Source organism: Brassica napus, chromosome A3 (genome assembly GCF_020379485.1).
Source record: "Brassica napus cultivar Da-Ae chromosome A3, Da-Ae, whole genome shotgun sequence".
Lineage (NCBI taxonomy): Eukaryota > Viridiplantae > Streptophyta > Magnoliopsida > Brassicales > Brassicaceae > Brassica > Brassica napus.
In genome coordinates, this window is record NC_063436.1 from 20493314 (window position 1) to 20559927 (window position 66614).

Genomic DNA, 66614 nt, shown 5'->3' on the forward strand with positions numbered 1-66614 from the left:
TTCTCTTTACCCAAATGGAGATCAATCGTGCCTTCCTTCACATTAACAATAGCTCCTGCTGTAGCTAAGAATGGCCTTCCTAGAATCAATGGGTCTTGAGCCTCCTCACCCATCTCAAGCACCACAAAATCTGTAGGTATCTCATACCTTCCAATCTTCACAGGGAGGTCCTCTAAGATGCCCACAGGGTACTTCACTGAACGATCAGCTAACACCAGAGAGAGTCTACACTTCTTGTACTGAGTGAATCCAAGCTTCTTTGCAACAGACAAAGGCATCAAGCTGACACTAGCTCCCAAATCGCAGAGACTTTTCTCAAATACCATAGGTCCAAGAGCACAAGGTAGTGTGAAGCTTCCTGGATCCTCTAATTTCTCTGGAACATCAAGCCTCTGGATGATGGCATTGCACTCATGGGTAAGAGTCATCATGCCTTCCATCTCCTTCTTCTTTGCAGCTACAACATCTTTCAGGAAATTGTTGTATTGAGGAATCAACATGAAAGCATCGATGATGGGCATTGCAACCTGAGCTTCACTCATTTGCTTCTCAAACAGAGCCTTGTACTTCTCTAGCAGCTGCTTCTTGAATCTACCAGGGAATGGAAGTTTGGGTTCATAGGGAGGAGGAACAAAAGAACTTTCACTTGCTGGAGTTACAACTTCACCATCTTTTACTGTCTTCTTCTCTTCCCCAACCTTTCCTTTACCTTTGGCTTCCACTATCTTCTCCAAGATCTCGTCATTGATCTTCTCATCAACAATCACCACTTCATCATCTATGTTGATGGCAACCCCCTCACCTAGTTTCTCAGCATCCTTGGTGAGGGTTCTAGGAGGTAACTGTTTACCACTCCTAAGGGTGATAGCTTTGGCCTCCTTGGGGTTTTGGTCAGACTTTCCAGGTAGAGATCCTTGCTGGCGATTCTGGTGAGTGTTCATGGAAGCAAACTGATTCTCTAAATTCCTGACTGTAGAAGCAAGGTGTGAGAATTTGTTGTTGAGCTCATTGTAGCTCCCATCAATCTTGGTATGAAGGTTCTTCAACTCATAACCAACATGCTTCTCACTTCTAGTCTGAGACTCCAAGATTTGTTTCAGTAAGGTATCAGTGCTGCTCTCTTGAGGAGCAGAGGAACCAGACGAGGGATTTTGCTGAGGCTGATAGCTGCCTTGCTGATTGTTCCGAGGCTGATAACCACTCTGCTGGTTGTTGGAATAGGACTTCTGTTGGTAGTTGTTGTACTGAAAGTTGGGTTCTTTCTTGTACCAGCTACCATTGTTGTTGATGAAACACAGCTCTTCCTGACCTTCCAAACCCTCAACTTCATGGACAACAGCGGGTGTCTCTTGGCTTGGGTTGCCAACAAAGTGCAGCTGCTCTTGGGTAGCTTTATCAGCAAGGAGGATGTCTATCTTATCCTGTAGAGCTTTCAACTCCTTCCTCGTTTGCTTATCCTCAGTTCTACTGCTTCTGTCGTGGTCTCCACTGTAGACTGCATCACTCTTAACCATGTTGTCAACCAGCTCCTCTGCATCCTCCTCAGTTCTCCCCAAGAAGAACCCATTACTAGCTGTATCCAGTCTGGCTCTGTACTTAGGGAGAGCACCACGGTAGAATGTGCTCAGCAAGCTCTCCTTAGAGAAACCATGGTGTGGGCATTGAGCTTGATAGCCCTTGAATCTCTCCCAGGCTTCACTGAAACCTTCCAAGCCCTTCTGTTGAAAGCTGGAGATCTCGTTTCTCAGCTTAGCAGTTCTTGAAGTAGAGAAGAACTTCTCCAAGAATGCTTTCTTGCAGTCATCCCAAGTGGTAATGGAGTCGCTGGGTAGAGACTTCTCCCACTGACGTGCCTTATCCCCCAAAGAGAAAGGGAATAGCTTGAGCTTTAAGGCATCTTCGGACACACCATTGGTTTTTGACAACCCACAGTAGCTGTCGAACCTGTCCAAGTGATCAAATGGATCCTCTAGAGCCAAGCCATGATACTTGTTGTTCTCAATCACGTTGAGGAGTCCTGACTTGATCTCAAAGTTGTTGGCTGCCACGGCGGGTGCTCGGATTCCCAATCTATGACCATGAATGTTGGGACGGTCGTAAGTGCCAATGGGGCGAGCTGCTCGCTGTTGGTTAGGTGGACCATTGTTGTTAGCGCCATTGACGCCTGCATCTTCTTGATGAACGTCTCCCATGTCAGTGTTCAGTCTCTGCAATTGAGCCTGATGTTCTTCTTCTCTTCTCTTTCTAGCACACTCTCTCTCTAAAGCTCTGATGTCTGCTGCTCTTGGAACTAGGTTTGATGGACCCTTGCTCCTCAAGTTCATACACCTGTAGATTAAAGGGAGGTGAAGAAGAGTTAGTAACAAAAGAATATAAAAATGACTTAGTCTCAAGCAATTGACTAAATCTCAATGTTCAAATCGACTCAGAATTTGGCAACGGCGCCAATTTGATGTTAGGAGTTTTCAAGGCTCCTAAGACAAATGTTGTAGTATAAAAGATTGTCGAACCAGTTCTGAGGGATATCAAAGCACCGAGAATGCAAGTACTCACTTAATCTAAGTGCAACAATGATTTAGATGGGTTTTAAGCTATGACTAAAACTAAAAAACAATAACAGAATGATACTTTTTGACTAAGGGAAAAGAGAACTCATGGGTATAGGGATTAGACCTTGGGTGATCAAGTATCGAACTAAGGATGGCAAATGATCAATCAAACTATCGACCTTAAGCCTAGACACAATTCTAAGCAAGCTCTATGTCTAGATGAATGCTCATTTGCTAACATATCTCAAACATCAAATGTCTTTGGTTGAATAATATGAAAGCAATCATTACTAACAAGTTTATTAGCTATCTTAGCACCTTTAACAACAAATGTCTTTGGCAAAGTATACTAAAAGCCTAGGAGAGTTGTCTCGGGCATTTCATCGAACACCTTTCGGGTGAGAAATGCCTAAGGATCAACAACTGAGTGGCCAACTCAGAAGATGCATTATGATTACTCTACTAGCAAGGAAATATGAATGATCTACACTAAAACATCCTAGCTCTAACCTAATCACCCTTAATCTCCCTAACCCATGAATTCAAAAGGTGATTACTCACTAATCTCCATGATTTCTCTTAAACCCATATTGGATTTTAGATTAACCATGTAGAGAAATAGATAAGAAATCAACAAGAACACAAGATGAAAGCAATGAAATCTGAATCAAAAGAGGTTTTTTACTAGTTCTTCTCTAGAAAAGAGATTATCTTTGCCTCCAATGGCTTACAAAGTACTTAACTTAGGTTTAGAAAGTGTAAAACATCAAAACAAATGACCAAAAGGTCCCTGAAAAATCATAAGTTTCGTCCAAGCAAAACACGCGGAGGGACTTCGTGGTGTAGCTCCGAGACGTAGCTCTGGGTTGGGAGCTACCTTATGGTGTCGCTCTGGAAGGTCCCTCCAGGCCTATGTTTTGGCCTCCAAAGTGATGAAAAGGCGAGTGACGTAGGGGTGTAGCTCTGGAAGGTCGCTCTGGGTTGGGAGCTACCTTATGGTGTCGCTCTGGAAGGTCCCTCCAGGCCTATGTTTTGGCCTCCAAAGTGATGAAAAGGCGAGTGACGTAGGGGTGTAGCTCTGGAAGGTCGCTCTGGGTTGGGAGCTACCTTATGGTGTCGCTCTGGAAGGTCCCTCCGCGATGCTCGACCAGGATGGATATGCCTCTAGTAAATTGATCATAACTCCTTCATTACATCTCCAAATGACTTGAAACCACTTCCATTAGAAAGCTAACTCAATTTTCTGTGTCTCCACAAAATCTTAGCAACAGAAGATTTCTCTAAGGCCTCCATCCATGCTCATCTTTCACCCCATTTTGGATCATAATGCTCCCAAACATCTCAAATCACTCCATGGCACACTCCAGCACCTAATAAGGACAATGAATGCAAAATGCAACCTAGACATGGCTAAATCCTAATCTATATGATGAAAATGCTCATGGATGAATGGATAAAACAATGTAAATATGCAAGATATCAACTTGTATATTGTATTACATTTATAATATTTAGTAGACTTTGACTAATATTTTCTTGAGATTAATCACAGGAACTTCAGTTTGATAACATGTTTATGTATTATTGGTGATATTATTTTCATTTTATTAAATATATAATATCTAATAAAATTATTCTAATTTTTTTATTTGCTACAACAACAACGGCCAGTACTACAACTACCAGTTGCCTGATATTTGGCTCTACAAAAGTAGACACATGCAGCTTCTCGGTTACAAGGATAATTGCATTTTGTAATTTTTTCTTCTACTCCAAAATCTATTCAATTAATAATAAATAATACAATATTAAAATTATGTAGGAATAAAAACATTAGCATAACTGAAATTAAATGTCAAAGTAATATTCTAGTACCCGGAACATTATTGGTGCAGTGAACATTTGAAGTCATGAAGAAAATAGTGAAAACAAATGAGATTAATATATTTTGGAAGAAACTCATTTTGTAGGATGTTTTCTAAATTGTTTGAGTGTTCTGTTACTTTGGATTGATATTATATATACAAACATGAACTTGCATAAAAAATCTCTAAGAGAAAATCTTTCATTTAATTTTCTTAGATTACAGTCAAAAATAATATAAAAGTGATTTCTTACCTAAAGTGTGGACTTTTTATTTTCTTTCATATTACCTTGTCCATATATAATTTTATATTGACTATTGAGATGTATTTTTCAAACTGTAATAAATATGAATTAAAATTGTTATTATGGACTGAATATTTCCATTAACGTTAGTATATATAACTCTAAAAAATATTTAATTATTCTATTATTTACATTAATGTTTTATGAATTTTTGATTTTATATCATTTTAGATGAAAACTAATTATGAATTATCAGTTTTCATTTTAATTCACTTTAAACTTATAATTTTTTATTAATTATTATTTTTGTAAGATTTTGATAAATAATGTAAAATATATTTAGTATTATATATTCATATGGTTATTCCAATCTTTCATTAAAAATATATTATGATTTCTCTTATAAAACACAGATATGAAAAAGTTTTACATATGTAATGTAAATATGTTCACATCAAGTTTTTGATAGTACAATCATAGATAATTATATATATAAAAGATATCAAATATCTAGTAATTGTCAAAATTGAATTTATATAACTAAAAAAATCTGGCAACCTTTACATGTGTTAAAATAAAGTCATAGATCATGGATATTTATAAAAATCTGCAATCATAGATCATGGATTTTAGGCTTAAAATAGTCTTTATGTGTAATCAAAAGATAAAAAGTAACTTCATATAGTTTCAAAAGAGAAATAAATTTATATCTAAAGCGCTATTTTTTTTATCATGTATTAGTTGTATATATTAGGGATTAGTCTCCATAGAAACATGTTTCCGTTTAATTTATTTCCAGAAATTTTTTTTTTCCGCCTTGTATTATTGATGTTTTAAGTATTTTAAAAATGAAAAAAATTAACAAACATCACAACTATTCACAAATCATAAATATTTACTCTAGCCATAGCAATACATATTTTTCTAAAATCTAATGGTTACTCTATTTTTATTTTTGTAAGACTTTAGCTTATATTCGCAAATTTAATATTGAAAAGCTAAATTTATACACATGTAACAAAAATATATAAAAACTTCTAAAAAATCATCCAATTTTTAAATATGTAAATTAAAAGTAATTATATATAGCAGATCTAAATTCTTCTCAAAACTTAAAAATATCCTTAAGAAAACAAATAATGCACAGAAATGTAAACATAAATTTATAAAAAACTTAAAAATAGATCAAATGTATAGAATAAAAGCTTTTAAATAATTTTTTCATCATCCAAAAACAATGGTACCTTTTAAATGTGTGTGTCAAAATTTAATTTATAATTAAAAATATATGACCATAATATTGCTAGAAGTTTTTAAATAAGCTAATTCAACTCACTTTTTTTTCTAAATAATCTAGGCAAAAATATTTTATTTGTATATATTTTCTGTATATTATAAAATAAAAAATAATCATAACAAAGTTTTGAAGGATAAATTGTACCATTTTAAATAAATTAAATAAAAATACATGTTAGAAAAGTCACCTTAAAGTTTGTAACAAAAACCTTACAAAAGCTATTCTAATTTCAATTCTTTGTAGTTTTAACTAAAATTCCTCAGATTCTTAATCCAATACATCTTCTTAATGCTTTTAAACCAATTAAATTGAAATAGACCAATTTAAAACCGAAATATTTAAAAAGAATGTGATAAAATAAATGAAAACTTTAAAAATATATATTTTTTTCTTTTGTGATTTGCAAACTATTACACCGAAATAGACCGACTACTATAGACTCTTCGAGCATTTAAGTCTTATTATCTCCACTGGGGGCTAGAGCACTGGCGTTCAAGATGGATGTTTGAGAAAGATGCGGTATAAGTCAATCGTTTTTGAAGAAGATGCTAAGAATCTATACGATTCATTAGCCATGGATAAGAAGCATGAACGCGCAGGATTGCTGTGATGTAGCAATTGCTATCTATGTCCAAGACATTGTCGCCGTCTTGTCTTTGTACGAATACCACGGTTCCAATATGTATCTTCCAAAAAACTTATCTATATTGATCAACTTGCTAAGTGTGTTAAGCAAAATAATACTAGTAAACTATACATGTAACATAGTTCTCGTAATAGAAAATTTTGCCGACCAAATAAAAAACTCGAAATAAACCAATTTTGAAAATACACGTTTTCAGATGTATCCGGTTCCAATTCCAAAATTGGGGAATCAGAGAATCTCACTCAGTGGGGAGCACTAGCAGCTTCCTTAGCGTCGTGGCGCAATGAAAGTCTTGTTGACTTATGTACCGGTGCCATTGAATGACACGTGTCCGTCCATTCACCGATTACCATTTCTCTTCCATCGGTCGACTGACACGTGTCTATCTCCCTACTCGCGATTGGTATTAATCCTCAAAGCACGACGGAGTCCATCGGAGCTTTGCTTTGATTACACACTTTCTCTAGAATCCGATTCGAAAGAAACTTCCGATCAATTCGATTCTTCACGGAGGTAATCACGATTCCTTAACCTTCTTCTTCTCCATTTTGATTCTGTTTTTAGCTTTTGTGATCTGCCGATTTTGAATTTAACCGATCAACCATCGGATCCACCAGGTGGTTATGGAAGATCCTCCAATGGCTTCATCGTTTCTGGAGAAGTCCAAAATCAGCGAGTACGGACTCTCCACGATCATAGCAGGCGGAGTCGCGGCTCTACTAGTACCGGTTCTCCTCTCCGTCGTCTTAACCGGAACCAAAAAGGGGAAGAAGAGAGGCGTCCCGGTGAAAGTAGGCGGCGAGGAAGGCTACGCGATGCGTCACGCCAGAGGTCCCGATCTCGTCGACGTTCCTTGGCCAGGAGCCACGACTATGGCTGCTTTGTTCGAGCAGGCTTGCAAGAAGTACTCGAGCAACCGGTTGCTCGGGACTAGGGAGTTTATAGACAAGGAGATCGTTACGTCTAGTGACGGAAGGAAGTTCGAGAAGCTTCATCTCGGGGAGTATAGGTGGCAGAGCTATGGAGAGGTCTTTGAACGCGTTTGTAACTTTGCGTCTGGGCTTGTTGGTGTTGGACATAACGTTGATACTCGCGTCGCTATATTTTCTGATACTCGAGCTGAGTGGTTTATCGCGTTTCAGGTAAATTGATTGAGTTTTGTTATTAGTAGGCCTTGCTTAGAGCATTTCCAAAAGAAACTCTATAACTCCAAATATAGAGTTTTTTGCTCTCCAAAAAGAAATTTCAAAACTTCAAATTTGAAGTTTTGAAGAGTGAAACTTCAAATATAGAGTTTCACTTTTCAAAACTTCAAATTTGAAGTTTCATCTTTTTATTTGCATTTTGGTCCTTACAAATATAGATCATATTTATAATTCTTTAATATTTTTCTGTTTATTTTTTTAATCCTTAAAACTTTTATATCTCATAAATATAAATTTAAGTTTTACACATGAAATTAAATAAAAATTTTAAAACAAGATTTATAATATTTTAAAACTAGAATTAAACAACAAGAATATTACAAAAAACCATAATAAAAATTTATTAAAAAGACACATGAAGACATAATTATTACTCAAATTTAAATATTATAACAACACTAATAGTCTGGTAAATTTGCTCCAAAACCTCTCAAATCTCCAACATATTGCCTAAACAAATTTTGTGTAACCGAAGATGATTGTTGTTGTTGCTCTTGACGCCTTTTTCGTACGATTTTTTCTTGTTCAGATCGAATGTATTCACGAATATTAACATCATCGATAGACTCTAAGTTTTTTAGAAATATTTTATTTTCCTCTTTTACTTCTTTAAAAGCTAATTTTTTGCTTCATTTTGCAGTCGTAATTCAATCATCTCATGATCTTTTTTCTGCTTGTTGTACTTTCGTTTAAAAGATCAAGGATTTTTTCATTTGATGATATCAAACTATCAGCGGGTATAGATATATGGGAGCATTACGAAAATAATTTTATGGAATAATGTAGTATTTGCTTGCAGTTTAATATTTAATTATGTACTTTTATTTATAATTTTATATTTTAGTGTAAGACTTTTTTAATTAATATTTCTGTAATATTTATATATATATATGTACTAGTTATTTATAGAAGTTTTATGAATTTACATCAACTATGACAAATATAAGGATTATAGTGTAAAATATAAATAATTTTGAAGTTAGGTTTGAAGTTTTACTTTTGGAGAAGAATACATTGAAACTTCAAATATAGAGTTTTGGAAACTTCAAAATAGAGTTCCTTTTTGGAGATGCTCTTAGTTGATGGAAGTTGATTTTGTTTTGTTAAATGCAGGGGTGTTTTAGGCAGAACTTGACTGTTGTGACTATCTATGCTTCTTTGGGAGAGGAGGCTTTGATTTACTCACTCAATGAGGTTGGTGTGGAGGCTTTTCTTTTGTTGTTGGTACTAGTCTTAGTGCTGGATCTCTGAATCTTGGTGTTATGTTGTTGACAGACTCAAGTGTCGACCCTGATATGCGACTCAAAGCAACTCAAGAAGTTGTCTGCGATACAGTCGAGCTTGAAGACTGTGAAGAACATTATTTACATTGAAGAAGATGGAGTTGAGGTTGCTTCTAGTGAGGTGAATGGTCTTGGTGATATAACGGTTTCGTCCATCTCTGAAGTTGAGAAACTGGGGAAGGAGAGACCTGTTGAGCCGAGCTTTCCTTCCAAGAATGGAGTTGCGGTTATAATGTTTACCAGTGGTAGTACCGGTCTACCAAAGGTGTGTGCTGGACTGTGTGTTCTCTCTTAGTTATGTGTTTTGTATCAAGAAACTTTTGGTTTCGATTAGGAACCAGAAACCATATTTTATTTTCCTGTAGCAGTCTGCAGTGTTATCCTGACCTTACATTTGTGCGCATTCTCTCAGGGAGTTATGATTACCCACGGGAATCTAATCGCAACTGCTGCAGGAGTTATGAAGGTGATTCCAAAGCTGAATAAGAATGACGTGTATATTGCATATTTACCCTTGGCGCATGTGTTTGAGCTGGAAGCTGAGGTATTTTTCTGAGCTCTCTCACTCTCTTTAGTACTTCTACCTTACTCGTTCTTACCAAATTATGTTTTGTCAGATTGTGGTCTTTACATGGGGTAGTGCCATCGGTTATGGCTCAGCAATGACTTTAACTGACACTTCAAATAAAGTTAAGAAAGGAACCAAAGGAGATGTTTCAGTTCTAAACCCAACTCTCATGACTGCAGTTCCAGCTATTCTGGATCGCGTCCGTGATGGAGTTCTAAAAAAGGTATCATCGTCGATGTTGTGAGTGTTTTTGCAGTTACTTACTAGAATCAGGTATTCTTTTGTGCGTGACAAATCTAGGTTGAGGAAAAAGGAGGCATGGCGAAGACTCTCTTTAACTTTGCATACAATCGCCGGTTAGCAGCTGTGAACGGAAGTTGGTTTGGTGCCTGGGGTTTGGAGAAAATGTTTTGGGACACTCTAGTCTTCACAAAAATACGCGCTGTGCTTGGTGGACGCATCCGATTTATGCTCGTTGGAGGGGCTCCTCTGTCTCCTGATTCGCAACGCTTCATCAATATCTGCATGGGGTAAGAGAATCTTCCTTTGCAATACGAGTCTTGTCCCATGTTGTCTTAATTAAAAGGCCATTGAATTCGTTTGGATTTTGTTTTTCTTTTACATTATTTTCGACGTATGTTTGAACTCTTTTTGCTTGCTGAATTTCATGTTCTTTGTGCTTAGCTGTGTTCTTCTTAATTTGTTCTGATATGATTGCGCATTGTTTTCCGTTAGGTCTCCCATCGGTCAAGGATATGGATTAACTGAAACGTGTGCTGGAGCTACGTTTTCTGAGTGGGACGATCCTACTGCTGGACGCGTGGGACCACCACTTCCATGCGGTTACATTAAGGTTTGCAACGATGCGTGTATGTAAAATTGTTGTAATCATGAGTAACACGCTTCATCAATATATATTTATCTTGCAGCTTGTTTCTTGGGAAGAAGGTGGCTATAGAGTTTCAGACAAACCAATGCCTCGGGGGGAGATTGTGGTAGGTGGTAACAGTGTAACAGCAGGTTACTTCAACAATCAAGAAAAAACAGATGAGGTTTACAAGGTAAAAGAAGCATGCCATTGCAGATACTGGAAGCTTAGTTGTTCTGCTGGCTGTATAGATTTCTGATGATCAACATGACGATTTCAGGTTGATGAGAATGGCACGAGGTGGTTTTACACGGGAGACATAGGGAGATTCCACCCTGATGGATGTCTTGAAGTTATTGACAGAAAGAAAGATATCGTTAAACTTCAACATGGGGAATACGTATCTCTTGGAAAGGTTTGGCTATAAAAAAACTCAAAATCTAAGTGAAGGATAAATTCTTCTTATCCCATTGCATTCTCTGGATCATAAATCACAGGTGGAGGCAGCTTTGGGTTCAAGCAATTACGTTGACAACATTATGGTACACGCAGACCCAATGAACAGCTACTGTGTAGCTCTTGTTGTACCATCACACGGAGCATTAGAGAAATGGGCAGAGGAAGCAGGCGTTAAATCCAGCGACTTCTCTGAGCTATGTGAGAACGGTGAAGCAGTCAAGGAGGTTCAGCAATCTCTTATCAAGGTTTGTGTTTCAGTACCTATCTCTAGTTTTTTATTTATTTTTGTTCACAGTTACAACACAAGCTAAATGTGTTCGGTTCCAGGCAGCAAAGGCGGCAAAGCTAGAAAAGTTTGAGATCCCAGCAAAGATAAAGTTATTGCCGGAGCAGTGGACACCAGAGTCGGGACTAGTCACAGCTGCTCTCAAGTTAAAGAGGGAGCAAATAAAGGCCAAGTTCAAAGATGAACTCCACAAGCTATATGCCTAAAAATCTTATGTAAACTACTTGTTACACACTTCATATGCTTGGGTTTTGACTACTTTCACTAATAAAGTTTGATCATGATGGGGTTTTCTCCACCCCCCTGTTAATTCAGTAGCTTATTCAAAAAGTACAAGTCTTGTGTCTGCTATAAAAAAAAAAAATTGACTGAAAACAAATCTATGATTGGCATTTTGAAACTGGGTTTATTAATTTGAAAAGATTTGAGAAAAAAATTGTGATTTACCGTAGTTTGATTTAAGATGCACGAAATTAATTAAATAGAGTATGCATTTTTTGTTGGTCTTGTTTGTCAACCTTGTCACAAACTAATCCCAAAAAGTACAAGGATGCATATAGAGTCTATACTGGCATAAAATGTTGGACTGATAAGGATGTGTTTGAGTTTTTTCACCAACCATTTCAGTCTCACGTTGGTTTTATTATTAAACCACGTGTTAATCACCCAACTGCCAAACAATTTTCATAATAATAAAACTCAACTAGAATCATCATCAATCCCCCGAAAGCATTTTCATTTTCATTTTCATTTTCATATTTCCGGCAATGGATGCATTAGTTCCGGTTCAAAGTGCTGGACAGAGACTTCCGCTTAGACTGCTCTCACCTTCTCTCCATCGGTGTATCGGTTCTGTCTCCATCAGACGCTCTGTTTCAGGTTTTGCCATGGACACAAGGATCAGTTCCAGATCTCCGTCGCAGTTCACAATCCGATCTCAGCAGGTGCGGCGTCACCGTCTTCTCCTCCTTTGTGATTTAAACTTTATTGCTTCTTCTGTCTCTTTTGATTCTATGATAAAAAAAAAACCATTAACAAAGGTCGAGTCTTTCGTTTTGCCCTTGTTGGAGTATTCTTATCTAATTATGTTGCTGAAAGTATTTGCCTTTTTCTGTTGGGTAGTCGGATTTGAAGGAGAGCTTAGGCGGTGTTGCTTCTTCTTCTGATGTTAGAATCAAGGAATGGGAAGTAGACATGTATCAGAACGAATTAGCTATTAGCCAAGGTATCCGGATCAGGAGAAAACCTCCAAGCAAGGCTCCACTGGGTTATTCTGGACCGTTTGAGCTGAGATTGCTTAACGGCCAAGTTGCTGATTCTCCCAGTAACATCTTGGAGGAGATTACATGGTACAAAGACCATGAAGTTTCCAGGGTAATGAGTTTTTTTTTTTATCTCTTTGCAACCCCTTTTGGCTTCCTTCAAGGCTCTGTGAGTTGTTAACAATGATTGTCTTTTTTCATTTTTTTATCAGATGAAGGAACTGAACCCACTTGAGGCGTTAAAGAAAGCTGTAGAGAATGCTCCTCCCACTAGGGATTTTGTAGGTGCGCTTAGGAGTGCTCATCAAAGAACTGGCTTCCCTGGTTTGATCGCTGAGGTTAAGAAGGCTTCTCCAAGTAGAGGAATCTTGAAAGAGAACTTTGACCCGGTATACTTGATTCTTAATGATGAATATCATATTTTCGGATATAGTTATTGGACTCTGATTAAGCTTAGTTAAAGTTGAAGAAAAATTGTAGTCTTTGACATTTTCACTCTGGCCTTGGGGAATTGATCAAACACTTTTTTTTCTGTTGAATAGTTCCACATATATGATTCTCTATTGTTCTTATATGATTGTGTTGCTGACAGGTCGAGATTGCTCAAGCTTATGAGAGAGGTGGTGCAGCGTGTCTCAGTGTTTTGACTGACCAGAAGTATTTCAAGGTTTCACTTGTTCTGTATTCATTTGCGCATATCTTATACACATTATCAATGTATGTGTGTTTAACATTTGGTAGTTCTTATTTTGGTTTGGTTCGACAGGGAGGCTTTGAAAACTTGGAAGCAATAAGAAGCGCTGGTGTGAAGGTATTATTCTCTTAGCAAAGTCTCGTTTCTTCTTTTGTTGTTTTTATGATGATGAAGACACTTTTTTTGTAAGCCTTTGCTTCTTTTGAATATTATGTGCAGTGTCCCCTATTATGCAAAGAGTTTGTTGTAGATCCATGGCAGATCTACTATGCTCGGGCTAAAGGTGCTGACGCAGTATTGCTTATTGCTGCTATATTGACTGACCTTGAAATAACCTACATGCTTAAGCTCTCCAAGAAGCTTGGTTTGGCTGCCCTTGTTGAGGTCTTTTTTTTTACCTTGCTTTTGATTATTATTGTTGAGAGAGAGTTAGTAATCCTTTTTAGTTTTGCTCTTAAAATACGCTTGGCTCTCAATTAGGTGCACGATGAGAGAGAGATGGGTCGTGTTCTTGGAATAGAAGGGATCGAGCTTGTTGGCATCAACAACCGAAGTCTTGGTAATGAACAAGCTTTTGTTACATACAGTATCTCTAGTTTAGTTGACCTGATGAGTCTGACAAATTAAAGTTTTCTTGTGTGTTCAGAAACTTTTAAAGTGGACATTAGTAATACAAAGAAGCTTCTTGAAGGAGAGCACGGTAGACAAATCCGCGAGAAAGACATGATTGTAAGTAGTTCTTGTTTCCATTAATGTCTTTTTGACATCTTCCTGAGTTTCTGACCATGATGATTCTGTTATGTGGGGGGTTTTAAGGTGGTTGGCGAATCCGGCCTGTTTACACCTGATGATATTGCCTATGTACAAGACGCTGGAGTTAAAGCGGTAAGCTCTCACAGCTTACACAAATGATTGAAATGATGCCTGATTTTTGAGGTTTTACAGGTATTGGTTGGTGAGTCCATTGTGAAGCAAAACGACCCTGAGAAAGGCATAGCTGGACTCTTTGGGAGGAACATTTCTCAGACTTAGAAACCATGTCCCTAAAACTCACATCTCCAACTATGTTTGTTGGTACATTTGTATCTTGTTTCTATGAGAATTGAAGTGAGACTAGAAAGGCTTGTTTGTTTTCTCTATTGTATCAGAATTCTTGAAGAACCACTGAATAAATTGAATCAAAGATTTGATTTACTGAAGCTTTTGGAAACACAATTTTTAAAAAGAAACTATCAATGGAAATCGCAAGCAATATTAAGTGATAGATGACTCACAAACAAGTGAAGAATACAATATACCAGACAACCAATCACACCAATACAAAGAAACGACATCGTTGTTATCTAAATACATTCATCATCCTTGCACCAGACCACTAGACCAGACTCACCAAAACACCACTCAGAAACAACCCCGACCAGATATCCACAAGTGACTGTCATGGCTTCTCAGACAAGCTCCAGTCTTCTTGACGCAGTATGACTTATAGATATAGATAAAATGACCTTGCAAGGCGAAGACCTCACCAACTTATTCTGCGCGAGTGGATTTTATACAGCAAAACCACTTTTTCTACAAAATCATGGCAAAGAAACAGCACCAATAATAAGCTCTAATACAACTCAGCTATCCTCTCAACTTTTTTTTTTTTTTTTTTTTTTCTCTCAACTATTTTTACTTTTCTTGAGTTTAGAGAAGAGTGCTGTCGCTTACGGTGGGTTTCCCGAGAACATGGCCGTTTTTATTAAATCCAGGAGGTTCATCTTTCACATCCCATTCTCCAAACCTTGGTAATGGGCGGCCCTTGTCCTACACACAATCCAAAAATCCAAGAGGATGACTTCTAGTTACTATAGATAGGGTCAAAGCTACCGGTTTATTACTAAACCAGTTTGTTTCGCTTCATATCTAAACCGAAATTTTAAATTCAGGCTGTTTTTTAACTGTATATCATAACATATATCCAAAAGCAAACAGAAAGAACTGGAGTACACTGTCAGTGCAAACTTCACAAAAGTCCAAGAAAGCTAACAAACGATGCATGCATCTCAACAAGTTTCGCAGACTACAACTGTTTTGTCTGCAAGTTACTCTGCTTCAACAAATCCATGTAATATAAGATCCTTCCCCTGGAAGTTCATGAAAAAAAGTCTAATTAAGTCTTGAAGGTGTCTCTCTAAGCATAAGAATTCATCAAATTCAATATGATAGAACACATAACATACCTGTAAGTAACCATGTACTCATCAAACGATAACAGTTCGAGAAAGCTCAATACTAGGCGTTGACTTGGTGGTTTTAAACACAACATCGACCGATTCAACCTTCCCCCTAATCTCACCTCCTTGACGTCTTCTCAAACCGATCTCCACGCACCATATACTTTTCTCACCCTCATAATCCCACCACTGGGTCTGATTACCGACCAAAATCACAAGCTTCCCACCAACACTACCCATTCTAGACTCGTAACCATACTGATAGACACAAGGAGGCAAACCATGAGCACCTTTAAGCTTAACAGGTTTCCAAAGTTGCTTCTTCAGATCAAACACGAGTATCAAATGCCCAAGAGAACGCCCCGGATCAACGTTAAACAGCATACCATCAACCACACAAGACGATGCTTGCCACAAACCCCTCAATTCATGCCCACCGGCCCATGTTTCTAGCGTACGTTCTCTAGGATCGTAAGCGTGACACCACGCACGTGGACTCAACGTGTAAATCCTCTGTTTCACCACAGCGTACGTCACGAAATCAATCCTCACGTTAGATACCATCGGCCACGTCCTTGTTATAATTCTTGTTTCTCCTCCGGGGGGTTCTTGCGGTGGTTTCTTGTCGCCGTTATCGTCGTCCATGATTTCGGAGATTACAGCCATTGCCGCTATTTTGTGAAGTCAAAAGATCAGTTTGCAGCAAAATTTGATTTGTTGAATGGACTCGTGTTAGTTAGTTAGTAATAAGATGAAACCATGCAGAACGTTCTTTACAGAAAAAAAAGAGCTTATCATTAAAAACACTAGATTTTGACCCTTCAATGTGAAACTCTTAATTCACCTAAAAATCGATTTTGACTCCTTTAGTCTCATTTTTTATGAATTAAAAACAACATCTATTTCATTTTCTCTCTATATTCATCCAAAAAAATCCAAGATTTTGATTCTAAAATTTCTAAGGTTCATAGAGCTCATCATTCTTGGTCATAACAAGTGGGTTGCTTTGGTGGTGAGGTTTTGTGTGGTTGGAGAAGCTAAACAAGTTGTCTCACTAGTTGAAGCTATGAAACTAGTTAAAACTATAAAACTTGCATTTCAACTTTAAATATATATATTTTAACTTTCAAAAGTATTAAGTAACTTCAAGAATATCAAGTCACATGGTTTAATGTATCTTTTTAGATCATAAGATATATTTTTTTAATTTTTATGAATTTAAAATTTTAATCTTCACTTAAACTTGAGTTTTCTGCTTAAATTTTAATTTCCCGCTTAAATTTTCCCATCGCCTTTACTCATCGAGAAGGTAACCATCCAGCTGATGAGATTGCACTTACTGTCACACATGATCATCGCTACCATTCGTATATTGCGAGGAGTGGTCTTGTTTGGCTAGCGGCTTTAATTCAAGAGGAAGCTTCCCATGGCCAAAATGATTGACGTCTTCTATCAAGCATACTCTGATCTCAGTAGCTATCTCAGGCCTTCTGTTTACTTGGAATGTGTTTTTTTTTCTATTCTTGCTTTCCTGTGTTATCGTAATTTTGGGGTTAAGGTCATGTTGGTGCCTCTCAACGCCCTGTATTTAAAACTCTTGTTTCCCAGTTTCTGAGTAATGAAGTTTCACACAGTGTTAAAAAAAAACCATGGATCATACAGAAACCAAAACCACCTTCTTCTTTTTGGCAACACAGTTTTTTTTTTCATTTGGTCCAATACATCTCTCGCTTATGTGGATTTGAGCTCCACTAAAATCGTGTAATGGCACTCGCGAAATTTTCAAAGATATCCAACAATAAAGGAAGTTGGACATAACATAGGTTGGAAAAGCAAAAATAATGGATTTTATAAGAATATATTTCCCTCCTCTTGATACCCACTTAATAAATCATCCATTAGTTATATGTTGTAACTTGTAATCTATTTTTGATGAATACAAAAATCTTACATTTCGATTCACTAATATCTTTTGAAATTCTCAAGTAGAATTTTATTCCACTTCATTGTCATTATCCAAAAAGTTATGATCATTTATTTCATATCACCAAACACTCAAGACACTTTCTTACAATATTTACTTATATATATAAATTATATTTGTTTATCTAATTAATATAGTATTTTAGAATAAACAATAACAGAAAGTAAAAGTGATATGAAACAACTAAATGATATTTAACTGCAAGGTTATGAACAAAACCACTATTGAAAATGTTATTCTTAACTATTCTAATCTATAAAATACATAATTATATCGACAAACAATTACAAAATAAAATTGAAACCTTTTACTTTCGTGAGAAGTGATCAAACTCATACGAGAGAAAAATGCTAAACGTACAAATAATTATCAAAGGTAAATAGGTAATCATATGAAAACTTGGTTTACCAAAAACCTACTTTTTTACAGTTTTATATCATGTATAGTTTATTACATTTTTTATATTTAGTAAACTTTGACTAATATTTTCTTGAGATTAATCAAAGCAACTTTAGTTTCATAACATATTTATGTATTAATTGATAATGTTATTTTCCTTTTATTAAAAATATAATATCTAATAAGATTATTCTAATTTTTTATTTGCCACACACAACAACAAAAGCCAGAACTACAAGTTCCCTTTGACTGAATATTTTTGGCTCTACAAAACCCGTCACATTCTGCAGCTCCTGCAGCTCCTTGGTTACAAGGACCATAGCATTTTGTAATTTTTTGTTCTACTCCAAAATCTATTCAAATAATAATAAATAATACAATATTAAAATTAGGTAGAAATAAAGACATTGGAATAACTAAATTAAATGTAAAAGTAATATTCTAGTACCCGGAACATTATTGGTGCCGTGAACATTTGAAGTCACGAAGAAAATAGTGAAAACAAATGAGATTAATATATTTTGGAAGAGACTCATTTTGTAGGATGTTTTCTAAATTGTTTGAGTGTTCTGTTATTTTAGATTGATATTATATATATAAACATAAACTTGCATAAAGGAATTTCTTAGATAAAATCTTTCAATTAATTTTCTTAGATTATAGTCAAAATAATATAAAAGTGATTTCTTACCAAAAGTTTGGACTTCTATTTTCTTTCATATTACCTTGTCCATATATAATTTGTATATTGAAATGTATTTTTCAAACTTAATAAATATAAATTAAAATTTGTTATTATGGACTAAATATTTTTCATTAACGTTAGTATATATAACTCAACAAAATATTTAATTTATTCTATTATTTTCATTCATTTTTAAGGTATATATAACTCAACAAAATATTTAATTTATTCTATTATTTTCATTCAATTTTTATGAATTTTGATTTTATATCATTTTAGATGAAAAGTGATTATGAATTATCATTTTTTAATTCACTTTAAACTTATAAATTTTTATAAATTATTATTTTTGTAAGATTTTGATAAATAATGTGCAATATATTTAGTACAATATATTCATATGGTTATTCCAATCTTTCATAAAAAATATATTATGATTTCTCTTATAATAGCAAAACACATATATGACAAAGTTTTACATATGTAATGTAAATATGTTCACATCAAGTTTTTGAAAGTACAATCATAGATAATTATATAAAATATAAAACAAAATAAGATATCAAATATATAGTATTTGACAAAACTAAAATTTATATAAATAAAAACATCTTGCAACCTTTAATGTAATATTTTAGAGTTGCATGTTTTCAAAATATTTATACTTACTCACAATCATCACCATTTCAAACCATTTATTTTTATCGTAATATGTTAATAATAATCTTCACAATCTTTATCATTTGCAAGCCTAAATGGCCAACATTAATGGTGTTGCAAAAATAAATCCGAGATGAAATCGTCTATATTGTTTTGAAGGATCGCATATTTATGTAGCAAGATCATCGATTTTAGGCTTAAAATAAAGTCTTTACGTGTAATTAAAAGATAAAAAATAACTTTATATAGTTTCAAAAAAGTAACTTTATATCTAATGCGTTATTTTGTTTATCATGTATTAATTGTATATATTAGGGATTAGTCTCCGTAGAAACATGTTTTCGTTTAATTTATTTCCAGAGAAATTATTCTTTTCCCCGGCCTTGTATTATTGATGTTTTGAGTATTTTAAAAATGAAAAAAATTTAACAAACATCACAACTATTCACAAATCGTAAATATTTACTAAAACCATAGCAATACATCTTTTTCTAAAATCATAATATCTCGGAATAAAATCCTAGAAGACTTTCGTCTAAGTTTTCTACCGGAAGACTTACATGGAAGACGTCCGGATAAAATAAAATATTTAATTTTTATTTTCTAATTGCAAAAGTAACTTGAAACGACTTACATGGAACTCATTTAGAAAAAAATAAATATTTAGTTTTTATTTTTCTATTGGACGACTTACATGTAAGTCGTCTAGAAAAAATCAAATTTCTGACACATAAAAGTCAATTGCAAAACTATTCTATGCATTGACCAGAAGACTTCCTTGTAAGTCTTCCGGACGATTTCCGTGGAAGTCGTCAACGTTTAATAAACTTTCGTTTTCTCTAAACTATTAAACTTGTATTTTCAACTATAAATATATATTTTTTAATTTTCAAAAGTGTTAAGTAACTTCAAGAATATCAAGTCACATGGTTTAATTTGTCTTTTTAGATCATAAAATATACTTTTATGAAATTTGAAATTTCAATTTCACTTAAAATTTGAGTTTCCCGCTTAAATTTTTCCCTTATATTTAAATTTCTCGCTAGAAATTTAAGTCTTCCGAGAAGTCTTCTGAGAAGAAGTCTTTGGGAAGACATCCCAAAAGTCTTTCGGAAGACTTCTAGTGAAACTGTTTTATGTTTGAACTAATGTAATGTTTGATCTTTTATGAATTTGACTAAGGTTTTTTTGAGAAGTTTTCTCCATTAGTTGTAGCAAATTTGACTAATGTTTTGTGTTATTTTGTTTTGCTATTAAATTATATCAATAATTTTAATAATTTCAAGTACTTTTGGCAAGATAATATTGTAGACATGAACATATTTACCAAAAAATTTCATTAATATCATTTCAAATTTACAAAAGAATTTGAAACTAAAATAGTACACATACAAATTACAAAACATATCATAAACAAAACTATTATAGATAATTTCTTCACAAAGACAAGTTTGGACTCCACTTGACATGAGAAAAGGCTCTGTCAAAAGACTTTTTGGAAGTCTTCTAGTGCATTAAATGTTAGAAGACTTTCCTCGAAGTCTTCCAAGTGTGTCTCATTAAACTCTGAAACTTAAAGTTTTGCAACTCTGATTTTATCATTTACTTGGAAACTCTTCAAAGTCTCTACTTTTTGAGTCATCCTCTTATCTTCTACTTTCATCTCCTGGTTATAGAACCTTGGACTCTCCCTCCATCCCTTCCCACATATATGATATAACTGAATGTATGTATCTTGTGTACACATCTCTTCTTATTCGCATTTGAATTTGGAATCTCAGGTCGTTCTCGACACCGTTGACTTTCTTGGTCGAGTTGCCATAGGGTGATCCTTTTACTTAGTTACTTAGTCACACATAGGTTCCATTAATCAGGATTGATGATATCAACTGCGGTTTATTAGCAATTAACAAAACCCTTGATATATTTTATGCTTATGTATCTCCCTGACTCCCTCTATTATGATACCTAAGCTAACTGAAATATCTAAATCCATAGGGTGAGGATATTTCATATTTGGACAGGAGCAGTTAGGGAAGTGGAAGAAGAAACTGGTGTATGTACCTGGCTTTAAACCTCAAAATACATTTATAGTTTTGGATTTTTATAATTATTTTGCAATCTAGTATCCATGTTTTGGTCTGCTCTTTGACTGTTCTATGTACCTGTATGATAGATAATAACAGCAAGTTTGCTATGTATGCCAAGACTCTCTTCACAGTCCTGTTTCTTGGGTTAGTGTCTTTGTTCTTAGATAACCAAAATCCGAAATTTAAGATGCGATCAGCCGGGTTTGCAATGTGTTACAATATCCGAACTGAACTCAGAAAACCTGAACCGAATCCGAACCAAACTTCAAAAGACAAAATTTCATACTCCAGTAAAACTGAAATTTGATTGAACTCGAACTAAACCCGATTAGACATCCGAATATACGTAATAATTTTATTAATCCAAATTCACAAAACTCGTTCCTTGCCGTACCAAGGCCCAGTTAAGGCCCAACACACTAATTCAGACAACGTCAGTGTCATAAACAAAATTAGGGTCACTTGTCGACGACTTAACTTGAACAAAGTTCTGAGATTTATTGGTCGCTTCCTTCTCGTCTGCTCCTTCAGATTATCGCATTTCACTTTCATGTTTTCTCTAATAATCCTTGGAAGAAAGCAATTAGCGTTGCAGAAATGGCGTAACTTTAGAGTTTCACTGTATTTTCTTCAAAACCCATCTGCTTTTTCCAGCTCATTCTCCTCTGCTGATGTGAGCCCTCGTAAAGGTCAAAACTTTACCGTCTCTTACCTCGTCGAATCTCTAGGCTTCACCACCAAACTCGCAGAATCAATCTTGAGGAAAGTCACCACAGAGGATTCCAACTGTAATCCAGACTCTGTTCTCACTCTTCTCAGAAGTCATGGTTTCACAGATTCTCATCTCTCCACCATAATCAGAACTTACCCACGACTCCTCTCACTAGATGCTGAGTCATCACTCGCTCCCAAGCTCCGGTTCTTAGCCTCGAGAGGAGCTTCAACCTCCGAGCTCACCGAGATTCTCTCCAAAGTCCCTAAGATCCTGGGAATCAAAAAGGACAAAGCTTTGAGCAGGTACTACGATTTCGTCAGAGAGATTATTACAGCAACCGACAAGAGTTATTATTCTTTGCCGGAGGGGAGTGCGCAGGGGAACAAACTGAGGAATGTATTGGTTTTGAGAGATATGGGCGTGCCTCAGAGGTTGCTTCTCCCCTTGCTCATCTCCAATCACCACGTCTGCTGTGGGAAAGAAAAGTTTGAAGAAACTCTCAAGAAAGTCGTTGAGATGGGATTCGAACCCGCGACCTTTAGGTTTATTGAAGCTCTCCGCATGCTTTACCAGCTGAGCGAGAGGACAGTACAAGAGAAGCTGAGTTTTTATGGAAAGTTAGGCTTTTCTGAGGAAGATGTGTGGGAGATGTTCAAGAAGAATCCGAGCTTTCTACCGCTCTCTGAGAAGAACGTTTTGAACTCCATCGAAGCGTATCTAGGGTTAGGGTTTACTAGAGATGAGTTTGCGGTGTTGGTCAAGTGTCATCCTCAGTGTCTTAACTACTCTGCTGAGCTGGTGAAGAGGAAGACTGAGTTTCTTGTGAAGGATATGAATTGGCCTGTGAAGGCTTTGGTTTCGAACCCTACGGTGTTTGGATACAACTTGGAGAAGAGGACTATCCCGAGGTGTAATGTAATCAAGGCTCTAATGTCGGAAGGTTTGCTAGGAAGTGAGCTTCCTTCGCTCGGCTCTGTTTTGGTGTGTACGGACCGTGCGTTTTTGAAAAGGTATGTGATGAAGCATGGTGATGATAATAAGAAGCTTGTGGCTGAGTTGATGGCTGTTTTCACCGGAGGTCATGTTTCTTAGATTACAATATACTGATTTAATGTTATGTGCCAGTTTGGTTGATATGATAAAAACAAAGAACTTTTGAGAGATTTTTTGGTATAATGGTGAATGAAGCACACTTAACCTCTCAAGTCTCAACTTCTACATAGGAGAAGTCGGTTTTGATAATGCTCGAACACGAGTTAAAATAGTAATTTATTTTAATTATTCATCAGGTTTTGTTGGACATAAGCTAGCAATAGCATGAACTGAAGAGGATGATCCTCAATAGCAAGCCCTATAAATGTTGTTGCTGGATAGAAGAACATCAATTAATATTCTAGATGACATTGAATAATTTCGGTATTAAGGTCGGTTTCATTGTTAACATCAATTAACATTCTAAACAAGCCGTGAAGGTCGGTTTCATTTTTTTTTTCTTAAAATTATAGAAAAACATAAATTAAGGTTGAGAAAAAAAAGATGTCGACAAAAAATATTGAGTTGATTAAGAAAATGGCATGCAGATTAAGAAAATGCAGATCAAACCCAAAATGCAGATCAAGCAGAACAAATGCATATCAAGTAGATCATGCAGAGCAAATGCAGATCAAGCATAACAAATGCATATTAACTAGTTAACATAATTTATCGAATTAGTGTATTTAATCAAATGTTAAAAATAATTTTGTAAATTAAATATCTAAAACAAAAATATAAATTCTTATCGATTATTTTTTATTAATTTAATAAATACAAAAAAGTTTAAATATTATATAAAAGGTAAACACAATTACAACAAAAAAGCTGTAAGCAAAAAAATATTATCATTCTAATAAATATATTGAAACTTAAAAGCTATATAAAATTCATTAAAATGACAAAGAGTATTCCTTTTCCCTTTAATTATTTTTATTGTCTAAATTAAAATCCAATTAAGATCCAAAGACGTTAATTAGGTCTGAACATAAAATCCTTAACCTGAATTTCGACCGAACCCGAACGAATTTAAAAGGATTCAAAAATATTAAAATATAACAATTTATAAACAAATATTGATTATTTAAATTATTACTTATTATCAAGAATTAAATCAAAATGAACTATAGTATATATATTTTTATATTATTTTAAATATGATTTATTACTGAAGTTAAAGAAAATAGATGATACAAAGTACATTTTTTATTAAAATACTTACATGTGTTATAATAAATATGCTGTAAACAAATTAAAAAAATTATTGAATACTATTAGTTATAAACTTTAACTTATGTGTAACATAATTTTTCATAATTTATTAAATTAACTAATGCAATACATATTTTGATTTTTTTTTCATTTAAATGGATGAGTAAGAAAATTCATGCATGTGTTATAATACATTGTATTCAAATATTACAAATATAATTTATATTTAACTATTTTATGAATATTAAATAAAAACAGTAATCGAATAGTAAAAGATAAAAATGCATACATGTGTTATAATATATCTGTCGAGAATTAAGTAACTTTTTACTAAGTATTATTGAATATACATTTTTAACTTATTTTAAGCATATTAAAATTTTAATTATTCATTGAAAAACTAATTAAACGTGTACCTTAGTTTTTTTTGAATTATTTTTAATAAATGTAGATATATGAATCAACTAAAAGTATTTTTAAAAAACTAATTAAGCATAAGATAAAATACTGCTTTTATTAAAATATTAAATTAACTAAATAAAACATGAAAGTGCATGTATATGTCATAATATATTTCAAAAGAATAGATAAATATTCACTAAGTATTAATGAATATAAAATCTAACTTATTTTTAATCAAAAATAATAAAATACTATATCATTTATAGATGATAGATTAAAGAAAAAAAAAACTATTGATCCCATTGGTCACCTGCACATCACGAACTCCCTCCTTCCCCTTCTTATCTGCAGTTCAAAAAATCAACATGATATTAATCTGCATGCAGGATTCTAATAGTTTATTAATTAATTTTTGATCTGCATTTTAATGGTGAATGGAGAGTAAATACAGTTTATCCTGCATTAATATTTCCACTGCATTTCTCCTGCTTCTATCCTGCTTGACATTCATAACCTAAGTCGGGTCTATAATATGTTATTTATTATGAATTTTTTAATTTGCCGGTAAGGAAGTGAGGAGGACAATTATTGCTGCTGTTGCCTGTTCCTATCATCTCACTCTTGACAGAGAGGGTACATGAAAGGAGAAGAGTGCATCTGTCTTTGTTTGTTATCTATTTTTCTTTTAATTGTCGTTTTTTTGAACTTTTTTAATTGTCGTTTTCACCGTTGACAAAAACAAAATTGTCATTTTCACCTCTTATGTTTTCTTGTCAAAAAAAAAAAAACCTCATGTATCTTAAGCTATATTAATAAAATCGAATTTCCTAACTTGTAAGAAGTTTATAATTAACTTTGAAATTTATTTCTCAAGAATATCAAAAACTTGCCGGAGTTAAAAAGATAGGAAATAAAAACAAGATCAAAACTTCCAGAAAAAGTACCTAATGAAAAAAAGATTTCAATGTTTAAATTATAAATTTATTATTTTGAAAGTACTAATAAAGAAATGTCTACTACTAAAAAATATTGTCTGATTTCTGATACTAGTTTTGAGATCTGAATACAATTAATGGTCCAAACTTTCAATCGCAATTCAAAACTAGAAATATATTTGTTTCTAGTTGATCAAATAAATGTATTTTAACATTCATAACAAACGAACTACATTTGGATTTGCGCATTCCGCAAATATTATTTCAATTTATTTCACTTTTATTTTTAAGTTAATATAAAAATAAAAGGTTATGTTATATATAGTATAATTAACATACCATTTTGTATGTTTTTATATTTATATATCCATAATTTTTATATGTACTTTTAATATTTACTGAGATATAGAATAGAAATAATCTTTTTAATAAAATAAAGTTAGTAAGATATTATACTGTTATTAGTTTATATTTAAGTATCAAACCAATGCAATATTTGATAAAAAAAATTGTTTAATTAATTGATGGGCCTTTTTCCATTTACGGGATTTATGAATGGTTTTAAAATGAGAACATGTCATTGGTCTAGAAATATGTGGCAAGTAATTAAAAAATTCAAAAAAATGCAATGCCATTCCTTTGTAAATAATTTAAAAACTAAAAGTAGAATTCTATTAGACATTCTGTTTTTCTGTTTTAATAGTATAGATTCATGAATCTCTTTTTTAGGTCAAAAATGAATATTTTTAAGAGTTTTTGAATGTTAAATTTGTATAAATCTAGGTTTTATACACAAAACTAAAAACATTCCAACCTATGTTTATAAAAACATAAGTGATATTTAACTATGCTTGAATTATTTCATGAAAGTTGTAAGAACATTTCTAATTCATTGTCATTTTACTTTTCTATAGTAGTATTTAAAGGTAAAACTGTTCCAATCCATTTTTTATAATAGAGATTAATATTTTTCTTCTGTTTATAAAAAAATAGCATTTCTTTATTTTTATTCTATATTGAAGATAGTATAAGGAAAATCACAAGGAAAACCTAATCAAGTTAAACCACCTAAGAGTTGATTGGTTGTGGCTGTAGATGCTTTAAATAGTCAAATTTAGTTTAAAGTCATATATGTCAATCAAACAATCTTTTCTCTTTTTTAAAAATCTACAGCAAAAAAAATCTCGAAAAATTAAACATTGCTGTAAAGAACTTTATTTCCAGAACAAAAATTTAGTGATTTAGAAAAATACAACAATGAAAACTATCTACGGATTAAATTATATAATAAAAAATATAAAGCTACAACTTTTACCAATCATCCCTTAAACCTCAATATGTGTTAACTAATTAATTAATTTTTGAGATAAATAATGCTCATAGGTTTTATTTTATCTTCTAAATGAAACAAAGTTGTGGAACCCACGTTTAAAAAAAAAGCACAAACAATAATAAAAGTTCGAGATCATGCGTTCTGCGTTCATCTCATAAAGTTTTGTAGTTGCATCTGGGAAATTTAATAATCCAGTTCCATAATTCTATAGGTATCATCGAGTGTTATTCCTTTGTGAAAAATTAATCGAGTGTTATATGCAATTTTTCATAGACAATAAAAGAATGTTTCACAGACGATGGAAAAATAGTTTACGTTTAATTGGGAAAACTTAAAACTGTGAAGGGGACAATGTTAATTCCTAGAATCATTAATATGATATATCGACATTAATACAATAAATAGTACAATATCAAACTGAATGAATTTATTATTTTAATGGAAATCCTAGGCATAAATATAAATTTATGATATATTATGATTTATTAAGTTACTAATGAATTGGTCAATAACTAACCTTTATATAGTAGATTATTCATAATGAGTTTATTTTAAAAGAGTATATTTCATTACCAACTTTAGGTCCGAATGGTGACGGTGGAATTATTAAAATAAGCGGTACGGAATTTAAGTACGGTACGGTGCAACAGCGGTTTATGCGTTATGCGGGACAAGTGCGGTACGGTACAACAGCGGTTCGTATGTTATGCGGAATAAGTGCGGTTTTGATAGAAAAATAGTGCGGTTTTCATAGAAAAGTAATGCAGTTTTGATATAAAAAACATAAAACAAATATATTTAAGACAATAACAATTAAATGTATTTGCTTAGTAATAAATACAAAATTCTAAATATAATTTTAGTAAAAATATCTGATTGTAATTTATGTATTTTATATAAATTATTTATCAAAATAGTCCTGTTAATAAATTATTTTTACTAATTATAAATAAACAAAAATTAATTTATTTTATATGATGCATAGTTGTACTAAACAATAAGAAATAAAATTCAATTTTATTAAAAATTTAATACCATTTTCAAATTTAATTTTTAAAAATAACTATCTTCATAAATATGTTAGTTCTGCAAGAAGAAAAAAAATTAAACTAACATTCCTAAATCATTTATAAAATATTTATAACATTTTATTAACCTAACTCCACCGTTAAGTGCTAACTCTTAAACAATATTCTCTCGTTTCAGTTTAATTATCGTTGTCAATTATAATATTGTGAATGATTTTTTATATTTACTTATTAATTAATAAAATACAAGTTCAAAATATTTTGACAACTATTGTTTGTATTAAAATCAAATGACATACCAATAGTTACGTGACTGTTTTCAAATTCTCGTTATATCATTAGTTATTTGTTAAACATCTATTGGTAGTAGGAATTCTTTTTAATCCATTTAAAAGGAAATACAAATGAAAACTGACTTTAGCAAAATAAATAAATAACAAATGAAAATAGAAATAGAAACTAAATAAAATATACAGAAAACACAGTATTTACTGTGTAAAAGGCGGAATTCTATAAATCCGCTGGGTAATTGGTGAGGGACTACGAAAAAGCGGTCCAAGAGGTAATAAGACCATCATTATCCTTGAGTGGGGTTTTTAAAAAAATCAATGATTTAATTAAATCAAAAATAATTAAAATGGGAGTAATCGATCCTTAATAGAAGACTTTGGGAACCGATTTAGAGTGAGGTTTTTAGAACAAGTGTCAGATAACCTGAAGTTTCAATTTTTTTCTTCTGTTTCTCTCTCCGTCTTCTGTCGTCGTCTCTGTCTCCTCTCTTCTCAGCTGGAACAAAAGCACTCTCCTTTCGTTTCTTCAGCTACCAAATCTCTATCTCTCTCTCTCCAGGTTTGTTATCTGATTCATCTCTAATCTCTCTTTCGTTTCTTCTGATTCTCGATTCCACTTTTTTTATTTTATTTTTCCCGATTATGACTGGTCTTTGCTTTGATTCATTGGGTTCTGGTTTAGACCATATATACTGTTAGAAAGATTAGTACTTTCTTCTATTTGAATGATATATACAATGCTTGAGATCGTGTGTGTATTAGCCTAATAGAATAGCATCATCTTGAAGCTTTATGCTTGTTCTGTTTCGCTTGTCTGATTTAAAGTCTGTAATTTTTCACTTATAAGATCTAATAGAATTTGTCTCTTATAGAATTTGTCGATTGCTATTTTAGTTTAAGAGTTGTGTTCATCTATTCATTCTGTTCATTAATTCCTTTTAATGATCAGCTTTGTGGTGAGTCAGAAGAAGAATCCGAGTCTCCAGGTGCAGTTGCTGGAGTACGATATGAGGTTTGAGAGATATGGAAGTGAGTTCACGTTTTATGATTACAACGAACCTGAAGATTTACCGTTGGAGCTTAAACATTGCTTCAACATAATCGTTGCAGATCCTCCCTACTTGGTAAAAGTCTCTTCAAAGTTGTTAAGCTGAGAGATATTGTTATTACCTCTTTGCAGGAGATATTGTTATTACCTCTTTGCAGGAGATGCGCAGAGAGATAGGGGGCTGAGCTATTGGGTGTGCCTTGGGTGTTTAAGCCTAAGAAGACTGCTAGCTGTGAGTTGTCCATCTTTTCATCTACCATCAGCGTTGACTTGCTTGTAAGTTGCTTTCTCTAGAGTCTTCAAAACTGTTATTAAGTAAACAATGAGAGTTTCTTGTATCCTTCTGATCACCACTTAACCTTGTTGGAAACAGCTGATTAGTCAGTCTCAATAGTTTTGGTAAAAGCTTTTTTTGTCGAGATATCAACTTTCTTCGGGTTATTGATGTTTATTGTATTGTAACAAGGTGAAGTTAATCACAAATAGATCGATATAATCAAATAGTATAACCGGTTGACCAAAACACTTCTCTTCATTCTTGAATTTTTCCTCCTATGTGTTTCTTCTTTCTCCAATCTTATCTTTAAATTTTTTTTTTTAAGAAACTTCTTATTAAGAAACTCCCATTGGAGCAAGAAAATTAGGTGACTCTTAACTAAATTCCTTAACCAAAATTTAATAATTAAATAGTCATTAAGAAACCTAATGGGTTTCTAGGGATAATCATGCTCTTAGTTCTCCAAAAAAAAATGCACACAACTACTTTTTTTTTTAAAAGAAAAACGCAAATTACATAAAAAGGTTGATTGGTAAACGAAAGTGATTTTCGAAAAACGCGAATTAGAGATAAGAGCATGATTATCCCTAGAAACCCATTAGGTTTCTTAATGACTATTTAATTATTAAATTTTAGTTAAGGAATTTAGTTAAGAGTCACCTAATTTTCTTGCTCCAATGGGAGTTTCTTAATAAGAAGTTTCTTAAAAAAAAAAAATTTAAAGATAAGATTGGAGAAAGAAGAAACACATAGGAGGAAAGATTCAAGAACGAAGAGAAGTGTTTTGGTCAACCGGTTATACTATTTGATTATATCGATCTATTTGTGATTAACTTCACCTTGTTACAATACAATAAACATCAATAACCCGAAGAAAGTTGATATCTCGACAAAAAAAGCTTTTACCAAAACTATTGAGACTGACTAATCAGCTGTTTCCAACAAGGTTAAGTGGTGATCAGAAGGATACAAGAAACTCTCATTGTTTACTTAATAACAGTCTTGAAGACTCTAGAGAAAGCAACTTACAAGCAAGTCAACGCTGATGGTAGATGAAAAGATGGACAACTCACAGCTAGCAGTCTTCTTAGGCTTAAACACCCAAGGCACACCCAATAGCTCAGCCCCCTATCTCTCTGCGCATCTCCTGCAAAGAGGTAATAACAATATCTCCTGCAAAGAGGTAATAACAATATCTCTCAGCTTAACAACTTGAAGAGACTTTTACCAAGTAGGGAGGATCTGCAACGATTATGTTGAAGCAATGTTTAAGCTCCAACGGTAAATCTTCAGGTTCGTTGTAATCATAAAACGTGAACTCACTTCCATATCTCTCAAACCTCATATCGTACTCCAGCAACTGCACCTGGAGACTCGGATTCTTCTTCTGACTCACCACAAAGCTGATCATTAAAAGGAATTAATGAACAGAATGAATAGATGAACACAACTCTTAAACTAAAATAGCAATCGACAAATTCTATAAGAGACAAATTCTATTAGATCTTATAAGTGAAAAATTACAGACTTTAAATCAGACAAGCGAAACAGAACAAGCATAAAGCTTCAAGATGATGCTATTCTATTAGGCTAATACACACACGATCTCAAGCATCGTATATATCATTCAAATTGAAGAAAGTACTAATCTTTCTAACAGTATATATGGTCTAAACCAGAACCCAATGAATCAAAGCAAAGACCAGTCATAATCGGGAAAAATAAAATAAAAAAGTGGAATCGAGAATCAGAAGAAACGAAAGAGAGATTAGAGATGAATCAGATAACAAACCTGGAGAGAGAGAGATAGAGATTTGGTAGCTGAAGAAACGAAAGGAGAGTGCTTTTGTTCCAGCTGAGAAGAGAGGAGACAGAGACGACGACAGAAGACGGAGAGAGAAACAGAAGAAAAAAATTGAAACTTCAGGTTATTTGACACTTGTTCTAAAAACCTCACTCTAAATCGGTTTCCAAAGTCTTCTACTAAGGATCGATTACTCCCATTTTAATTATTTTTGATTTAATTAAATCATTGATTTTTTAAAAAACTCCACTCAAGGATCTGGGATAATGATGGTCTAAAATGTTGATTGGTAAACAAAAGTGGTTTTCGAAAAACGTCTTTCAATTACGCACTTACCAATGTTCCCATTCATAACCTTTGTTAAGATTTGGTAGGTGTCTAGAGTCCAGACCCCCGAAGAGCCAATCAAGAATTGCCATCTGGAAATATTTTGTTCAAAATGTGGTCATAAATCTGACATAGTTAAAGTAATATATACTTGCCGACAAAAAATGGAAATATATAGTTGAAAATATCTAAGAGAATACAATTCTCTTCTTTCTTTTCAAATGAATATAATCTTCCCAATAATTCAAATTATTATTATTGCCATAAAGAATCAATTTGTCTATTGGAAAAAGTAAATCTTATCTTCGCCACGCCACCACTACCTAATTGGACAAAATAATTCACGGATTTATTAACCATTGAGGCTATAAATAGAGACCCTTTAGATCCTATAGTTTATCATCAAAACAATAACAACCATAAAGAGAGATTTAATTTAATAGAAAAGAAAGAGATCAAAGATGGCAGGAATCATCAACAAGATCGGTGATGCTCTCCATATCGGAGGAGGCCACAAGGAAGACGAGCACAAGAAGGAGGAACACAAGAAACACGCCGACGAGCACAAGAGTGGTGAGCACAAAGAGGGTATCGTTGATAAGATCAAAGACAAGATCCACGGCGGAGAAGGCCACAGCAGCGGAGACCACAAACATGACGGTGAGAAGAAAAAGAAGAAGGACAAGAAGGAGAAGAAACACCATGATGATGGTCACCACAGCAGCAGCAGTGACAGCGACAGCGATTAAGGTCTGTATCTTTTTGTTCTCATTTCTATACTTTTTATCTAGAAACTAGAGATCTGATCACTGAAACGTGTATTGTCTGAAGGATTTGAGTTCTCGTGTCCCAACCTACTATAGATCTATTATTTCTCAACAACCTCTGGTTACAAATCGTAGGTTATCAAATTGTATTTTTCTCGCTCTAGAAATTATAGGAATCATAAGTACTTTTTCAAAACGACCGATTTAATTATTTTCTTTAAAAAATAAAAACATCAATTTATATTGCGATTATAATTGTGTTGATTTACTTGAGTACTTTTAAATTTGTAGGTAAGAAAGTGAGGAAGACTATCAATGCTGCTGTTGTCTGTTCCTGTCCTTTTACTCTTGATAGAGAGGGAGGGGTAGATGAAAAGAGAAGAGTGCATCTGTCTTCCTTTGTTATCTAATTTTCTTTTAATTGTCGTTTTCACCTCTTATGTTTAATGTTTTCTTGTCAGAAAAATAAACCTCATGTATCGTAATGTCTACTAATAAAAGGGAACTTTCGAGGCTCCATAGGGCGTCCACATCAGCGGAAAAATTTTCTCCCGAAAGATGACACGTGGCATAAAATATAGTTTTACATTTTAATATTACTTATTTTCGAAAATTGTAAAAAATATGTAAACATACATCATAAAAAATGGAAAAACTACATAAAACATATGTAAGATTACTATTTTTCACTTAAAAAAAAAGACGGCTTATCTCCAAAATGTAACATTACCGTTTTATAAAAAAAACAAAAACATTATATATAATTTCGAAAATAATAAATATATGTAAAACATACAACATAAAAATGGAAATACAACATTAAACATATGTAAGATTACTATTTTACATTTAAAAATAACAATAATATGTAAACATACAACATAAAAAAATGGAAAATTTACATTAAACATATGTAAGATTACCATTGTTCACTAAAAAACGGTTTATCTTCATAATGTAACATTACCACTTTATAAAAAAAAAAGAAAAAAAAAACATAAATATAACTATTTGACTATTTGTGCTGTATATGTAAACATACAACATAAAAAATGGAAATACTACATTAAACATATGTAAGATTACTATTTTACATTTTTAAAAATAATATGTAAACATACAACATAAAAAATGGAAAAACAACATTAAACATATGTAAGATTACCATTTTTCACAAAAAAAAAACGGTTTATCTCCATAATGTAACATTACCATTTTATAAAAAAAGAAAAAAACATAAATATAACTATTTGACAATTTGTCCAGTTCTTCTATTACATTGCCGTTTTACATTAAAAATGGAAAAATACATTAAAATTTAAACATATATCTTAAAATATAAAATATAGATATTAACAAAATATAAAATATAAGAAAGAGAAATATAAAATATATAGAAAAATAAATAATAAGTAAATATTATAAATATATAAATATATGAATTATATATACAATAATAAGTAAATGCACAGTTTTCAAAAAAAATAGAAAGAGTACATTAAATAAAATGGACATCTATCTTAAAATGGTATTAAATTATGTAAAAATGAAAATACCACATTAAACAAAAAAAATATAGTTTTACATCAAGAAAGTCTCTATAAAACTCATTATTCTATCAACATCAACCTCACACTATAAAAAAAACTTCATAGCACTCGAGCAAAAAAATGGTCCCACCATCAAATCTTGCCGTCCCAAAAACCTTTAATGACCTTGAAGGAGATTTTTTATAACAACAAACTTTTTGTTAGGTGGATTCATTGTTGGAAAACCCGCAACTTCCAAAAGCCAAACTTATTCATGAGAATTGAATTGCTTTTTTTAGACTCAAAGATATTCTTACAAATTTAAATTAATCTAATCCATTATTTTATTGTTAATATTCATACTAACTCTTTCATGATCAAACCATTACAGTTAATAACCATTCAAGCGTTTATCCCGAAACACTTCATTCCTCGCCGAATCAGGTATTGGTTCATGTTGGTTTAATATTGTTTTTGGTTTATTAACCGGTTTAGGATGGTCCTATTGTAAATATAATTTAAGATGGTTTAGCATATATTATGCTTAAAATAACTTAAATTAAATAATAGTAATATTATGCTTAAAATATAATTTTAGAGAGTTTTTAAATATAGTTTACAGCACATTATAGGGGATGAATTTAATTTATTAAATTTATTTATTACTTAAAACTAAGTTTTTTAAAAAACATACTGAGTTATAAATATCAATTATGGATTGGTGAGTATAACATGAAGACAAAACTATAAATATTTGATTTTCAAGATAAGAAATTCAGCTTTTATTCAGTTACTCAATATATAATATCTTAAATTTTTTTTTTTAAACTATACATAAATTTATATATATAGATTAATCTTCCAAACTTAAACTATTATATTATATATGAATGATGTTTTTAAATAAAAAATAATTTCTGATTAAAAACAAAAATAAAAACAACAAATGGTTATTTTCAAATAATGGAAGTAATTTACATTATACTATCATTTAACAAGTATTAGATATGTTTTGATATATCATTATTTTCTATATCCAGAAAACAATAACTTGTTAAACATCAATATCATCTAGGTTAAGTATACGAACAACACAAATTCAAACATCAAAAAATATTTACATAAACATTATAATACAATAATTTAATCAAAAAATACAATTCAAAAAAACAATATTCAAAAGAATAGTTATATACTTAATATTTGAAAATCAAAGATATTTTTGCTAAAATTGTACTTACCTCGCCAAGGAGATCGACCATCTTTTTACGGATGGATCGATTGTTGAGCATGTGGTCGATCCGAAAATACTCTACAGTTTAATTAAATATCTAAAACATTTATTTCAACACTAAACGGATAGTTTTGCTAAATATGATAACTAGATAGCCAACAAAATTACAAAAAAGATATTTAAATAGTAAAAAATATGTTAATTTAACGTGTTAAAATTTAAAAATAAATTTTAATTATGACATGCATCTTAACATTTATATAAATATATATCATACCTTAAATATAAATAATTTAACAACTTAAATTAGAAAAATAATAAAAATCCCGGGCGTAGCCCGGGTTAATCCCTAGTCTACATTAATAAAATCGAGTTTCCTAACTTTTAAGAAGTTTATATTTAACTTTGAAATTTGTTTCTCAAGAAGATCAAAACCCTGCCAAAGTTAAAAAGATAGAAAATAAAAACAAGATCAAAACTTCTAGAAAAGTACCTAAGGAAAATGGATTTCATTTAAATAATAAATTCAAGTTTTTCGAAAGTACTAAAAAAGAAATGTCTAATTAGTTTCTAGATCTGAATAAAATGGCCCAATGTTTTTAAAATATCTTCTTGGTTCATATATTGATTTTTTTGTGTGTTTCTGATGTTTACAGGGGCCTTGTCAAAATTTTAAGTGGGCTTGATAAAGAAACCCTTAACCAAATGAAATCAGAAGAAATACCTAACTTAATGGTCCGGGTAAGCCGACAAACCCGGAACAAACAGGGTACCGAAAACCATAGCTAAACCAACGCATTGAAGAACAATCAGAACGTAGCTGCTAAATCTTTGTTCTTGAGATAATGCTTACATATACAACATCTTGATTGAATGAGAACGGCAATGATTAGCTCCCACTAGGCTAGTCTAGGAGTTCATCAATGGCTAGCATTAGGGGGAATAACTCATGTGATTGGAATTGGGATGAGAGAAAATTAAAGAGTGAAATGGAAAATGGGCACATGGAGTGACAAAAGGCTTGGGAAGTAAAAAATGAATGAGAAAGCTCCAAGTAAAATTGAAAAGCATTGGCATGAAAGAAAAATAATATAAACATGAAAGAGACGACAAAAAGAGCTGATCGCTAAAAAGAAAAAGAAACTTCCAGATAACCCAAGTTGTATTGAAGAGTTCAAATTTGTAGACCACAATGGTTTTGAGTAGAGTATGGTTTGAAAAATGATCAAAAGATGTTGTCGAAGGAAGTTGGTTGATATAGGATTCAATCATGATAACCGGAGGGATCTGATTGAATTGAACCAAGCTTGAGGACCCGGTTAAGAAGTCCGGTTTAGAGCTTAATGAGATTTGTGTAATTAACAAAGTCAAAGCAGACTCAAAGGGAAGCCGTTAGAGTTTGTTACAAGGAGGTTAGCGCAGAGTGACATGTCACGTCGAGTCGATGAGTGTGTATACTCGAGTGGGGAGAGTGAGTCATTTTGTACGAGAGCTAAGAGAGATCAATTGTGGTTTCGGGTGAGAGATTACATTGTATTAAAGAGAGAAAAAAGAGAGAGTACAGTGGTGAGAGTCTCGGCGGTTTTCCGTTGATAGAGAGAGACGACGTCCTTTTATCTCATACCTCTTAGTGGATTCCGAGGAGAAACTTCGGCCAGACGTAGGATCGCGGTTTGTGTCCGAACTGCTGGATAATAAATCACTTGTGTTCTTTACGCTTTCTGCTTTACATTTCATCGCATCTAATTATCGAATCATTCACACAAGACCGAACATAATATGACTTTAAACGGATGTATGTCAAGCTAGATCTCTCAAGAGATGTGTGCGTTGAATTGAGTTGATTTAAGAGTATAATGCAATCTAGTACTGGTAAGACAATGAAAAATGTAATTATATACATAAATTGCTCTGTCTTACAAAAATTATGCATACTATTTTTAGCATTCTATTTTTGAGATTTAAACCGCCTCAAAGGCTCAAGCAACCACTTCAAACCTTTTCTTACCAAGTCAATTGATTGGGATCAACTTCTAATTTATGAGACTACACTTTGAGATATGATAATTGAATGTGAGAGTTGGTTGATGGTTAAGTGTGTTGATTCTTGGTATTGTGTGTACAGGAAAGATCTGAAGTAGAGATAAGCCTTGAAAAATTCGAATGGAATAAAGAGTTTGTTCTTGCTATTTTTATGATTTTCTAAAGACATCATGTTGAACGCTTTGTTGGATTTCTTTTATAATTTACTCAAAGTCTGATTGACACAATAAAATCAAGCGAATAATTACATACATCCACTAGGAGTTCATGTTTATTTCCTTCAATCACCCGGAAATTCGAACTTCAGCTAAGTAAAAAATACCAATCATTAATAACCATTAGTCCCCAAATTTAAAGAAATTTAATGAAAATGTAATTTTCCAAACAAAAACTCTCAAGTTTTTTTGATAAAATTAGAGATAAATGGAAAATAACCGAGTCGTGTGTTTAAGGAAGACGAAGTAAATTTCGATAAACCTTTTTTTTGGATTTTTTTCCGATATAAGGCATTTAGAGCTTATTTTGTTGTTGTTTATGGTTGTTAACAAAATAATGATAATGACAACTTCATAAATAAATGAAGGTGGTAAAGTTGTTTGATATATTTCTTGAATTTCAAAATAAATATATAATGGTATTTTTGAAAACAACTTGCTATGTTAGGGATGAAATGATGAAAATAAAAATATACAGTAAATTGAAAAATTGGTTAGTTTTGTTTGTATTAAGAGTTTTGGGTTGGTTTTGCAATGAATCCTAATAAATTTAGGTAATAAACTGTATTTTAGAAATTCGGTATCCATTAAGTTTTCGATTGGGTTTCTGTTCGATTTTATTTTATTTTTCGTATAAAAAATCGTTTAGATATTTGTTAACTTCAATTCGGTTTCAAATTTTTTGTTCGGTTTTGGTTCTCGGTTTCATTGTCCAAGGCTAGGAAAGATAGTATTTGCTTTTTATTTTATAACTCTAACTCTAAGTAGGTAATATTGGCTTTTATTTTATATCTCAAGTCAATGGTCTTTTAGTTTTGGCGTTTTTAGTGACCATTTTAAAACAAAACAAAAGAGGTATCCCATGGCCCATAGGAAGAAAATTGAAAGACTTAAGAATTTACTTCGAAGGTGATAAGTTGACTTGACTTTACAATATATAGAACCTTCCAACTCACAAATCACAATTCACGAATAGTATATTGTTTGCACTCAGGACTGATTCAAATCATACAAAAAATTAAATTTTTTGATATAAAATGTTTATTTATAGATAAATTTATTATTTTGTCGTGTGCATAATATGCATCTCTAAGCCTCTAACGCTCTAAAAAATCTTTAACAAACAAAACAAAAAGGAACAGGTCGATTGCACATATTTATTAGAAAAAAAATATTTTCTAAATTTTAACAATAATTATAACTGCAAAAAATAAACTATTTAATATTTGGGAATAACTATTTAAGGGCCAAAATTTAGAAAAAATAAACGAATCTAAGAAAATTATGCAAATTGATTTGTTTTTTTTTGTGCACATCAAATTGGTTTGTTAAAAATGAAATATATTATGTAAGCAGTTCTTTTCAGTTGATCATATTTAACTGGAAGAAATTTGTCTTTTTAAATATTTTCCTAAATATTATGTTGATTAAGTAAATTAAATTGCACATCTAGAAACTATATAATGCTATACGACTATTTCAAAAAATAATTGAGGGAAGATTATAATAGGGGGAATATGCAAAATTATATGAGAAATTATATGAGATGGTACATCATTGGAATGTTTTATTTATATATACTTCAACATTACGTATTATTTTTTTTTGTAAACTTACATTATGTATTATTAAAAAACAAATCTTCGGAAACAACCAAAGATGAGGACATGTAGCTTGAGCTTGTTTTATAATTATCGACATCTCCATCACAGAAGTTCAAATCCGACATAACCAATGTTACTGAAAAAATTATCATCACAAAAAATTGTTGTTTTCTTAATAAAAAAAACATAAACTAAGTAAAAATTAACGTATGAATAAATCCGAAATAATCAAACCCAAAAGAAAAACAAGACGCGTTGCGTTTGAATGCTTCAAAAGAGAAGATAAATTGTTTTAGCCAAAAAAATAAAATAAATAACGAAGTCAAGCGCAACCCATCCACTCATCTATAAAAGGAGAAATAGATTCCCAAACTTGTTTCTCATTCACCATTCTTCACTCAGTTCAAAGAGGAGATAAAGAGAAAATGACGGAATTTCAGAAACAAGAAAGAGGAGTGAAGAAGATGAAGATAGTCGCTAAGATTATAGCCTTGGCTTCCATTTTCTCTCTTCTTCTATCTTACTCTTCTTTAGTCTCCTCTCTTCAACAAAGTCTCCATTTGCTTTCCATGTATATCAGCCTTGTGGACAAGAAGTACATGTTCTTGTTATGCAATGGTATTGTAGGCTTTATCATGGGAAATTTCAAAACCCTTTTGCACGGCAGTACTGCCATGAACATCGTTGAAGAAACGGAAGAACTAAGGATCAACCACATGCGAAAATCAGAAATGAAGAGAGTAGTGGCGCTACTTGGAGAACAGCGTGTATCCAAAAAAGAAGAGGGAGAAGTAGTGGCACTACTTGGAGAACAGCGTGTATCCAAAGGAGAAGTAGTGGCACTAGTTGGAGAACAGTGTGTATCCAAAGAAGAAGACGGAGAAGAAAGGGTTGATTTATTTCGAGAAGAAGAAGTTACAATAGTCTTTGAGGATGACAATGGAGGTAAAGACCTCACTGTCATTACAATAGATGAGCATGATGATGATGAGATAAATGACAACTTATTAAGTTCTGAAGATTTGAACAAGAAATGTGAGGAGTTCATCAGAAGGATGAAGGCTGGGATCAGATCAGAGTCCCGGACGTTACTTACCTCTTAGATATGTGATTGTTTTTAGAGCATATTTATCAGCTTAGCGTTACTATATTCACATTCTCTTTTTTTGTTTGTTGTTGAATAGATTCTGTATTTTGGTAAATTTTAATCACTGTAACAAGAAACTAAGAATCCAAACCAATCTAAGAACATAAAAGTATCCAACAATAATGTATTACCACCTGTTTCTTCTGTAAACTCAAAAAGTCACGCGTCTCAAATTGACAATACAAGCCAGAAAAGAAAAAAACCAAACAACACCTTAGATCCTATCGATATCCTCATCCTCAAAGTGGACAAGAGCTTGATCGTCATTTTCATCATCTTCTTCGAGATCACCAACGATACCTTCGTTGAGACGAGTGTTCTCCGGAAGCTCACCGTAAGCCTTGAGAAGCCTCGCCTCGTCAGACATGTACTTGAGGATGACGTCAGCCTTGTCGTCCTGGTAGTCTCTCAGACCAACGAGTATGATGTCGCCCGCCGCGATCCAGACCTTCTTGTGCATCTTGCCGCGGATGTGGCAGAGACGCTTGGTGCCGTCGATGCACATGCACTCGCATCTTCCGTTGCCGAGCATGCGAAGGACTTGAGCGTATTCTTGTCCGTCTTCTTTGAAGATAAGCTCGCGCTTCTCGTCGTCAGCTTCGTTCTTTCCTCTCTTCCTGTTCTTTCCTCCCTTTCCCTTGTTCTTCGGCATGGTGGTAACTGTTAAATTAAATAGACAAATGATTCAGTTCACAAGGTTCTGTCTTAAAAACATGCAAAAAACAACAGTTCAAGGTTCTGTCTTAAAAACATGCAAAAAACAAAACTCTTGTCTCTTAGAAAACAAAAGCAGATTCAATTTCGAGCAAGGAGTACAGAAGAATCCTAAAACTACAAAATCAAACACTATCACGATAAGCTGGTGGTAGCAAGATCGATCGAAGATACATAGACCTCGCCGATTCAATTAACGATTACGAGACCGGGAACCTTAAATCTAGAGGTAAGAGATGAAATGAATCACATAGAAGACGAGGATCTACAACTAAGAAGCGATCTGGGACAAAGCTAAGAAGAAAACCTCTGGGCTGGGATTAGATTCGGAGATTCCTCTGTTTCTCTTTGGTTATGGATCAAACGTTTTTTCTGAAGCCGTGCGGCTGCGAAAGACCTTTTTATCGATCTCTTTGGATAGGTCGGTGCTTGTTATTTTAATACCACTTTGGTTTAGGTGTTATTACCAAACCATGCCATTCATTTCTCTATTCTCCCAGTCTAACACACGGTCTAGGCCTGGGTATTGGTCCAAATTCAGATCGGTTCGGTTCGGGTTACTTGGTTTAGAAGAAAAAAGAAACAAATTTAAATCCAAACAATTATGTTTGGTTCTGATTAGGTAAGCGATCTATTGAGTTTGAGTTTTGTAAAAGAAATCTTTAAACCAAAATATATTGGGATCCTAATTTTAGTCCAATTTCCATTGGTCAATTTTTAATTAATGATTTTAGTATTTAAACTAAATTTAATAAAATTTAAGTGTTGGATATATAAAAATTTAAAAGAATTAATCTCTACTTAAAGTCTTTTTAAATAGTTCAAATATTATAAAATATACATTTTATTTTTATCATCAACTTTTTTAAAATATTATATATAAATTAATAAAGATATTAAATTTTCTTGTTGACAAAAAAATATATTAAATTTTCTTAGCCCTAATCATATTTCATAAATACTAAATCATAAATTGTAATCACTAAATCAAAAATAAAAATATATAATATTGATTAATGATGTTTAAGGAATATTTTTCATTGTGTGGCTTTTTCTTTAAAAAAACTGATTTAATGATATTTCTCTTTAAATACATAAATAACAGATTTAAATATTGGTCTGGGTTTCTACCACAAAAAAAAAAAATCGGTCTGGGTTTGGATTGAAACATTTCGGTTTGGTTTGGGTTCTTCCCTATCTTTTGTTTCCCTCATCACTCTTCACTGCAAAAGAGAGAAAACCCAAAAACCTCCGCAAAACCTTTCTATCCAAAAAAAATGCAGCTCTCGGTTCCAATCTCACCTTCCAAGCCCTCACCACCAATCTTCCCTTTCTCCAATCGACTCGGCCCTCCACCGATCCACCACCTATTACACACCCCCCGCGCCAGCTTCGCGACCCCCCTCCGAGTCTCCGGCTACTTCTCCTCCATCAGCCGAGCAATCGAGGAAGAAGAAGAGTACCGCAAGGCGCGCGCCGCCGTGAACCGCAAAGGCGTCGAATTGGACGGCTACGCCATCGAAGGCGTCTCCGTCGGCGGCCACGAGACCTGCGTCATCGTCCCCGAGCTCAAATGCGTCTTCGACATCGGACGGTGCCCTTCACGCGCCATCCAGCAGAAGTTCCTTTTCATCACCCACGCGCATCTCGATCACATCGTAACCTCTCTCTCTATCTGTTCAAGATTCAGTTATTTGAATGGATAAGGTTTTGATGATGGTTCTTGTCTCAGGGAGGACTACCGATGTATGTGGCTAGCCGTGGCTTATACAACCTCGAGCCGCCGAAGATATTCGTGCCGCCGTCAATTAAAGAAGATGTTGAGAAGCTTCTTGAGATTCACAGGAGTATGGGTCAAGTCGAGCTCAACGCTGAACTCATTCCACTCAGCGTTGGTGAGACATATGAGTTGCGCAATGACATTGTCGTTAGACCTTTTGCTACCAACCACGTCATACCCAGCCAGGTACTACTAGACGATGTCGTTTATAGTATATACCAGTTTTTTCCTACTGCTTCTTTTCTAATAATGGCTTTCTCTTAGGGATATGTGATCTACTCGGTTAGGAACAAGTTGAAGAAGCAGTATGGTCACCTTAAAGGCAAACAGATCGAAAAGATTAAAAAAACTGGCGTTGAGGTTTTGTTTCTTGTGAAGTCAATATTTTGCCAATTGATGTGAAAAAGGGGAAATAAAAAAACATATTGTGTTGAAATTAATTACAGATTACAGATATGATATTGTCTCCTGAGATAGCTTTCACTGGAGATACAACTGCTGAGTATATGCTTGACCCTCGTAACGCTGATGCTTTGAGAGCTAAAATTCTTATAACCGAGGTGCTTGCTTACTTAACATCCTAAAATTTAGTTACTATAGCTTCTGAGCTTTTAATATATTTGGCAGGCTACCTTCTTGGATGAAAGTTTTAGCAATGAGCATGCGCAGTCACTTGGTCACACTCATATATCTCAGGTAATGATCGATTCTATTTTATGTTTAAACATTCGTAGGACTACACTGTAAAAGGAATCTTCCATGAGCAAATTGCAGATCATTGAGAATGCAAAGTGGATTCGGAGCAAAACTGTGTTGTTAACGCATTTCTCATCACGTTACAATATAGAGGTGATCATCTCATTTGAATTCATGATCTTAGTTATAGTTGTTTAATCCCTTACCATGTATTTCATCATATACTTGTGGTTGTAATGTGCAGGAAATTCGTGAAGCTGTGCTCAAGTTGCAATCAAAAGTGTCCGCAAAAGTTATTCCTCTTACAGAAGGATTTAAGTCAAGATATTCTTGAGAGAGTGCAAACAATAATAGTGTGATTTGAAACCATCTTTATCAACGAATGTAAGTTAACTAGGAGAAATGAAAAGAAAATTTATTCTATTATGCAACATTGTAATTGAAGAAAGATTGGTACAAAACTTTTGCCATGCTGACTTTAGATTGAGGCAAAGAGCAAAGATGCATTTGTTCCACCAAAGCCAAAAGAGTTTGACATCGCAGTCTTAACTAGCATCTCTTTCGAAGTGGTTAAAGGCATGAAACTCTTGTCGAAGATGGGATCCGGATTCTTGACATTCAGTGTCAGAGGAGCAACTCCCTACAAAGTTTGTTTGGTTAGGCTACAAATCTTTAGTCATTGAACAAGAGCACAATGAAGTGAGAATGCTTACGTGGTGTATAGCAAGAACGCTGAAAATAGCTTCTACAGCTCCGGCTGCTCCAAGAAGATGACCAGTAGCTCCCTTTTAAGTCAAACCAAGCAAACTCTTATTTAATTGTCGACACAGTTACTACTTAATACAATAACATCACCAGGGATTTTTTTTAACCTTGGTGGAGGAGAAAGCCAATGTGCCTGAAGTGGCGTGATCAGAGAATACGGTCTTGATAGCCCTTGCTTCCACAGCATCGCCTAGAAAATGGATGCAAGAGTTAACAACGGAGTTGTAAAACTAAATAGAATTAATTAAACAAAAGGTTTCAATCTTTTTTACCTATTGGGGTAGATGTTGCGTGTGCGTTTACATAATCAACTTCATTTGGACTCAAACCAGACTGAAAAGTCATGGACAGTAAAAGGCAAATCACTAGAATTCAAACCGATAAAAAAAAAAAACATAAATGATCCAACAGAAACCATAGTGTACTATAACAACAGCTATGGAGCTTATACCTGTTTTAAGGCACGTGTCATGGCCAAAACAGCTCCCTTTCCATCTTCAGGAGGTTGAGTAATATGGTGTGCATCGCCTAAATGCCAACAAGATTCATTCTTATGAAAACTCAAAATGTGTTTTACTTTGTTTTTACTGTAATGTATGAGAGCTTAACCTGACATCCCATATCCACAAAGCTCAGCATAAATTTTTGCTCCACGTCTTTTTGCATGCTCAAGTTCCTATTGTTTATAACCATAATGAGAAGAGATTTAAACCAATAAAATAGCTGAGGGGGTGACTTTAGTTTAGAGTCTCACCTCCAATACTATAACCCCTGAGCCTTCCCCTATCCTGCAACCAAAATTAAAAAATGTTATGACCTCAATATCTCCAAAACAGATTCTTTCAAATAAACAACCAAGGAGAATGTAACTCACACAAAACCATCCCGGCCACAATCGAAAGGCCGTGAAGCTTCTTGCGGTGATGAATTGAACTTAGTCGACAAAGCTCTTGATCTGGACAGAGAAAAGAGAACAATGAATTTACAAGTGAATTTTTAAAGGAAGCAGACAAAGCGTGTTAGTTAGTTACCTAGAGAATCCAGCAACGGAGAGAGCATCAATGCTGGACTCAGTTCCACCTGCTACCATAACATCTGCATCTCCAAACTGAATCATCCTAGTGGCATCCCCTATAGAGTGCGCACCAGTTGCGCAAGCTGTCACAGCAGCATGGTTTGGCCCCTATATTCAAAAGCATGAACTAGGACTCATGTTTTCATAATCTAAGATGTTCATACTATTTTTATCATACAAAAGTAACAGGAACTTCAACAAACCTGGAATCCATACTTCATGCTCACGTGACCAGATGCCATGTTTACTAATATCTTTGGGATGAAAAAGGGACTAAGCCGCCGCAGCCTCTGCATCATCACCATAATCGTTACGCTGTGATACACAGAAACTTCATGAACCAATAGAGACAAGAGAAATGTCTAAACCTTTTCACAAATCATCTGAGCTGCCTCTACAATGTCACTTATACTTCCGATTCCACCGCCAATAGACACTCCCTGATATTCCCAAATTTCCAAAAACTATAAGAAACCAAACCAATAAAATAAAGATGGCAGATGTAAATCATTAACACTTAACTGTTCTTTCTTTTTCTTCCTCTTCGGTTGGTAACCACTCTGCATCTCTCAATGCTTCATCCGCAGCACACAAAGCATATCCAATGAACTTCGCAATCGCCTCCAGGATCCAAAAAAATGCATTATAACAGAACCTTTAAATATATATGAATATATCTGACAAACCACATCAGGTAAGAAGTTGAGCTAAGATACCTTGGAGTTTAGCCAAAGACCCTCATCAAATTCACCTGGGTTTGATCCATACGGCACAAAGGCGGCAACTTTAGAGGAAAGCTGATCAAAAGTATACAACTTTGTCTCTTCATCAAACGAACTCATCTTGAGATCATCAGGTGTCAGTCCTCTAATCCCACTTTCTCCACCAATCAAACGCCTCCATGTCGTCTCCACGCCTCGTCCAAGTGGAGTCACCATTCCTAGACCTGAAGGAACAAAGTTAAGTCAGAAGAGTTTACGCATATGTAAAGACATGGAAGAGTTTGAAGGAGACGGAGACCAGTGACAACAACGCGGCGATGTGAGGAAGAAGAAGAAGAAGAGGATGTAGAGATGAAACGGTTTAAGCTGAAGCGAGTAGTGTTCAAGTTTCTGCGAAGGAAAGAGGTCGCCATTTCGCGCGCAGAGACGACGGCGGTGACGGCTGGATACGACGGCGATAAAGAGGAGGAGCAGGGATTTGTTTTTTGAAGTTTTTTTTTTATCTTGAATAAGAAGAGAACGGTTAGATTGTTTAGTTAACCGGTGGTTTAACCAATCAATCGGTAAGTCAGGCATGTTAATTATGCAACTGCAAACAATTTCAAACTAGAATGGTTCTTGGTTAGTAGGACCCCGAACACCCTCTCTAATGGCTTAATCTAATTTTTACTCTAAAATAGACTAATTCTATAATAAAGTGAGTTTGCTTTAATGGTACTCTATTTTAAAGTAGAAAATAGAATGATGAACAAAAAAAAAGTTATTCTATATTTGGAGTAAACATATTTCTCTATCTATAATAGAGTGAGAAATAAAATACTATTGGAGTATTTTTTACTTTAAACTCTATTTTAGAGTGAAAAATAAAATAGGGTTGGAGATGCTCTAACTCCCCCACAGAAAATCATTCAGTTTGTACCTTTTATTAATTTAAAGTGTTTTAATAGTAAAAAACGAAATATAAGCGAAGTTAAAATTGTTTGAGTTCATGTTTTTAATGTGATTATTCCAAAAGTTTGTAATTATAATTTACTTGTAATTACAATTCATAATATTATAAACTTCACAACTGGTTTTAAAGTAAACTAACAAAATAAATTTTGATATTATAAAATTTCAATTTTTAATTTTATTTGATTTTTGATTAACTTTTTCATATTTTAAATATTTAGGGATTTTCTTCTTGTTTTGAATCAATTTAATTTTGTGTCTTTTATTTATTTATATAGGTGATATCTTGACTTGTATTTCCTTTAATTAAATTTTATTTCACATGTATCAAAATCTAGTAGTAATTAACAAAATGACATGTATTACAATTTGTTATAAATTTAAGGCACCAAACTTTATATCCAAAAAAAACTACTTAGAACTTCACTATATGCAGCCTCTCTTGATATAAAATTGTGCGAAGGATCATTTTCTGTTGTCTCTAAATTCGTTTTAACCTAACCATTAACCAATCTCTTGTGTCTTTTGTGCTAGTAGTAGCATTTTTTTTTTTTTTGAGAAAGTAGTGGTAGCATTTAATTATTTTTGTCAGATAAAAGACAAGAAAAAATTAAATAAAAACAAGAAAAAGTTTTATCCCTCATATCCTTTTTGTTCTCTTTTATTTTCCAGATTTTACCCATAAATTTTTTAATTATTTTTGTCAGATAAAAACAAGAAAAAGTTAAAGAAGAAAAGAAAAAGGGAAAAAGTTTGTAAAACAAAAAAAGTAAAATCTGCAATAAATGTAAAAAAATTTAATAAACTTTAACTTTTCTTACAGAACTACATCAAGTGTTACTAGATTTAACATAAATTCCAACACCACGTGGCGTGTTTCTGCCCGAACCGTATTTAGGCGTAAATTCAGAGAGTCAGAGAAGAAGAGGACAACAAACAAAAGCCCCTCTGTAATATTTTTTATTCTCTTCGCAAAACTCCTCTCCTTCAAGTCTCTCACTCTTCCCCCGATCCTTCCCCTTTCAAAAACCTTCCCCTAATTGAATCGGATCTCTAGGCTTGAACTATGAGGAAGAGAGAGAGGGAGAACCCTTGTTCGCTTTGCGGGCATTACCACAAGTACGAGGAAGGAGAAGTCTGTGGAATCTGTGGCCACCGTATGCCTGATCCCTCCGATGTGCCGGCTCCTCAAGTCCACGTCAGCGCTTTTCCGTCTGAGATCTTGCCGGAGTTTCTCTTCCTCGGGAGCTACGACAACGCCTCCCGCTCTGAGCTTCTCAAGACTCAGGGAATCTCTCGCGTTCTTAATGTGAGTTTCTCTTTGTCATATTAGGGTTAAGCTTAATTAGGTTAAAGGTTGACAATTTAGCTGTGTTTTGATTGGTTTGATCTCTAATTGCATCATGAAATTGGTTTAGTCTTAACCGGGTTATTGAATTGGTTTGTTGAATCATTGACCCGTAAGAGAGTATATGAATCTGTTTAATTCCTAATATAGTTAAGCTTAATTAGGTTAAAGGCTGTGAATTTAGCTGTGTTTGATTGGTTTTATTATCTCAATTGAAACATGAAATTGGTTTAGTCTTAACCGAGTTATTTGGAACAGACGGTTCCTATGTGCCAGAATCTATACAGGAACTCATTCACTTATCATGGACTCTCTGATGACAAAGTCTTGCAATTTGATGATGCTATCAAGTTCTTAGGTTTGATTCATATTCCCATCTCAAAAGCATTGATTTTTTAAAATTTATTTATTATTTATTTGGGGTTTTGATCCACCATCTATTGTGTTCTGCTTGATTTTTTACTGTGCAGACCAATGTGAGAAGGACAAGGCACGTGTTCTTGTGCACTGCATGTCAGGGAAAAGCAGGTGAGTATCATTTATCATTCTCGTATACTCCAACTATAAATCAACGCTTGGATAGATTTGTGGTTGCTTAACGTATTATGTGTAGTAGACCCTTTTAACCTTTTTACAGTAAATTTTTTAACTTAATGTTTTTCGATTACTTGACAGATCACCAGCGGTTGTTATAGCGTACTTGATGAAACGTAAAGGGTGGAGACTTGCTGAGAGTCATCAGTGGGTTAAGCAACGAAGACCCACAACTGACATATCTCCAGGCAAGTACTAACTAACTCGCACTTAAGGATTTTTAAGCAAGTAAAAAAATTCTCATTTGCTTTTTTTTTTTTTAAATCCGCACAGAGTTCTACCAACAACTGGAGGCCTTTGAGCAGGCTGTATTCGGGTCACGAGAAGGAATGATGTCGGCCATGAGTCTCAACGATCCTCCAACATTTGGGTTTGGTTTCCCAAAGGTTAATAACGTTCAAGCGCAAGTCCCTGTGTTCAACAGTGCTCCTGCTTCTTCTATATTCTCATCCCCTGCTTCAAGTATCCCTCCTCAAGGGTTCACTTTTGGAGCTGCTCCACCTAAGCCAACTACCGGCGATGATATTACCATGGAAGGCTCTTGAAACCAAATTTTCATTCCACCAAAAAAAAACATACTGGTTTCCTTTTTTCTTTTTCCTTTCTGTAAATGGATATTGGTGCAGGCGTGAGAGATTATGTGAGATGAATCTTTGTTGGTTTGGTGTTTTGCATCTATATCTGTTTGCTAAAAGGAAGCATCTTTCTCTTGTTTAATTCATTATCCTCATTGTTACATGTATCTATCTCGTCTGTTTGTCTTACTTAGCCTTCAAATCAAATAAGCTGAGACATCCAATACTTTTTGTCTTACAATCCTTCAATATTTAATTAAGCCTTGAATTCATTTAGTACGGACTTAGCAAAATCTCTGATCATTCACCGTGAGGAACCTTTGTAGACATTTAACTTGTTTTAAAGAAGTGATATATTGATGTAGAAGCAAATGCGCATATCACCATAAGGACCAGTAAGTCTCTAGTAGGCTAGAACTTTATGGATCGCTTAGCAAGTGGGCTGGAAGTTCGTGGGCTGCAGCATAGTTAGCACACCCACGGGCCACGGCTCTAGTTACATAACCCTCACTATACAGCATAGCTAGCACACCGATGGGAAAAGGATTAGCAGAAAAGAAGAGGTAAAATAAGGAACCAAAGTACATTGACGATGAAGACTGGACGTATCGTATAGAATTAGACAATTAGTCAACAAAACCAGCACGGAAGAAGAGAAGGAAATTGTCAGGAGCCGCAACTTAGACCCTGTGGGTAAAAGAGTTTACAAGTATAATGTAGGACCTCGGTCCTTTGCACGAATTGAATATAACATGGTATCATTTCATATATTTTCCTTTTTTTAAATATCTGTTATCTCTAATGTTGTTTATATTTGTTTTTGAGATGGTTGAGATAGTTAAAGAACCACCACCATAACTGAGCTTGTCTGGAAGACACACACGCAAAGACAAGACATTTGTGGAGTACCGAGCTTAAGAACTCGTCACTCATGTTAAACAAAGCCTATTTTGAAGGTTATATTTTATTACAATGTTGTTATGTTTTGCTTAGTATTAAAATTATAGATAGAAGTTGTTAATTGCATGTTTTGCTTAGAGTTAAGCTTTGGTTATTTCATACTGATGTGTTAATGTACGAGTATATATATGTTTGGTGTGTTATGTTTTACTTAAGAGTTAAGCTTTGGTTATTTCATACTGATGTGTTAGTGTACGAGTATATATATGTTTGGTGTGTTATGTTTTACTAAAGAGTTAGGCTTTGATTATTACAAATTGATGTGTTGTGTTGCTTTGTGTACGAGTTCTGTATAATCTGTTTGATGTGTTATGTTTTGCTTTAAGTTAGCCTTCGATTATTTCAATATGTTGTGTTTAGAATGTGTTTCAGATCTGATGTTAATGTGTCTTTTGCCTGTTTATTATTACAATCAATATATTTGTAATGTGTCCTGTTTGAATTCTTTTGATGCGTTCTATTTTTGATTGTTTTGGCTTTGATTTCATAGACATCTCATGCTAAAAAAGATATGTCTATGGCCTTGGCAGCGCCTAATACAGGGAGCACCTTCTATTTAGAGAAGTCTCAGCTTCTTTTGCTCACAACTTCGAAATGGAGATGCGTTTATCTAGTATGGAGACAAACCCAAAAGCATCACGACTGATGTTAGTGCTGTCAAGGCAGACATATCAGACATAAAGGAAGAAATGACAGCAGCAAGGGCTGCCAGCCTGCCAGCAATCAAATCCTCTAGAATATTATTCCCCAACAAGATGCTAATCAAGCCTTTAATCAATATATCATTTAGGTCTTGACGATAGATCATTCCTTTTGTAAAGTGAAACCTAACTGCAGAATTAATATATCAACATTTCCACTTGGTCCAACTAAAATATTTAAAGTGAATAGCAAAAATGAAGTCCAACGGTAAAAGACTAGTATTGATGGCGCGGCAAACGAACAAACAACAGATCATGCTGTAAATAATAATGTCTCACCAGAATTTCTCAGCATTAATTTCAACACACAACAAACCTCTCCTTATTCAATGAAACCACAGTTTCAAACACTCATGTTTTCTTATAAAAGACAAGCAGCTCATTGAATCCCACCATCACAATCAAAATCAAAATCAAAATCACAAGCTACACTATGGTACACCTCAAAAGTCTTTTCACACTTCTTTTCTTCTTCATAATAACTACGTCGCTAGCCGTAACGTTTGCCGGTAAAATACCAGCGGTCATCGTGTTCGGCGACTCAACCGTTGATGCGGGTAACAACAACTATATCCCAACGGTCGCGAGAAGCAACTTTGAGCCATATGGACGGGACTTTGATGGTGGGAAACCCACTGGGAGGTTTTGTAACGGAAAGATTGCGACGGATTTTATGTCGGAAGCCATAGGGCTCAAACCAACAATTCCGGCATACTTGGATCCTTCTTACAACATTTCAGATTTTGCAACAGGTGTCACTTTTGCTTCTGCTGCCACCGGCTACGACAACGCTACTTCTGATGTGCTGGTACGGACTTTTCTTTCCCTTGTATTTATGAATTATGCATCTACGTAAATCCGCACGTCTTTATAGGCATTTATTTATGATTCATGACACAGTATAGATAACATCTATAAAAAAAAATACAAATCGTAAATCTAACAAAGCTTTGTATTTTATCATTAAAATGTCTGTATAAATATATGCGTACAAATTATGTTAACTCTGATGTTATGAGAAGAAAAAAATGAAATGTTTGGTTTTTGACGACATTTTTTTTTGCCTAGGAGATACATAGCAATATTCATTTTTATTAAATATTTATTATTATGTTTCAAAAAAAAATATTTATTATTAAAAGAGGGGTCCAGTATAGTTTCTATCACCTACTACAAACGAATAAATAAATAATATATATGAAATAATTTCGTCTTTGGATATAAATTTTGTGAAATAAGGGTTTGCGATGATATTATTTATAAGAAGATGTTGTCTTTATATATTTTTTCTATACAATCTATTAACTACATTCCATTGATGGCGATTCCAGTCGGTTCTACCACTGTGGAAACAACTTGAGTACTACAAAGAATACCAAACAAAACTAGAAGCATACCAAGGAAAAGACCGAGCCACAGAAACCATAACCAATTCTCTCTACCTCATAAGCATAGGGACCAACGACTTCCTGGAGAACTACTTCGCCTTTCCGGGACGTTCTTCTCAATACTCGGTCGATCTTTACCAAGATTTTCTAGCTGGAATCGCCAAAGACTTTGTGACGAAGCTGCACGGACTTGGCGCTAGGAAGATTTCACTAGGTGGATTGCCTCCAATGGGATGCATGCCTTTAGAGAGAGCCACCAACATTGGCACGGGAGGTGAGTGCGTTGGACGCTTTAACGACATTGCGGTCCAGTTCAACGGCAAGCTTGAGAGGCTTGTTGAGAAGCTGAGCAAAGAGCTTTCAGGTTCCGTCCTCGTTTTCTCAAATCCCTATGAACCATTTATGCGAATCATCAAGAACCCTTCCTCTTTTGGGTTCGAGGTGGCCGCAGCGGCTTGCTGTGCGACGGGGATGTTCGAGATGGGATATAGTTGCCAAAGGAATAATCCATTCACATGTTCAAACGCAGACAAGTATGTGTTTTGGGACTCATTTCATCCAACACAGAAGACTCATCGCATCATGGCCAATTTTCTCATGAACGACACATTCTCTCACTTCCTGTAATGATTTATATGTGTGTGTGTGTCTAGGGAACGGAGGATGGAGAAGAGAGTAATATTATTATTAGGGTGTGGTGTCTACAGGGCTTGTTTCCCATATTTTTGATCCAATAAATTATGCACTTTGTATGTATTAAATTAGACTTTGCTTTTGTGTTAAATAGCGTAACCTATGTTTCTTTCTGTATTATGGTGTGCCTATATAGCTTATTTTAGTAGACAAAAAAAGAGCTCATGTGTTTTTGTTTAAGTATTAACTAGTAGAAAACAGCTATTGTCACGAAAAACCACAAAAACATTAACAATTTTTGTGACATTTTGTGGCTTAATTAGTGACAAAACGTTTCGCAACTAAATTTAGTCACGAAATGTTACAAAACAACGTGAACCAAATAACCGATTAGTCACATTTTGATTCGTGGCTAAATCTAGACTATTGTAAAAAAATTAAAATTAAAATTTTTTATTGTATATTTTTAATCTAGATGTTTTACACTATTCAGTGACATTTAAAATTTTAAATGTAGACACAAGCTGATATGAATAGATGTGATCATCAGTCTCCGATTGAACAAGAACAGAGAACGTCAAGTTATGCTTTTCTTGACATTTATGCTTAGAGCATCAGCATCAGCAAACCCTCTCTTGGAATTCATTTTTTCAATTTTTTATTATTAAAATTTTTTTTTTTGATTTAAAAAAAAAAAAAAGACCAATCGCGGGCCGTCACGACATGTGGAGCCTACGCTACAGTGATGAACTTTAGGAGAAATGAGTTCAGCCCAGAGAGCTTTAGAGCACTTGCAATGGTCATCCCCACATTGGGATCCTTGGGAATTGTTTATTATAAATTTTTTTGCTTTTTGTTTTTGTTTGAACAGTGAAGGACTCGAGTCCAAAAAGCTCGTTCAATGGTGATCCCGAAGACGGAGTCCTTAACATTAAAATATTATTATTTTTTTTTTTAAAAATTGAAATTGAAAATTTATTAATTGCATAATTAAAATAAAAGGTACAAGGATTCAATTTAAAGATACAAGGATTAAAAGATACAAGGTTTAAATATAAAGATACTAATTATTAATCTTCATCGCCAAATTTATTCCAAATGTTTTCGATCAAATCATTCTTCAATCGTTCATGAGTTTGCCTATCACGAAGATCATTTCGGTTGGGAAATATATTATTGAGAATTGTCGGGATTTCGTTTAGTGTAGGGTTTGCGTTTAGGACCTCCGAAGTTCTGGAAGATTCTCCTTCTTCAAATTCTGAAATATCGTACCGCATTGAATAACCATCTCGTTCATCTTCAACTATCATATTGTGTAGTATGATACATGCTCTCATTATCTTCCCTATCTTCTCTTTGGCCATTGTACGAACCGGGTTTTTCACAATCGCAAACCGAGCTTGCAATACTCCAAAAGCCCGTTCGACATCTTTTCGGACTGATTCTTGAACTTGAGCAAATAACTGTTGTTTAGGACTTTGAGGGAGTGCGATAGTTTGGATAAATGTTGACCATTTTGGATATATACCATCTGTGAGGTAATATGCCAACTTATACATGTGGTTGTTGACCATGTACCTCACACTGGGAGCTCGACCTTCTAAAAGGTCATCAAACACAGGAGATCGATCGAGGACATTAAGATCATTTAAGGTACCTGGAAGACCAAAAAATGCGTGCCAAATCCAAAGATCTTGTGAAGCTACGGCCTCTAGAACAATAGTCGGTTTTCCGTGGCCACGGGCGTACTGTCCTTTCCAAGCGGTTGGACAATTTTTCCACTCCCAGTGCATACAGTCAATGCTCCCGACCATCCCAGGAAACCCTCGTTTCTCTCCCATATCGAGTAGTCGTTGAAGATCCTCTGCTGTGGGTGGTCGCAGATACTCATCTCCGAATAACTGTATTATCCCATCAGTGAAATGATGTAAACAAGAAAGTGCAGTGCTCTCACCAAGTCGGAGATATTCGTCAACCGTGTCAGCCGAATTTCCATAAGCAAGTAGACGAATTGCTGCCGTGCATTTTTGTAGTGCAGTAAGACCCCACCTCCCCGTTGCATCTTTTCTTTGCTGAAAGAATGGAAAGAATTGTTCAAGGCCATCGACAATACGCATGAATAATCCCTTATTCATGCGGAATCGGCGTCTGAAAGTTTGTATCGAATATGTCGAATGGTCGTCGTTGAAGTAGTCATTGCTTAGCTGGTGCTGTCCTCCTTCGCGGTGTCGTTCAGTATAGCTACGGGTTCTTTGCGGTATGGGTTCGGCCTCCACTATATCGTCGTAAATTTCGTCAATGAAATCTTCGATAATATCATCCAATCTCTCCTCGATTTCATCATTTTCATCAGATGAAGATGACGACATTGCTTATCCTGGTGGATAAATAATAAGTTGCTTAGAAGATTTCTTATATTTTGAATTTTTCTACTTTTACATCTTTTCTATTTTTTTCTTATAAGTTAAAAATATTTAGATTATTTCTACTTTTAAATCTTTTCTAGTTAAAAATATTTTGAATTTTTCTACTTTTAAATCTTTTATATTTTTTTCTTATAAGTTAAAAATATTTAGGTTATTTCTACTTTTAAATATTTTCTAGTTAAAAATATTTAGAATTTTTATACTTTTAAATCTTTTCTATTTTTTTCTTATAAGTTAAAAATATTTTGAATTTTTCTACTTTTAAATATTTTCTAGTTAAAAATATTTTGATTTTTTCTACTTTTAAATCTTTTCTATTTTTTTCTTATAAGTTAAAAATATTTTGAATTTTTCTACTTTTAAATCTTTTCTTATTTTTTGGTAGTTTGGGATTCTAGTTTTTATAAATGAAGAAAATTCTAGAAACAAAGTGAGAATAAATATAGCCGTTCTTATAACTGATACAACTAGTTAAAAGTTAAAACATATATTAACAAGCATGTAAAACTGAAACAAAATGCATGTAAGCCATATGAAACAAAATGCATGTAAGCCATATTAACAAGCATGTAAAACCTAAGATGCCAAAGACGATAGCGAGCAAAATGCATGTAAAACTGAAACAAAATGCATGTAAGCCATATGAAACAACAACCGAAACCTGATTATGGTTATGGTACAGAGAAGCAAGTTGATGAGATGGATACAAAGGATTGAGAGAAGCAAGTAGCAGACAAATATTACAATGGTTTTCGTTCCAAAATATTACAAAGGTTTTGATGATAAGGTTTTTGATGTTGAGGAGAAAGACATACATATCCGAGTACTTATACTACAAGAAGGGAAAACCCGTGACTTATGAGCAGGAGCTACATGCCAAAATGCTCTCAGTACTCTAAATCCACCCGTGACAACTCCCGTGACCTCAAAGAACTACCTGCAACAACACGTTTAAAAAATGGTTAGTTTAGCTGTAACAACTAAGCAAGTACACACATCACACAACAAGTACTAACTTTTCCTACAAGTGACCTCAAAGAACACACAGTACACATCATAACATTTCAGACATAAGCTTCATTTTTAGTGTTGTTTCAATCTCAGACAATGGCTCTTTCTTGGCCAGCAAGCGATCAAGGACTTTATTTCTAGAAAGTTTTTCCTTAAGTTCCAAAACGCCTTGTAGCTTAGACAACTCCTCATCTCGACCACTCTTCTTCTTCTTACTGGCACCTTTCGCAGCCTTTACCCCGACGGGTCTATCCTCATCTTCTCCAACAACATTTTCTTCTGGTCCGTCAAGATCCACCACCGGCCTCCGCTTTTCCTTTCCACCATCCTTAGCCATATATGTGGAGGCCCATTTCTGCTCATGCCTGAGCTCTCTCCAGCAGTGATCGAGTGTGAACTTGGTATCGTACTTGGTGAAGAATATGTCGTAAGCAGCTTTGATCACATCATCATCATTTTGGCCGCTTCTCTGCTCCCTCAGCGCCTGGTTGTAGCAACCAGTGAATCTGGATACTTCATGATTGATCCTAGACCACCTCTGCTTACAAGAAGTAACCTCCCGCGGTACTTCCACAACGAGCTGAGGGCTGGCGTTGTAGTAGTCTACAATACGCTTCCAGAAAGCAACAGCTCTCTGCTCGTTGCCTACGAGAGGGTCCTTACTGGTGTTAAGCCAAGCACCAATAAGGATCCTATCCTCTTTGGGTGTATATTTCCTTCTATCTGGAAAGGTCTTAACAGACTCCTCAGGGACTTGCCTACGAGACTGACCAGGGACTTGCCTACGAGACTGACCAGGGACTTGACTAGGACACTCAGGAGGGATTTGGCTAGGACACTCAGGAGAGATTTCGCTAGGAGAATCATCAGGAGTTTGAGACCCAAGCCAAAAAGGCTCGGGTGATTCAAGATCTACTGGCATTTGACTGAACAGAAGGTGTCTATAACCCGACATGCTCTAAAAATGCTCTGTGTTACTCAAGTAGTTACACAGAGCCTTAAGTAATACAAGTTCTAATTTATTATACAATAACACCCTATCAAATCTGAGCAGTTTGGAAGATAGGAAGCAAACTAAAAGCAATTAACAAATATCAGTAGCATTTATTAATACAGTCCTAGTTATTTAGGTTGTCTAATTAAATCCTATGTACTATAACAGCTATTTAACCAAACACCATTCAATTATACAGCAATTTAAACGTAGAACATTTAAAACCAATCAAATCACACTGGTTTTTATCTACCTACAAAAACCATTCAATAAATCTACAATCCTATTTGAATTTTTTTTTAACGGATAGAAAAGAAAAGCAGAGTACCTTTACTTTTTTCGCCATTGGACATGTGATAGAATAGTCCCCATTGAAGCCTTCGCAGCTACTCCTGCAAATAAGTAACATGAGGCAGTCAAATGTTTTAATACAAACGCATAAACTGAAAATGAAATACAAATAAGTCAAGAGCTTACCATGTAGAACCAAGATTACCAAACCTATGACCACTAGCAGGCACACCATTAGCTTAACTCGTGTGGTTTCCTTTCCTGCGTCGTACAAAGTCTTCTCTAGCAGCAGCAGCTTCTGCTCTCTCTCTGCAACTGCTTCCTTAAGCCTTCTTATCTCCGTCTGAAAGTCCCTCATCTCCTCCAAGACCGCGACATCCAACCACTTCCAGATGTGAGTGGCTCCATCAACGACATTGTTGCAGGTGAAATACCTACGGCCTGGATCTTTTTTCGTGTAGGCTGTAGCAACAACCGGCTCACTCCCACAGTAGCAGATCGTCGGGATGCCATCATCCCCCTCAGGTTGAGGTTGGTTCTGAAACGGCTCTCCATTACCGAAGCTACTCTGAGCTTCATCGGCGTAGATCTGAGCTTCAGCTTCGAGAAGTGAGGTGATGTCGACGGACGCTGATGATGAGGACGGCTGGCTATAGCTATACCTTCCCATTTTTGTTAACCTGCAAAGAAAGAGACAAGCAAAAAGCAAAGATTAGCACTAATGTTGATAAACAATAAGAAAGACGAACTTATCAACACTAAATAGAGCGGCAACCCTAAATCGAATGGGAAAAATGCACAATTTTCAAATCCATAATTCGATCGACACCCGAAAAGGGTTTTCAAATCCCCAAAATCGATCGAGACCCAAAAGGGTTTTCAAATCCCTAAAGCGACCGAGACCCAAAAGGGTTTTCAAACCCCTAAAGCGACCGAGACCCAAAAGGGTTTTCAAACCCTAATATAAAAAATCCCCAAATCGCAGCTTTTTTGCGAACCCTAATTTTGATACAAACGATCCCAACTCGATTGAATATAAATGGAAACAATCTAGCTCGATTAATATAGAAGAAAACGCTTCGACTTACCTTGAGGATCACACGGAGTTGAATCGCGACGGTGGAATCCGACAAATCGCCCTAGAGAGTTGAGAGGTTTTTTTTTTCTTTGCTTTCGTCGAAATGAATTTTTTTTCCCCATTACCAAACACAAACGCTCCTCCGTCCAATCTCTCTCCGCCACGTCGCCCACGGACCGGGTCCGTCAAGATGCTATTTACGGATCAATCCGTCAAATGGGCTGGGTTTATATTAATTAAAAAATCAAAAAAGTGCAACGGACCTGGCTAACGGACTCGATGTCATCCCCCGTTGCAAGTGCTCTTAGGAGAGAGGAGTTCATGTGATTAAGTTATTTTATTATTATTTTTTTCTTGATTTCTGTGTGAACTCTCCCTATAAACCCTCAATGCACATGCTCTCAGCTTCCTTATCACAGACGTTAATTTTCATAAATTACGTGCTCATGTAACAAAATACTTTTCTAGTCCCTCTCCATCGCCTATGAAATTCCTTTATGTCATTTTCAGAGTCACATTTGAAATTTCAACATTACGTGTGAACAAAGAAAATATAATTGACTTTTGGCATTGATTTATTTTGCGATCTAGTTCTATGACCGTATTTACAAGTTTAAGGACCCCAAAAGTTTGACGAATTCAACATTACAAATTTCGGAGAGAGTTCGATTTGCTTTTAAACTTGTAAGAAACGGACAAGCTATGTTTGACGTGGTCTGAATATATTTTTATATTTTGGAATTTTTCCTCGCGAACCCCTTTTCCGGTTCGAAATGTTATCATCTCTACGAATGAGATTCAGCGACGTGTTTTTTTTTTGGTGACAGTTTTAAGAAATGAGAATTGCTACAATTTTCTACCAAGCTATGTTTACTACGTTTGACTCAACTAATACTGAAAAAGACTCTACGTAGGAGAGACGCTGATGTATTGCCAATATAGTATTGGTGTTATTCTAACTAATTTCTCTTAAAACAAACCCTAGTTTTGGTTCCTTTATTAAAAAATGTGCATAGTTTTTAAAAATATTCATCTCTTAAAAAAATTGTTTAAAAAATGTGCATGTTTGAAGTTTTCTATGTAAATTTTATTAATTAATAGTGGTAAATTGTAAACTTTCAAAAAATCAATTGTACTTTTTGAAATGCTATTAGTTTAAAATTATGGGAAAAAACTAATTCTGAAAACAATACATTTAATCAAATTTTATTATGCTTTCTTAATACTATGTGAAACATAAAAACATAGGTCTTTTAGAAACATATAGTAATTTACAGTTCTTAGACATGTATCTATAATCCTAAGAAATCCCAAAAAATAATTTCAATAGAAAAATGTTCCACATCTAAAAGAGTGCTTTTCTAAACACAAAATAAAGTTTTCTAAATACAAAAAGAATTTTTCTAAATATAAAAGAGAATAATGTACCAATATTTATATCACTATTAGAAATGCTAAACTCTATATGAATGAAAAATCTCTCCAAAACTCTTTATCCCATTATTCTTTAGGGAACCACTTTGGTTCTCACAACGGCCAACAAGGTATAAATCAAAGCATTGCTTCAATTTCTCCCATAATAGGTTTGGCCAACATGTATGCATGTCTCGACATATATACCTTCTGCAATAAGTTTTCTAATGAAGCCGTAAACTCCATGATCTTATGAAATCCTACAACTATTTGCTTTGTCCTAGTATGACATTCCGGCTATCAAATGTACATGAACACCACCTTGACCAAAACACAACCTACAAGTCCCTCAATCTAGATGACTTCAATTGTTTCCCTCCCACTACCATGCATTTAGCTTTTGTAGTAGACATTGTAACAACAAATTATCCTACAAGTTTAATATATACCTTAAGGTAAGAGAAGTAATTAAAGTGGAGAGTTGAGAAAATAAGTAATGGATAGGTTTTATCATTGAAGGGGGACAAAACATATGGACTCTCCCTTCCACTTTCATAGGTATATTTTTCTCTATACTATACTGAAGCACTCATACGAGAATAATTAGGATACGAAAAACTAAAAGGCCATTTATCTATCATATTCTTATAAAATGAGTTCATATATATTTATTAAGTTTTAGCGCTGCCGTATATATTGTAGTCACTGGACAAAGAATTAGACATCAATTCCTCTCTATTTCATCATAAATAAAATAGGTCCGAGATTTTTCTTATTCAGTTCTACGACCGTATATAAAAAGGCCAATATCAGTTTTTTTCCCTTTTTGTTTTAAATGAATGGGAAATTTTCGGTTCATAGGTTCGTACATTTCCATAAGACACAAGACTTTGACTATATAATTTAATTCCATGTTGGTAAAGAGACCCTTTCCAATGGATTTGAACATGCAACATTCAGAGGCCAATTAAAAATTCCAAGAGTATATATAAACTCATATTTAATAACTGATACTAGTTTGACAAATTCAAACACTACAAATTTAGGAAAACTGCAAGTTTCTTTTTTACTGTTTAATCAGGTAAGAAAGGTACATGTTTATATTTGACTTCTTCATGTTTTTTTTTTGTTGCATTTTTTCTCGCCAAACCTTTTTCTGATTGGCTCCAAATTGTATCGTCTCTACAAAGGAGATTCTATGACGTATTCTTTCTTGAGGTCACGTGATAATTACAGAATCACAATGTACATGTACCAAAAACCATATAATACGTTTGACTCAACCAAGATTATAAACGAGTCAACATAGGCCACTGATTGGTGTATTGATGGTCCACATAACTACCAGCGGAAAAAAATAGTACTAATAGCTGCTTTGTGAACTTAATTACCCAAAATTATAATCTTGAAAATGAAATTAAAGAATTTCTTCCAAATCTTCTGGTTTGTCCTTGTAGGTTTTATTGTTGTGTCTGCACAAGAATGTGGGCGAACTGGTTCTTTTATTCCCGGTGATGGGTACGACACAAACCGGGGCCTTATCCTCTCTTCTCTTGCTTCTGACGTTTCAGCTAGAGGCGGCTTCTTCAATGGTTCAATAGGCCAAGGCCCTGATCGAGTTTATGCTCTAGGGATGTGCATCCAAGGTGCTGAACCAGATGTTTGCTCCAAATGTATTGATCATGCGTCTAATGTGTTATTAGACAGGTGTCCCAACCAGACAGAAGGCCTCAACTGGCCGGAAGTACGGATCTTATGTATGGTACGATACTCCAACCGTTCGTTTTTTGGATCGCTCAAGGCAGAACCACATTTTCATTCCCCCAATCAAGACGATATCAGGTACAACTCAACAGTGTTTGATCAAGTGTGGGGAGACCTAGCACGTCGTATGATAGCCAGTGCCACTTTACCTTCATCGAAACGCAAGTACTACGCAGCTGACATAGCATCTTTGTCCCTGACATCTTTCCAGATTATATATGCGTTAATGCAATGCACTCCGGACTTATCTCTGGAGGATTGCAATATCTGTTTAACACAAAGTGTTTCTAACTATGAATCATGCTGCTATGGGAAACAAGGTGGCATTGTTTACCGGGCCAGCTGTGTTTTTCGGTGGGAACTATATCCCTTCTCTGAAGCTTTTAGCGGTATTACGTTGGAACCTCCGCCTGAAGCCCCAGCAGGAAACGTGACCAATAAGAAAGGTGAGTCTTCGAGTAGCAAAACTATAAGCACATGTGTAGTGTGTATCATTCATAATTCATTAAATCCTTCAGACATTCGGGATTGTGCAGGTAGCGAGACAATCTCAATAGGAATCTTCAAGGCAATTGTTATTCAAACTGCCATTATTATTATTTTCTTGGTACTGCTTGCGCTAGGATTTTTTATATATAGGAGGAGAAAGTCATGCCGAGCATTAGGTTCCCAAGGTGAGCTGTTGTGTTTTATCCATTACTCCATCAGTTTAGCAAAAGTTGTCACTTTAACATATTTCAAGTGGATTAAGAAAGTAATAAATATATTAAATGTATAATTGTTTACATCAAAATGATTTTGTTTATTAATCGTTTAAAAAGATAAGAAATAAATTGTATATAAAAATTTGCATTGAAAATAAAAAAATATTTTTTTTTTAATTTTAAAAATGTTAATTACACTTTTTTATGAAACAAAAATTAAGAGTAGTATTTACTTTATAATAAGGGATGAATGAATTTTTTTACCATGTGGAAATCAATTTTTTGAGAAGAGATGGCTTAACTGTATATATGGTTATATGTGGTAAGAACATCTCCAAAATCCTCATTATTATAAGGTTTGGTAAAAACTTCAAATATAGGGTTTGAGGGTGTCTTTCTCCAAAAATAAAATCTTATATTAAACCTTAGAACTTTTGTATTTTTACATAATAGTCTTTACATTTAATAAACTTAACTAAATGCATAAATATTCTTACAATAACTATAAAATACACAACAAAGTATTATAAACAAAATTAATAAATAAATTATTGTATTATAGTAAAATATTGCATGTAAATAAAAACATACAAAATAATTCATTAAATTTTTTAAAAAATCCATAATTATTCATTATAATCATCTCCATTAATGATTCCATATATGATCAATTAAGGCGTTTTCAAGTGATAAATGAGTTTTTATTTTTATTTTTATTGGTAGATTACAAGCTAAAAAGTTTTGGAGATGCACTAACAGAGAAAACATGAGTGTTATTACCCTTTTGCAGGATCAAGTACTGAGATCCCGGTTATACACTCATTACAATACGATTTCAAAGCCATTGAAGCTGCAACAAATAAATTTTCAGAGAGAAACTTAATTGGCCAAGGTGGATTTGGAGATGTTTTCAAGGTATCATTTTATCGTCTCTGTGATCAGTACCTGATTCTTTAATTTTGTAAGAAGTTTAAAGACGGACCGAAACAGTGGTGTCGTCTGATTTGTTGTATAGGCTGTTCTTAACGGAAGGGAAGTTGCAGTTAAGAGGCTTTCAAAAACATCAGGACAAGGTGGAAGAGAGTTCAAGAATGAGGCTGTTCTCGTGGCAAAGCTTCAACACAGAAACCTGGTTCGGCTCTTTGGATTTTGTGTGCAAGAAGATGAAAAGATACTTGTCTATGAGTTTGTGCCTAACAAAAGCCTCGATTACTTCCTTTTTGGTGAGTCCGATTCACTACATATGCTTCAAAAGTTCTAGTTACCTATATCTATTTCCAGACATGGATTACCAAATTTTTTTGGTGTAAATGGATTACCAAATTTATAGTTAGAGACTATTCTGCAGACCCTTCTTCAATACAGGGTCAGCTGAACTGGAAAACGCGATATAATATTATCGGGGGAATTGCTCGAGGAGTTCTGTATCTTCATCAAGACTCACGGCTCAGAGTAATACACCGAGATCTCAAAGCCAGCAACATTCTCTTAAGTGCCAATATGAACCCAAAAATTTCAGACTTTGGATTGGCGACTATTTTTAGAATGGAGCAAACTCGAGGCAACACCAACAGAATTGCTGGCACTTAGTAAGTTATGCTCGTAATGGACGACAAATTCAAAGTCCTTTGAACCTTTCTGTGTTTCAATTTAGGTTGAGTTGTATATTTTTCAGCGCTTACATGTCTCCTGAGTATGCGATGCATGGTCAATTCTCCATGAAATCTGACATATACAGCTTTGGAGTCTTAGTTCTCGAAATTATAAGCGGAAAGAAAAACAGTGGTGTCTACCAGATGGATGAAACTAGTACTGCTGGAAACTTGGTCACTTATGTGAGCATGAAAACCTCAACGTTATAAAAGTTTAACTTCATCAAACATATAACATTTTTTTCTTGATTGTGCACTGTTTTAGGCATGGAGGCTTTGGATAAACGGGTCACCATTAGAACTGGTGGATCCAGCTATTGGAAGGAATTATCAGAGTAATGAAGTCACTAGATGCATCCATATCGCACTCTTATGTATTCAAGAAAATCCAGATGACCGTCCTTTGTTATCAAACATCATCTTGATGCTCGGTAGTAACACAAGCACTCTACCGGCTCCTTGCTTACCGGGGTCTTTCCCACGAAGCAGGCAAGAACTGGTCCACGTATCTGAGGGATTAGAATCAAATGAATCTACGGGAAGACCTACTACTTATTCATTTAATGACGTGTCGATTACCGATTTAGAGCCTCGTTGAAGACGTAAATATGGTTTGTGTAAATTTGGACTGGAGCTTCTACTGTAGTTTCCGTGTTCTGTTACCTCTACTGTGTTATTTTGTATAACTAACTAACTATGTGTTTTGTTTTACTACACTTTTACTGAACTTAGAAAGTTGGTTTTTTGATAAAAAAAAAAAGAAAGTTGGTTTATTTACTAAACCGGTGTCATATAAACCGTATAACTAACTAAATATGTGTTCTGTTTTACTACACTTTAACCGAGCTTAGAAAGTTGGTTTATTTACTAAACCGGTGTCATATAAACCGTAAACGAAAGTTCATCTCTGTTGAACAAGTAGCATTTGTGCTTTCTATTTTTGTGCCATCTCCAGAAATATTTTTACTTTCAATGATTTTATTTAAAATAAAATCTGAATTTATAAAATTATGGGTTGATAAAAATGTTGGTAAAAATCGTAAAATCTACTATTTCTGTTGCTACACTATGTACAAGTTACTACTATGCAGTTTCTTAAAAAAATGGTGCATGTACAACATCATAATGGATGATCTATTCATAGATGAAATCACTGAATAAAGAACTTAATCTACACCGGAAGACGTGCTATGCGGACTCAAAGCTATTAAGCATGTAATGTTACAATACAAGGAAATATTACACTCTTGAAGAGTCTCGTGAACTTGCGCGAAAATGATAATGAATTGAAGAAAAGTTTTGTTGAACGAACCCATATGCTACAAAGAATGTAAAAACTAAAAAGTTTTGATATCGGTATTAGAGATGTTGAACTGAACCGAGTAGAACCAACCGAAATCAAATTAGAGCCCTATTGAGCTTCTTCACCACTTCCTCCTCCTCCTCCTCTAGGGCTTATGCGCTCGTCTCTTAAATCTCCGATTCCCTGAGCTAACTCGTCGGAAAAAAATGTCTCCGATCGAGAATTCGTCGTCTTGGACACTCGAATCCGACCTAGAGGATCTAGACATCGACCTCCAGGACTACGGACCTTCCCTGCCTCCCAAAAAAGTCCCCAACGGAGACATTTTCGAAGCCTCCCGCGCCGGAGACGTCGACAGGCTCCGCTACCTTCTCGAGTCCGGAGTCAACGTCAACGCTCGCGACCGTTGGGACTCCGTCGCTCTCTACTACGCCTGCCTCACCGGACGACTCGACGCCGCTCGGTTGCTTCTTGAAAACGGCGCCATTTGCTCCGAGCACACTTTCGACGGCGACCGTTGTCACTACGCTTCTCTTAACCTCAGGATTCGGAAGCTTCTCAAGGCTTTTGAAGCTCGTCCGCCTCCGCTTGCTCCCTTGCAAGCTTCTCTTAGGGATACGTTTCTCGGTTGCCGCCACAATCAAGCTTATCTCAAACAAGGTTCTGATGGGAACAGTGGTACGTTTTGGAGTTAGTTAAGTTTAGTATTAACATTTCATTTGGAAAGGTGCTAAGTGCCCCGGGTTCGAAACCTACCACTTAGATTATATTAGGTGCGTGGCCAGGTGGCATAGATATCTAACTAGAACAACTGGCAGCAAATCGGGCTTGCCGGCAGCAAACCGGGATTGCCGGCAGCAAACCGGGATTG

At 34.4% G+C, this 66614-nt stretch overlaps 15 protein-coding genes, 1 long non-coding RNA gene and 1 other non-coding gene across 19 annotated transcripts in view; 11 read left to right on the forward strand and 6 right to left on the reverse strand.

The window, feature by feature from the left end:
- The first annotated feature begins 1644 nt into the window (after positions 1-1644).
- LOC125607722 lies at positions 1645-1751 on the forward strand. Its single transcript, XR_007338793.1, has one exon. It is a non-coding gene; the product is annotated as a small nucleolar RNA R71 (small nucleolar RNA).
- A 2359-nt stretch (positions 1752-4110) lies between these two features.
- Positions 4111-6696, reverse strand: LOC125607053. Its single transcript, XR_007338318.1, has 2 exons — positions 4425-6696; positions 4111-4328 (listed from the first exon to the last, which is right to left on the reverse strand). It is a non-coding gene; the product is annotated as an uncharacterized LOC125607053 (long non-coding RNA).
- A 240-nt stretch (positions 6697-6936) lies between these two features.
- Positions 6937-11580, forward strand: LOC106361821 (long chain acyl-CoA synthetase 8-like). The gene is made up of 12 exons (XM_013801627.3): positions 6937-7114; positions 7219-7743; positions 8920-9000; positions 9082-9354; positions 9502-9633; positions 9707-9880; positions 9958-10187; positions 10393-10510; positions 10587-10718; positions 10806-10940; positions 11023-11229; positions 11312-11580. Exons 2-12 carry the CDS (start codon positions 7225-7227, stop codon positions 11474-11476), a joined length of 2166 nt encoding a protein of 721 aa, XP_013657081.2. The 5' UTR covers positions 6937-7114; positions 7219-7224; the 3' UTR covers positions 11477-11580.
- Positions 11581-11938: 358 nt separating this feature from the next.
- On the forward strand, positions 11939-14420 carry LOC106361822 (indole-3-glycerol phosphate synthase, chloroplastic-like). Of its 2 annotated transcripts, none has more exons than XM_013801628.3 (10): positions 11939-12214; positions 12393-12644; positions 12745-12921; positions 13125-13199; positions 13299-13343; positions 13446-13610; positions 13707-13785; positions 13873-13955; positions 14043-14111; positions 14172-14420. In XM_013801628.3, the coding sequence occupies exons 1-10, from the start codon at positions 12038-12040 to the stop codon at positions 14256-14258; spliced, it is 1209 nt and encodes a 402-aa protein (XP_013657082.2). In that variant the 5' UTR covers positions 11939-12037; the 3' UTR covers positions 14259-14420. The 2 variants fall into 2 exon arrangements, with proteins under 2 accessions (XP_013657082.2, XP_013657083.2); XM_013801629.3 differs by having other exon boundaries at positions 11946-12214; positions 12405-12644.
- Positions 14421-14458: 38 nt separating this feature from the next.
- Positions 14459-16178, reverse strand: LOC106359216 (putative F-box/kelch-repeat protein At2g29810). The gene is made up of 3 exons (XM_013798947.3): positions 15452-16178; positions 14940-15355; positions 14459-14798 (listed from the first exon to the last, which is right to left on the reverse strand). The coding sequence occupies exon 1, from the start codon at positions 16109-16111 to the stop codon at positions 15473-15475; it is 639 nt and encodes a 212-aa protein (XP_013654401.2). The 5' UTR covers positions 16112-16178; the 3' UTR covers positions 14459-14798; positions 14940-15355; positions 15452-15472.
- Positions 16179-21734: 5556 nt separating this feature from the next.
- On the forward strand, positions 21735-23183 carry LOC106361823 (transcription termination factor MTERF2, chloroplastic-like). Its single transcript, XM_013801630.3, has one exon. The coding sequence runs from the start codon at positions 21814-21816 to the stop codon at positions 23068-23070; it is 1257 nt and encodes a 418-aa protein (XP_013657084.2). The 5' UTR covers positions 21735-21813; the 3' UTR covers positions 23071-23183.
- An 8817-nt stretch (positions 23184-32000) lies between these two features.
- On the forward strand, positions 32001-32950 carry LOC106361824 (dehydrin HIRD11). 2 transcript variants are annotated; one of them, XM_013801631.3, is made up of 2 exons: positions 32001-32416; positions 32725-32950. In XM_013801631.3, exon 1 carries the CDS (start codon positions 32128-32130, stop codon positions 32413-32415), a length of 288 nt encoding a protein of 95 aa, XP_013657085.1. In that variant the 5' UTR covers positions 32001-32127; the 3' UTR covers position 32416; positions 32725-32950. The 2 variants fall into 2 exon arrangements, with proteins under 2 accessions (XP_013657085.1, XP_048632569.1); XM_048776612.1 differs by having other exon boundaries at positions 32895-32950.
- Positions 32951-39483: 6533 nt separating this feature from the next.
- Positions 39484-40345, forward strand: LOC106361825. The gene has a single exon (XM_048776611.1). The coding sequence runs from the start codon at positions 39484-39486 to the stop codon at positions 40159-40161; it is 678 nt and encodes a 225-aa protein (XP_048632568.1). The 3' UTR covers positions 40162-40345.
- LOC106361826 (eukaryotic translation initiation factor 1A) lies at positions 40316-41403 on the reverse strand. Its single transcript, XM_013801633.3, has 2 exons — positions 41227-41403; positions 40316-40865 (listed from the first exon to the last, which is right to left on the reverse strand). The coding sequence occupies exon 2, from the start codon at positions 40855-40857 to the stop codon at positions 40420-40422; it is 438 nt and encodes a 145-aa protein (XP_013657087.1). The 5' UTR covers positions 40858-40865; positions 41227-41403; the 3' UTR covers positions 40316-40419.
- A 722-nt stretch (positions 41404-42125) lies between these two features.
- LOC106361828 (tRNase Z TRZ2, chloroplastic) lies at positions 42126-43871 on the forward strand. The gene is made up of 7 exons (XM_013801635.3): positions 42126-42577; positions 42652-42885; positions 42964-43059; positions 43146-43259; positions 43327-43395; positions 43474-43548; positions 43640-43871. The coding sequence occupies exons 1-7, from the start codon at positions 42197-42199 to the stop codon at positions 43727-43729; spliced, it is 1059 nt and encodes a 352-aa protein (XP_013657089.2). The 5' UTR covers positions 42126-42196; the 3' UTR covers positions 43730-43871.
- On the reverse strand, positions 43677-46512 carry LOC106361827 (3-oxoacyl-[acyl-carrier-protein] synthase, mitochondrial). The gene is made up of 14 exons (XM_013801634.3): positions 46256-46512; positions 45952-46181; positions 45758-45856; positions 45604-45675; positions 45439-45525; positions 45192-45343; positions 45035-45115; positions 44915-44948; positions 44770-44836; positions 44612-44688; positions 44433-44493; positions 44268-44350; positions 44109-44180; positions 43677-44035 (listed from the first exon to the last, which is right to left on the reverse strand). The coding sequence occupies exons 1-14, from the start codon at positions 46368-46370 to the stop codon at positions 43874-43876; spliced, it is 1392 nt and encodes a 463-aa protein (XP_013657088.2). The 5' UTR covers positions 46371-46512; the 3' UTR covers positions 43677-43873.
- Positions 46513-47818: 1306 nt separating this feature from the next.
- LOC106361829 (protein-tyrosine-phosphatase IBR5) lies at positions 47819-49614 on the forward strand. Its single transcript, XM_013801636.3, has 5 exons — positions 47819-48217; positions 48515-48614; positions 48727-48784; positions 48932-49038; positions 49124-49614. Exons 1-5 carry the CDS (start codon positions 47975-47977, stop codon positions 49393-49395), a joined length of 780 nt encoding a protein of 259 aa, XP_013657090.2. The 5' UTR covers positions 47819-47974; the 3' UTR covers positions 49396-49614.
- A 1850-nt stretch (positions 49615-51464) lies between these two features.
- LOC106361830 (GDSL esterase/lipase At2g04570) lies at positions 51465-53284 on the forward strand. The gene is made up of 2 exons (XM_013801637.3): positions 51465-51894; positions 52418-53284. Exons 1-2 carry the CDS (start codon positions 51520-51522, stop codon positions 53099-53101), a joined length of 1059 nt encoding a protein of 352 aa, XP_013657091.2. The 5' UTR covers positions 51465-51519; the 3' UTR covers positions 53102-53284.
- A 566-nt stretch (positions 53285-53850) lies between these two features.
- On the reverse strand, positions 53851-57091 carry LOC125607055 (putative nuclease HARBI1). Its single transcript, XM_048776614.1, has 2 exons — positions 56195-57091; positions 53851-55484 (listed from the first exon to the last, which is right to left on the reverse strand). The coding sequence occupies exon 2, from the start codon at positions 55474-55476 to the stop codon at positions 54178-54180; it is 1299 nt and encodes a 432-aa protein (XP_048632571.1). The 5' UTR covers positions 55477-55484; positions 56195-57091; the 3' UTR covers positions 53851-54177.
- On the reverse strand, positions 56588-57499 carry LOC125607190 (glutathione S-transferase T3-like). The gene has a single exon (XM_048777026.1). The coding sequence runs from the start codon at positions 57497-57499 to the stop codon at positions 56588-56590; it is 912 nt and encodes a 303-aa protein (XP_048632983.1).
- A 4225-nt stretch (positions 57500-61724) lies between these two features.
- Positions 61725-65171, forward strand: LOC125607054 (cysteine-rich receptor-like protein kinase 14). The gene is made up of 6 exons (XM_048776613.1): positions 61725-62758; positions 63579-63703; positions 63804-64011; positions 64137-64377; positions 64464-64623; positions 64706-65171. Exons 1-6 carry the CDS (start codon positions 61732-61734, stop codon positions 65036-65038), a joined length of 2094 nt encoding a protein of 697 aa, XP_048632570.1. The 5' UTR covers positions 61725-61731; the 3' UTR covers positions 65039-65171.
- A 575-nt stretch (positions 65172-65746) lies between these two features.
- LOC111214206 (BTB/POZ domain-containing protein At2g04740) overlaps positions 65747-66614 on the forward strand; it is a 2677-nt gene continuing 1809 nt past the window's right edge. Inside the window, exon 1 of the mRNA XM_022716620.2 lies at positions 65747-66421. Coding sequence (XP_022572341.2) covers positions 65950-66421 — 472 coding nt within the window. The 5' untranslated portion in view covers positions 65747-65949. The remainder of the gene's footprint in view (positions 66422-66614) is intronic.

What these genes read in the sequence shown, in the direction of transcription:
- LOC106361821 (XM_013801627.3), top strand. Translation starts at nt 7,225, where the DNA reads ATGGAAGATCCTCCAATGGCTTCATCGTTTCTGGAGAAGTCCAAAATC. An exon ending in AAACAGATGAGGTTTACAAG is followed by an intron (nt 10,719 to 10,805) that starts GTAAAAGAAGCA and finishes TGACGATTTCAG; the next exon opens with GTTGATGAGAATGGCACGAG. An exon ending in AATACGTATCTCTTGGAAAG is followed by an intron (nt 10,941 to 11,022) that starts GTTTGGCTATAA and finishes CATAAATCACAG; the next exon opens with GTGGAGGCAGCTTTGGGTTC.
- LOC106361822 (XM_013801628.3), top strand. Translation starts at nt 12,038, where the DNA reads ATGGATGCATTAGTTCCGGTTCAAAGTGCTGGACAGAGACTTCCGCTT. An exon ending in TCACAATCCGATCTCAGCAG is followed by an intron (nt 12,215 to 12,392) that starts GTGCGGCGTCAC and finishes TCTGTTGGGTAG; the next exon opens with TCGGATTTGAAGGAGAGCTT. An exon ending in TGAAAGAGAACTTTGACCCG is followed by an intron (nt 12,922 to 13,124) that starts GTATACTTGATT and finishes TGTTGCTGACAG; the next exon opens with GTCGAGATTGCTCAAGCTTA.
- LOC106359216 (XM_013798947.3), bottom strand. Translation starts at nt 16,111, where the DNA reads ATGGCTGTAATCTCCGAAATCATGGACGACGATAACGGCGACAAGAAA.
- LOC106361823 (XM_013801630.3), top strand. Translation starts at nt 21,814, where the DNA reads ATGTTTTCTCTAATAATCCTTGGAAGAAAGCAATTAGCGTTGCAGAAA.
- LOC106361824 (XM_013801631.3), top strand. Translation starts at nt 32,128, where the DNA reads ATGGCAGGAATCATCAACAAGATCGGTGATGCTCTCCATATCGGAGGA.
- LOC106361825 (XM_048776611.1), top strand. Translation starts at nt 39,484, where the DNA reads ATGACGGAATTTCAGAAACAAGAAAGAGGAGTGAAGAAGATGAAGATA.
- LOC106361826 (XM_013801633.3), bottom strand. Translation starts at nt 40,857, where the DNA reads ATGCCGAAGAACAAGGGAAAGGGAGGAAAGAACAGGAAGAGAGGAAAG.
- LOC106361828 (XM_013801635.3), top strand. Translation starts at nt 42,197, where the DNA reads ATGCAGCTCTCGGTTCCAATCTCACCTTCCAAGCCCTCACCACCAATC. An exon ending in ACCACGTCATACCCAGCCAG is followed by an intron (nt 42,886 to 42,963) that starts GTACTACTAGAC and finishes GCTTTCTCTTAG; the next exon opens with GGATATGTGATCTACTCGGT. An exon ending in CATCACGTTACAATATAGAG is followed by an intron (nt 43,549 to 43,639) that starts GTGATCATCTCA and finishes TGTAATGTGCAG; the next exon opens with GAAATTCGTGAAGCTGTGCT.
- LOC106361827 (XM_013801634.3), bottom strand. Translation starts at nt 46,370, where the DNA reads ATGGCGACCTCTTTCCTTCGCAGAAACTTGAACACTACTCGCTTCAGC. An exon ending in TCGCCGCGTTGTTGTCACTG is followed by an intron (nt 46,182 to 46,255) that starts GTCTCCGTCTCC and finishes TTGTTCCTTCAG; the next exon opens with GTCTAGGAATGGTGACTCCA. An exon ending in GTCTTTGGCTAAACTCCAAG is followed by an intron (nt 45,857 to 45,951) that starts GTATCTTAGCTC and finishes TGGATCCTGGAG; the next exon opens with GCGATTGCGAAGTTCATTGG.
- LOC106361829 (XM_013801636.3), top strand. Translation starts at nt 47,975, where the DNA reads ATGAGGAAGAGAGAGAGGGAGAACCCTTGTTCGCTTTGCGGGCATTAC. An exon ending in GAATCTCTCGCGTTCTTAAT is followed by an intron (nt 48,218 to 48,514) that starts GTGAGTTTCTCT and finishes TATTTGGAACAG; the next exon opens with ACGGTTCCTATGTGCCAGAA. An exon ending in TGATGCTATCAAGTTCTTAG is followed by an intron (nt 48,615 to 48,726) that starts GTTTGATTCATA and finishes TTTACTGTGCAG; the next exon opens with ACCAATGTGAGAAGGACAAG.
- LOC106361830 (XM_013801637.3), top strand. Translation starts at nt 51,520, where the DNA reads ATGGTACACCTCAAAAGTCTTTTCACACTTCTTTTCTTCTTCATAATA. An exon ending in ACGCTACTTCTGATGTGCTG is followed by an intron (nt 51,895 to 52,417) that starts GTACGGACTTTT and finishes TGGCGATTCCAG; the next exon opens with TCGGTTCTACCACTGTGGAA.
- LOC125607055 (XM_048776614.1), bottom strand. Translation starts at nt 55,476, where the DNA reads ATGTCGTCATCTTCATCTGATGAAAATGATGAAATCGAGGAGAGATTG.
- LOC125607190 (XM_048777026.1), bottom strand. Translation starts at nt 57,499, where the DNA reads ATGTCGGGTTATAGACACCTTCTGTTCAGTCAAATGCCAGTAGATCTT.
- LOC125607054 (XM_048776613.1), top strand. Translation starts at nt 61,732, where the DNA reads ATGAAATTAAAGAATTTCTTCCAAATCTTCTGGTTTGTCCTTGTAGGT. An exon ending in GATTTGGAGATGTTTTCAAG is followed by an intron (nt 63,704 to 63,803) that starts GTATCATTTTAT and finishes TTTGTTGTATAG; the next exon opens with GCTGTTCTTAACGGAAGGGA. An exon ending in CCTCGATTACTTCCTTTTTG is followed by an intron (nt 64,012 to 64,136) that starts GTGAGTCCGATT and finishes ACTATTCTGCAG; the next exon opens with ACCCTTCTTCAATACAGGGT.